The following is a 72,089-nucleotide window of genomic DNA, read 5'->3' on the forward strand; positions in this document are numbered from 1 at the left end:
AATCTGAGGTGTCTGTTTGTTCATGGTAAACAACCCTAGAAGTGGCTTGTGGTCCATGAAGACCGTGAACTGGTGGCCATACAATGAGTCATGGAACTTTTTTACTCTGGCCACAATGGCCAAGACCTCCTTGTCAATTTGCATGTAATTGTGCTCTGCAGATGACAGGGTCCTAGAGTATTAAGCGATGGGAGTCTGCCTCCCATCAGCCATTAAGTGGCTCAACACAGCCCCGACCCCATACGGGGATGCATCACACGTGATGCAGACAGGCAGCTTCTCATTAAAATAAGTGAGGACTGAGTTCGAAGACAGCAGCGATTTGACTGCCTTGAAACTTCTCTCGTGGATGCTGATCCACTGCCACTGAGCTTTTTTATCCAAAAGCCAGTGTAACGGCTCTGCTACTGCAGCTTTGTGTGGGAAGAAGGCATGGTAAAAATTCAAAAGGCCCAGAAAGGCCTGATGGATGAGGGGGGGACATGATAGCAGTGTTCCAATATCTCAGGGGCTGCCACAAAGAAGAGGGAGTCAAGCTATTCTCCAAAGCACCTGAAGGCAGGACAAGAAGCAATGGATGGAAACTAACCAAAGAGAGAAGCAACCTAGAACTAAGGAGAAACTTCCTGACAGTTAGAACAATTAACCAGTGGAACAACCTGCCTCCAGAAGTGGTGAATGCTCCAACACGGGACGTTTTTAAGAAGAGACTGGCCAGCCACTTGTCTGAAATGGTATAGGGTTTCCTGCCTGAGAAGGGGGTTGGACTAGATGACCTCCAAGGTCCCTTCCAACTTATTATTATTATTACTATTATTAATAATCAATTGTGGAATACACTTTTTAAAAATTCTCCTAAAGTCTAAAGTGAAAAATTGCATTAGTATCTGAAAGTGCAGTACATTTCCTGTAGAGTCTAAACTGTAACTTGTGGATTCATAAAGTAAACATGGAACACAAATGTATGCTAATTTATAAGAGAGATTACAGTACTGACTTGCATTCAATGAATGTATCTTAATCATGTTACAGAAAGGTCTACATCATTTTTCAGCTAAAAGTATCATAGCAGCCCTGTGATAAGTTGTGCCAGTGTGGGAAATACCACAGAATATTTTAACAGTTTTATAAGCATAATAATACCATCAACTTGAAAGAGAGATATTAAAGTACTGCAAATATTTACATTAGAAGTACATTTTCCATATTCAAAGAAGGATTATAGCTGGAATAGGTGTAGGAAATCTTGTTAAAGCATACAGATGGAGGGAAGAAGAGAAGATTCATCGGAAAGAGTCCTTGTTACATCTCCAAGTTTAAGTAACACTTAAAGTTCCTATCTCAGGCACATTTATCTATGAGTAAGAACCACTTAGCTTAGTGGGACTGATTTCTGAATAAAAATGGATAAGACTGTTCTCTCTGATAGCTATGCTCAAAGTGAACTTTGAGAAGCAATAGCTCTGTTTGCTAAGGGAAACAGGAACCTTAGCTTGAACATAATAATAAAGATCTCCAGTCAGCATCTGTTCAAGTTTCATGATCTTCCACAAATCCTTTTCTTCACGCACCAAGAAGCTTTCCTACAACTTTTAGAAAACTGTGAGGCTTACTAGGTCAAATTGTATGATATAAATACATTGCTTTCTTATTGAAAAATAAGTACAGTGGAACCAATTGTTACAGAGAAATTTAGCTCCCAGGATACAACATTTTCTTTCCCTTATAATTGGGTTACCCAGCTTGCACCTTGCTGATAATGTTATGTGGGGGCAAGGGGTGCTGCCAGTTTCCAAAGAAGCAGCCTAAATTTCTGCTGTATAATTCTTCTGAGTAACACAGAACACCAAGATTCAGCAACAACAGAGCTTTATCAATTCAAATAACAAGTGTGTATTCATTCACTCATGCAATTTGTGTAAATTCCACAGCTAGGCTGACCAGGTCTTTTCTAGGTTCTGGAAAAGTCAACTATTTGCAGATCACAATAATGGGAACTTGCAACAGATGCAAAGTAGCTAGTACTTTGATTATCCGCTATTTGCCTCCAGCTCACCTCATATCAGTCTTTTGTTAACCTGTTAGGTTGCTGGATCAACTGTGAGTTGCTACATGGTAGAACTTTCATTTGGTTATCTCTGGCTGCTGTCTTATGGCCTCTGTCTGAGGTGATCTTCATGAATGGCTTCCTATTCCATGTGATCAATGAATGATATTAGCATGTGCCAATTATTCTGTTAGAAGACATTTGTAGCTTGGGATTGAACTGTGGCGTCCTTGGTGCTCTCTGAGTTTGGCTGTTTTCTGGCAGATATCCATTTAGGCAATATCCTTAGTGCTAGCGTTATCAAGTTGGATAAGGAAACACTTGCAAGAGAGGAACCAAACTTTGAGTACCAAGGACTCCATTCTTTCATTCCAGAGAGCAATTTGACAATCCTCTATTATTTTAATTATCACTAGTTGAAAGTTGTTTGCTGCTGCCCATAGTCAAGAAAAAAAAAGAAGTTGCTTTGGATAAACTTATAACAATAATCTAGATAGTGCTAAGATTAGTGGATCTTTGAATTTTTGACTACTGAACTCTGAATCAATATCAACCCCATGTGTAGGATCCTTGCTGCTCTCTGAGCTTGCTTGTTTTCTTGCAAACTTTTCATTATCTTAGCTAGGCAACATCATCAGTGCCAGTAAGGACTCTGTTTGCTATCAGTTTATATTCTGGAGTCTTGCCTGTCTGGTGGGTGGGGGTGGGGTTAGGGATTCTGTGGTTAGTCTGTTTACTAATGGCTCTTTGGCAGTTTCTTGATTGGGGTAGTGCTTACTTGATTGTTGGTCTGAAGGTGACCTTGGAGTTAATCTATGTTAAATTGAGTGCCAATTACTGGTGGAGAAGTGCTAGAGTCTTTTTCTCTTTTGGGTTGGTTGACTATCTCTTTTGCATGGTATATATATATATATATATATATATATATATATATATATATATATATATATATATATATATATATATATATATATATATATATATATAGAGAGAGAGAGAGAGAGAGAGAGAGAGAGAGAGAGACGGTGATGTTAAAAGTACAGGTATTACTTGTTTATTGATAGAAGTCTCAGCAAAAGATAGATCATTGTTTTTTTCTCTATGTATAATGGGATTACAAAAAAACACCTGTATTACATTGGAGACTGTAGGTGAATAAGAAGAATGTTCATTTATTTATTTATTTAGCGTATGGCTGGTCACACACAGAATTAAAAGCACTTCATAGGGGGGCGCACCAGGTCCTCCTGGTGCGCCAGTTGTGGCCCTATCTGGACTGGGATGCCTTGCGTACAGTCACTCATGCACTCATGACCTCTCATTTGGACTACTGTAATGCTCTCTACATGGGGCTGCCCTTGAAGACCACTCGGAGGCTCCAACTGGTGCAGAATGCAGCCGCGCGAGTTGTGTTGGGAGTCTCCCGATACTCCCATGTTACACCTTTGCTCCGCGAGCTGCATTGGCTGCCAGTTGCCCTCCGGGTGAGATTCAAGGTTGGTAATGACTTACAAAGCCCTACATGGCATGGGTCCGGATTACCTATGGCAACACCTGTGGCCGGCGTCAACTTCCCTCCGTCCAGTGAGCTCCCACAGAGAGGGCCTCCTCAGGGTGCCTCCGATCAAAGAATGTCAACTGGTGGCCCCCAGGGGGAGGGCGTTCTCTGTGGGCACGCCAGACCTGTGGAACCGCTTGCCGGTTGAGCTCCGGATGGCCCCCGACCTCCGCTCCTTCCAGCGGGATCTAAAAACTTACTTATTTGAGCAATCCGGCCTGGTTTGATGGGTTTGGGGGTTGGGGTTTTAACATGGTTTTTAATTATTGTATATATCGGGCATAATATTTAATTGTTTTTTAACTTTTGTACTTTGTTTTTTAATACTTATTGCCCTGAGTCCTTCGGGAGAAGGGCGGTATAAAAATTTAATAAATATAAAAAAAATAAATATATTTACAAGTTAGAACAGTTAAAACATTTTTTTAAAAAAGAAGCAATTATAAAACCTAAGAGGAAAACGGAAATAACATTTCAGAGTTTAATGTCGAGTTTGGAGATCCAGTCAGTAGCTGCCATTGTTACGCAGAGGAAGTCCTTAAAATCTCCTGGGTATCTTCTATATGTTGGATAGTTGGATAGTCTGTCGGGGAGCTCCGCAATCACATTGTGCTGAAGGTGTCTTTCCCCATTTATACAGAGAATCGGCACACACCCCATGAGTCGTTCTAATTCTATTGTATGTCACCCATATGTGTCAGGGTAGATTAAATCCTGGAGGTACACTATTAGGATTAATATGCTCAGAAATATCTTGGGAGGTATAGCTACTCCATGCTTCCATCCACTTTTGTATAGTGCTCTGATGTTCGGCCAGCAGCTTAAGCGCTGTGAGGAGTGGTGGATTTTTTGACTTTAATTGACATCTTAAGAGATCAGAGGTATAGGCATGAATGGGCAGAGAGGAGTTTAGCAGGATCTTACTATACTCCCAAATGAGAGCTTCTTGTCGTTGTAAGTGCGGGGGAAGTATGTGGCTAAGAACTGGTAGCCAGCGAATAGGTGTAGATTTTATGCACCCAGTAATTAATCTCATTGTACGGTTGAGTTGAACATCAACAAGTCTTGTATGTGAGCTGTTTATCCATACAGGTGCGCAGTATTCCACTACACAGTAGCAAAGCCCAAGGGCAGTGCATCGAAGAGTTGGAGCTGAAGCTCCCCAAGTTGTTTCACATAGAATGTTCATTTAATTTGTGGAGCAGGAGTTTGATCTGTTTAGAATTATCATCTATGGCAGGACTGTCAAACTGCTGGCCTGTGGACCAGACGCGTCACCAGGAAACTGTGCCCACTCAAACATCTTGTGAGTTTGACATGTCTGATCTATGGCATAATATAGAATACTGGGTTTCATACACTTTTCTGTTAAAAACATAATAAATACTTTAGAGAAGAAGGATCTCAGAATAAATTCAACAGTAGGTATAAATATCCAGAATATATAAGGATGGATTTTTAAGATTATAATTATATTATAATTATATTATAATTATAATTATATTATAATTCAAGGTGCTGGTAATGACCTATAAAGCCCTAAATGGCTTGGGTCTGGACTATCTAAGGGAACACCTGCTGCCGGCATCATCTTCCCATTGTCCTGTGCACCCCCACAGGGAGGGCCTTCTCAGGGTACCACCGGTTAATGAATGCTGGCGGGTTATTCCCAGGGGAAGGGCATTCTCTGTGGGTGCGCCTGCCCTATGGAACCAACTACCCACAGAACTTAGGACTGCCCCCGACCTTCGCTCATTTCACCAGGACCTGAAAACTTGGCTCTTCGATCTGTTTGGTCCAGACTGTGGGGTTGTTAATTTAACTGGGTTTTAGATTTACTCTTGGGGCTTGAATTTAATTTAATTGTTTTTAATTTTTTGTATTCATGGTTTTAACTGCCCTGTAAACCACCCTGAGTCCTATGGGAATAGGGCAGTATACAAATCCAATAAAATAAAATAAAGAAATAAAGAAATAATGTTCAAGATTTCACCTTAGGTAAAAGAAAGGTTAAAAAAAGTACCAAGAGTCTCTTTTAAGAGACCATTCAATAATAGAAGGCCATCTGAAGAAGCTCATCCTATCAGCAAAAAGAAAGAGAAATACGTTGAGATACAGTGAGCTACCAGTACATTACATCCAGCTAATCATAAGTGCCGTTTTTTTGTCCAGATAATTATCTTCTTTCTCTTTCTGTCAACTTATTTTCTTGGCATAGCCAATTAAAAGATTCCCAGCTGAGAAGATTCTCTGCCATAGATTTTGGAGAAACATGTTTAGTTGAGGCAGTGATGAAAAACAGAGAAATCCATTTTTCATTGTAAACTATCTTCGGATATTTAACCAATAATTCTGCACCATTTGGTATAAGTGGAAAATGCCACAGCCACTAGCATTCTCACATGGGATCATTATCTGATATGAAATAAATGTCAGAGAAAGCTGGCTCTTTTTTTTTCTTCCCGTAAGATCCGTTTAGGGATTTCAAAGAAAGAGATAAACATTTCATGAAGATGGTCAACTATCAGCAGTTCTTCATCATAAAAAACTTAGATTAATAGTGTGCACTAATTTAGTTTACTTGGGAGATTTGGTAACATTTCTTTCTCTTGTTCTTTTTGGAATATTCCTTCTGAATTCCTTTTGGTAATAGGCTACTTCAGGTTATAATCCAACTGAATTCTGTTATGCTTGGTTTCTGTCCTAATGGTATATGCCTCATCCCCAATTTATCATTAGTTGCAGATTTTGAGAAGCACTATTAAAACAATTTTACAGATCATTAAAGAGGCTATGAAATAAAAATGGATCCATTCTAGATCCCCAAAGTGCCACCTATACAATCCTTCCCAAATGACAGTAATTTATTCATCAGTATCCTTTATAAACGTCCTTCACCAGTTTTCAGTTACATTTCATGAAATATCGTCAAAAGATTATGTATAATGATAGCTTGTGTAAAGCAAAACTGAAAAGACGGATGCTTCCAAAAATTATTCTCATTCAATGTTCCCCTTGCATTTCAGAGTTAGATATTACTCATCCATCATTTTCCCCAAATGATATTAAGATGTAGGCAAGATTTTAAGTAAAAGATCTACAGTAAAATCTGAAAATAAAGCAGAATAAAATGGGAAAAATAAAAAAGAGCATAAAAGATTAACAGAGCTCCTCCTCATTATTAGAAAATAGATATTGATAAGGTGTTAAAACATGCAATGTGTAGAATTTAAATTCCCCTTGGCAAAGTCCATCTTCCAAGTATGCTTTGATAAAAGATAATTACAGTACAGTGCTACCACTTTGCTTTAATCTTCAGATGTATCTTAGCTATCTGCTTGGCAGAGGCAGCACTACGTGATGAGCCAAACAGCTTGATAAATGTCAGGGTGTGGGAGGCCTGGCTGCAGTGGTCCTACCTTTGTAGCCAAGGTGGCAATAGAAATTACCGTATGCTCTAATTTCTAGTCTGGTGCCCTAACCAGTATATCAAACTGGCTCTAATATTAGTATTAGAATATTTTTTTGATTGGGGTATTTTCTTTACTGATTATAATGGTATTTGTTTCTTAGAACAATCAGTCATGATATCCTTAACTGTTCTTCTTATTCCACATGCAAATAATTGGCATAACTGTCTTAAACACTATTATATCCATTTTTACAGTTCTTCCTAACAGAAGAGTCTAAAGCAGTAAAGTATATTTATTTATTTTTTATTTTTATTCCATTTATATCCCGCCCTTCTCCGAAGACTCAGGGCGGCTTACAAGCTTAGCAGTAGCCTTCATTCTCTGTATATGCCTGCTTCTTAGGGTTTTCACACACACTCCAAGTGGCAATATTACAAAGTCAGCTTAATTGCCCCCAACAATCTGGGTCCTCATTTTACCTACCTCAGAAGGATGGAAGGCTGAGTCAACCTTGAGCCTGGTGGGATGCGAACCTGCACTGATTGCAGGCAGCTGGTAATTGCCTGTTAATATGAGATAATTTTACTATCTTATGTTTTATACCTGTTTGAGAATATTTAGAATATTTTGTGACATAAAAGCTGTTCATTCCAGTAATAGAATTACCCTTTCCTTTGCTTTTCCCCTTTTTCATTATTCTTTCTGAAACCTCTATAAAAATAAGGTTATATATTTTCTCCTTAGAGGTTAAATAGATATTAATACAGGCTAAAATAAAGTATGGATACAAATACTAAAATACCAGGGGGAAAATCTAAAATACAGTATTTCCCAGTGAATTGCTAAATTACAACACTATTAAATAACTATGAAATATACATATAAAGAAATTGAGCTTCAGCCAAAATTACCCTTTCTACAAAAAAATAAGCCTTGTACCAAAAAATGTCACAAATATTGATGTGGGCATTAGTCTTGGCAATATGGAACAGATGAAAACAGAAAATTAGGTGATTTTCCTTCCCAGTTGATACTTCCCTTCAAGTTTATCATAGCACTGGGTGGGGGGAAAAACTGGATCTACAGAGCTATAATTTCTATCCCATTTTGTTATTAAGTAATGAGCTTTTGGTAACAGAGAGTTGGTGCTTTAATTCTTTCTGCAAAAATTGTACTCCTTAGCAAAGTAGAAAGTGCAGTCTAGGGGGAAGATTCTCACTGTATAAAATAGTTCCATTGTTTATGTCAGTTGTGTAGCTGAGAACCTGAAAAAAATGCACCCCTTGTGCTTTGATAGCTCTCAGTGATTTTCATATTTCAAAGTTGTCAGAAGTGGGCAATTTGCAAAAAAAGAAAGCAACTGAGGAATTATATACTGTAAATAAGAAAGGAAATATTGCAGAGAAAGAAGAGAGCAGTTTCTCTAAATATACCTTTATACCCAATTTCCTTTTTGTTTTGAAATAGAGCATCAAGTGTCTATGGAGATTCTAGGTCATCCTGGTCATACCTGTCCTTAAGGTGGTTTTTCAACAGGTAGCTGGACTTTCAGGAAAGTCCAGTTGCCTCTTGCAAAAGCACCTTTGGGACAGAGCATCAGGTGCTTTTTTTCTTATGCATTGAATTTGTTTTAATTGATATGCCCATATTCACACAGTTCAGGCAAAAGTACAAAGCTGTCATGGGTTCTTTTTTTCAAATTGTACCCAACTGGATTGATCAAGACTCAAGAGAGACACAAAAGCACTGAATCCTGGATGTGGGGGGTTCTTTAGATCTCCCTATAAGAGTCGGGGAGATGTTTTATTTTGTGAAAACCAACCCATGGCACTAGCAATAGTAGTTAGACTTATATGCTGCTTTAGCCCTCTCTAAGCAGTTTATAGAATCAGCAACTTGCCCCCCAAAATGTGGGTCCTCATCTTACCAACCTCGGAAGGAGGAAAGGCTGAATCAAACTTGAGCCGGGCAGGATTGAACCCCTGGCAGTTGGCAGAGTTAGCTTGCAATACTGCATGCTAACCACAGTGCCACCACACCATTCACATAAAAGGGATATGTGACTGCTTCCTAAATGCTGTCCTATTGCTATCTCTAGACTATTGCTATAATTGCTATTAAATATTACAAATACTATATACTATATCTATTCAATATAATAAACTCTATTACTATTATTTATTAGGTAAAGGTAAAGGTTCCCCCGCACATGCGTGCTAGTCATTTCCAACTCTAGGGTCTGGTGCTCATCTCCGTTTCAAAGCCACTTGTCCAAGGACGTCTTCGTGGTCATGTGGCCGACATGACTAGATGCCAAAGGCGCACGGAAGGCTGTTACCTTCCCACCGTAGTGGTCCCTATTTTTCTACTTGCATTTTTATGTGCTTTCGAACTGCTAGGTTGGCAGAAGCTGGGATGAGTAACAGGCGCTCACTCTGTTACGCGGCACTCAGGATTTGACCCGCCAAACTGCCGACCTTCTGATCGACAAGCTCAGCATCCTAACCCACTGAGCCACCGCGTCCCTATTATTTATTACTCTATTGCAATTAAACACATGCTATGGTTTATATAATTACTGATATGCATCAATGTTTCTTTCTTAATCCTTTTCAGTCTTAAGTCCCCCTCTTTGAGAATCCTTTTTTTCTATTAATGGTCAGTATGTAAAGCTCTTGCACCTTTTATTGCTTTGTGTTTTGTCTTGCTTTGCCTCTATACTTCTTTTCCAACCTATTGGGCAATCTACAGTATAAAGGAAGGAAAAACACCTTTTTGGTTTGGCTGCTCCACTCCGTTTGCTGGTGGCTGCAGACTTCTAAAACATGCTTCTTCTCCATTTTCCTCCATCACTTCCCACACTTGTGTCGAGGGTGCAGCTTTATTGGCAACTCTGCCATGCTGATGTTGGGAACAAGGCTGAAATGGAAGGGGAGGAAGAAAACACAGGTGCCTGCAATTTTGTCAAGCAGCTTTCTTTTCTACAAATCCTCAAATGGAAAAGAGGGGTGATTTGGACTGCTATTCCACATCACTTTAAAAAAAAAGAAAGAAAATAGTTCATCCCAGGAGGTACGGAGCCTCCAGGTTTGTGTGCCTCAATTATTAATAAAGAAAACTGAATTTTGTAAAAATAACACTTCATCAATAAACAAACCCTTTTTGATGCCAGGTAGAGAATTATAGAAGTTATACTTTACACTCCAATATTCATTCATAGCTGCCTACCCACCAGCTAAACACAGACTAAACTAACATCAGGCTTTATATTGAATAACGGAGTATTTAGGTATTAATCATTTTAATGATATCTCTACCATTTAGTATTGATTTCAAAATTTTCTGAACTAATCTGATATATTTGATAGAAGTATTTTCATTGACTTGATTCTGTAATAAATTAGAAGCTTTCAAAATTCCTTTGTAGCCGTCTTCTGGTGTTACTGCCTTTAACAGATCTGCAATCTTAAGCTGTTGTCAAACCTTCAAATGCTCTGAATACAGCCATCTTTCTTCATTTTCGGTTGCCACAGCAATGGGAGGGGGAGATGCATTCTTATAGTTAGTCAAAACAATAACTTTCTTGTGGGAACCAAGGTCAAGCAGCCTAAGTTTTGAGCGGGCTGGAGCTACCATTCGAGAGCCCACCAAAAGTGTTAATTGGGGATTGTGATTTATGACACACTAAGGGGTGGGGAGTTCAACTTTTACTTTGTAACTTTTTTGGGGGGGGACTTTCAGTCTTGGTTTTACTTTTGTTGGGGCTGATATTATGTAGCCATTAAAATTGTTCTTTGAGGAAAGCAATTGCCTCAGAGTTCTTATTTCTACTGGTCTCATCTATCGGAACCATGACAGCTGTATTCCATCATCTTCAACAATTTTGCCTGCCTTTATGGCTACGGTTGCATATTTGTCGATGCCAAACAACATTCCAATATCTTTACTGAATTATTTTGTGCTTTTTAATAAGGAATCTAGTTCAGCTTTTGTTTTTCCAAATAATTTTAAATCAACCACATGGAGTAAATGCAAACTTTTTATTCCTTTATTTGGCCAAATGTCCATAGTTTGACTTGTTGAAAATTATTGCCAATGGGGCCATTGATAATATAAAGGGTAAAGATATGATGTACCAGGAAAAGAAAAGAATGGTGAATATAATGTAAGCTCTCTATTTTAAAAAATAATTATAGCATCCTTGACAGATACTCTGTTTAAAAGCCTCTGCAAGCAGTAAACCTAGCATCTCCTAAAGCATTATGTTCCACCATCCAGTAGTTTCTCCCAACCCTTAATCAAAATCTTTCCTGCTATTTTCATCCATTGCTTCAAATCTTGCCCTCTAGAGCTACAAAAAAATCCTCAACTCTTTGTCACCTGCGTGACAACTCTTTAGGTATTCGAAGAACTGCTCTTAATATGCTCTTCTTCAGTCTAAGAATACCAGCTCTTTCAGACATTTATCACTGTGTTTGGTTTTCAGAACCTTCATCATTCAGGTTGCTTTTCTGAGCACACAGACGTTCTAATTTTTTTCATTATTTTTCTTAATAAGGTGCATTTTTTTTTATTTTGGGAGATAGACTCCAAATACAGAAAAACTATTAATATGCATCAACTTCTGGGAATGAGAGAGAATAAAGAAACTGTATTTGCTTCTAATCATGATGAGGTAGAAGTCTGTATTTACAAGGCAAAATATCCAGTTTGGATAAGCAATGGCTAGATTATAGTAAGGCATTATTATTATTATTATTATTATTATTATTATTATTATTATTATTATTATTATTATTATTATTATTATTATTATTATTATTATTATTATTTATTTATTTATTTATTTATTATTATTATTATTAAAACAGGACTTCAGTAATAAAAGTTCAAAGCATAAAGTCACACATCACTAATAAGTCACCAATCAACTAATAAGGACAGTTTTGCCTTAACTCTTAGACTTGTGGAAGAATCCAAATTATAGCATACCAAAAACTTTTGATAAATATACTTAAGAAAATAGAACTTCTCACTTTTCTGAAGCATTGATTCTGCTGCCAACAGCTTTATATTATCAAGCCTATTCTTAATTCACTTTCTTGTTATTTAAATTTTATTCCAAGAACAGAGGGCAGATTTTAACCTTCCATGCAACATCTTTTCACAAATAAGAGGGCTATTATATTCTCAAAAATAAATATACCAATTCCCTCAAACTTTTCATTTTAAACCTTCTCATTCTTAATCCATCTTGAAGATTTTCTTAACCCATCTTGAAAGGTGATGTGTAGGACCTAGGATTTGAAACAGAACAATGAAGAATAGAATACTTATGTCCCATGATTTGGTATCTGTACTTCTGCCAATATAGGATAAAATTACTCTTGTATTTTGGTAGCTACATTATACTTCTCCAAAAATTATCTTTTAAAACATCAGGTGGGATAGATAATTTGGTATGCATAAGGGTGATTCTAGAATAATATTAACAGTGGGATGACATTCTGGAATATGTAGCAGCCTCCATTTGATTCACTGAATACCATTTTGGAATTCTCTATGGGTAGGATTTTAAAAATTATAATAGTATATTGCTGTAAGAGATCAACAGAAACATTATGTACTCTTAGTTCAAGTTTAGAACCTACAGGTTACAGGAAATGTTTAAGTCTAGTCTATTGATAAGATCACCCTCACTCTGTAACAGAGTGAGCGCCTGTTACTCGTCCCAGCTTCTGCCAACCTAGCAGTTTGAAAGCACGTAAAAATGCAAGTAGAAAAATAGGGACCACTCCAGTGGGAAGGTAACAGCGTTCTGTGCGCCTTTGGCATCTAGTCATGCCAGCCACATGACCACAGAGATGTCCTCGGACAAGTGCTGGCTCTTCGGCTTTGAAACGGAGATGAGCACCGGCCCCTAGAGTTGGAAATGACTAGCACGTATGTTCGGGGGAACCTTTACCTTTACCTTATTGATAAGATGGATTACGGGAGACATGATAGCAGTGTTCCAATATCTAAATGACTGCATAAAGAAGAGGGGGTCAACTTATTCTCCTGAACTCAGAATAAGAAGCAATGGATGGAAACTAACCAAGGACCGAAGGAACTTAGAAATAATGAGAAATTTCCTAATGGTGAGAGCAATCAACCAACGGCCTTCAGAAGTTGGGGTTGATCCATCACTGGAGGCTTTAAAAAAACAGACTGGATAACCATTTATCTGAAATGGTATAAGGTCTCCTGTTCAAGCAGGGGGTTGGGCTAGAAGACCTCCAAGGTCCCTTCCAACTTTATTATTCTATGTACTATGTTCTAGGTCTACACCAGTCCTTGGTAAATTGTTTTTAAAAATCAGTCCTACTTATATCACAGTCAACTGCTATTTCATTTAGGATATACTCTTATACTGTGCTGGTTGACAAAGGAAAAAATGGAAAATATGAATAACAATAATAGATAAGCTTTAATATAGTCACATTTTTAATTTTTGATCATTTAACCCCAAGATGGTGATGATATATGGTGCTGGATGAGGAGGGCAACAGTTTGTAAGCTCCACACAGTGCTAATTTTATTTCCCTTTTCCCTTTGCTTTCCTGAACTGTTTATTTTATTTCATTATATATTTGATTTATTCTATCTCACTTTATTTCTATACTTTATTGTATTTATCCTACTAACCTGCTACTCTGTCTGCTGCAATGAGCAAGAAATAAAGATTTAAAACCAGCCCTGCAACCCTGAAATCAGTGACGGGAATAAAACAGTTTAAAATTAATGAGCTTCTCATTACAGAGGCTGATATTGAAACTTAATCTCCAGGAATCCAACAAATTCAGTGAACAGATTTAAGATGCTTTTCCAGCAATCTTCTGAAGCATCAGGCTCTTTTACCTTAAATGAAGATGATGGATTCCTATGGAGTGATAATTTTTAGGAAAATATTGTGGCCAGTAAGTGTGGCACCCACCATGAAGTTAGCGTTTGTACTTGTGGTTCTAATAAACTTTTAGCTGAAAAACTAAATAAGGATGGAGCTGTAAAATCTTCCTCAGATTTTCTGGGTAAATATTATCTTTAAACGTGCAGCTCAGGTTCAGCAATTAACAGCTATTTTTGTTAAAATTGGCAGTCTAAGGAAAACATTTCATCTCACAAATGCCCTCCAAGAGAAAGAGCAATAATTTATACTTGCATTCTTAATGAGGACACTGGTGGTATTGTGGGAATTTTGTGTTATAATGTATGGCTTGCTGGTGGAACTCTTCAATACAAAACTTTAAACCAAGAAGCTAAAATAACTATAAACTTGTTATGTGTTTGTCATCTGTTTATTATGACAAGAACTTGCTTTTCATTTTATTTATAATGAAATGTGTTACCAGCATTAAAGGCTCCAAGATATATTTTCAAGTTGTTGTTTTGCTCCTTCTCCTCATGATTCATTGAGCAATTAACTAGCAAATTCTTTCTTTCTTTCTCTTTCTTTCTTTCTTTTTCTTTCTTTTTCTTTCTTTCTTTCTTTCTCTTTCTTTCTTTCTTTCTTTCTTTCTTTCTTTCTTTCTTTCTTTCTTTCTTCTTCTTTACATGCTCTAATAGGAGTAAGCATTCTATCAACCAAGCTGTTTAATTCAGTGGTGAAAAAAGGAGGAGGAGGAGGAGGAGGAGGAGGAGGAGGAGGAGGAGGAGGAGGAGGAGGCCATTGTATCCAGTTTGGTCCAAATGTATTACAGGTGCCGAAAAATCTGAATATTATTAGTTTTGCAATCTATTTTGACCATTCTAAATGTATGGTATTTTAAATTGACATTTAAAGAGCACTTCTAAGATTATTGGTTATTTGCATGGAATTTTGAATAATGAGATGGAATAGTAAAATGTTTAAAACTTTTCAAGAATATTAAGTATTTCTTAGATCAGATGAATTAATTCAACAAAATAGCTTTTTCCATATTTAAGGATATCTCAGAATGTACAGAAACTGTTGATAGTCACCTTCATATGCTGAAAGTTACAGTGATGGCAAATACATTTATACATAATAGAACATGTAGCTTACTGTCCTGATTTAATTCAATATTTTCCACTCATTTTGGGAAGAAAAATGGATTTCACAATGCAATATTGAATATATGGATTTCCTGGGGTTGATTTAACAAAGTGTTAATTGTAATAGCAATAACACTTACACTTATATACTGTCCCATAGTGCTTTACAGCACTCTCTGGATGGTTTATAGTGTTAGTATATTGCCCCAACATCATTGTACTGACCTCAGATGGATGGAGGTCTGAGTCAACTTTGAGTCCCTTCAAGTTCAAACTCCAGGCTGTGGGAAGAATTTGCCTGCAATACTTGCATTCTAACCACTGCATCGCTTCTTTACAGGTCACAGGTCCTCTGATATGAAGTCAGCAATTCCAGTCCATTTCATCTTGCTGAGCCTCAGGATCTCCATGCTGTATCTTGACATTTCTACTTTGCTTTTCTTCATGATTTAACACACCAGTAATTTATATATCACCATCTGAATATTTTTGCAGCTGTAATCCAGCCATATCATAATGATTACTGCTATTGGCATTTACCCTCTGTTCTTGCCCAGGAAGTTGTTTTTGCTTGTGAAGCTCATTTTCCAGTATGATGTTGACCTTGCCTTGATTCTGAAAGTCCATTTGTGTCAGGCTCCAAACTCAAGAAAGACATATTGAGGTTCTTCTAAGCAGTTTTCTTTATCTCATCTTACCAAACTAAAACTTGCTTGCTGAATAATATGCTTAAACACATATTCTGAGAACTCTTAGGGAAGAGCTGTGTTAACTCTCTTTCTCCCACACAAACTTCCCTGTCTTTTGCATCTCTGGAATGTGATAATTCCTTCCTGGTAATCCAGACTACATTCCACAACAATTTGATTTTCTTTTCAAAACACACACTGAAGTAGTTTATCATTTCCTTGAATCATATATAGGTTGCTGCTGAATCAGTGACTCTCTTTTAATTATATATCTCATAATGTCACTGGGAAATGGATATGTTTTGCATATTGATCACAACACACATTTTCACATGATCTCCTCCTGGTTTTACACTGATGCAAATAGGGAATAAAACTGACCTCTGAGAAAAGTAATTACTCATTTACCACAGAATACGGTGGTAAAATATATTGTTTAACAGTGGCAAGACAACCAGCATATAGAGGAAAGAGCTGAGATCATTGCTCAAATTTTGTCAGTCGAAAAAAAATCTCTTCTTTTTATCCAGTGTATCCCGATCATCATAATATTACATCATACTAGCAGATTAATCAACAGGAGTGCCTAAGTCATTCTTTTTTGTCTTTTCTTGAACCAGGTGCATTCAGAACCATTCTGCCTATCTTATACTGGCACTGGTTCAGCTGGCCTGCTGGTAAGAAATAGCTAGGTGATTCAAAGGAGATCACCCATTATAGCATTGCAGAAATCTCCCTCAAGGACTATGAGCAAACAAGTTATCGGGGCTGGATGAAACTGGTAAATTCTGAACATCAAATTTAACTTATCCTAAAACTTTTCCATCCAGTTATCAATAAGTACAAGACACTGTTGCCTTAGGACTATGGTCTCAAGCTAAACCAAACAATACTAATATTATTTTTAAAAGAAGAAAACAAAAACTTTAGAGATACTGGAATTTTGAAATAACCTTTGTGGAATAACATTTTTAAATATAGATCAGCATTTGTTTCTTTTCCCTTGGCATTGAAAAAGCAGTTCCTTGTGAAATATTTCTAGAAAGATAGAGACTATATCTAAAAATATCAGATATAAATGGATGCTGTTTCCATAGCAGCAAAGCCTCTAGGTATTCTTTCAAAGTATCCATACCTGTTGTGACTGGAAAAGGTAGGAATAGGATTACTGTTGCACTAATGCATTTAGACAGCAATCTATATATACTTACCTGAAAGAAAGCATGACTGAAATCAAGGGAATTTAATTTAGATTTGTATCTTTTCTTAACAGTATATATGAAATGAAGTGGTTTAACTTTACCTTGATAGAGGAAAACCCTAATAGAGGTTTTTATTATATTAAGTAAAAAAGTTTTTATTTTACAGTATATTATTTAAAAGACAAATTTGCAGAACTGGAAGAACAAAAAAGAAACATGAAGAAAATGAACTTACTCACACTGATCAACTACATCACAGATATTCTGCCATAGATGTCAGGGTAGTCATACTGAAGAAAAGGCTGGTTGAAAGGCCAAATGTATAAAATGGAGGTTGAATCACATAAAAATAGCTAGGTGATTCAAAGGAGATCACCCACTGTAGAAATCTCCCTCAAGGACTATGAGCAAACAAGTTATCGGGGCTGGATTATATTTTATATTTTTTTCTGTCATGAGGGCTCTGACTTGGAGTGAGAGGTGGAGACTGACAATGAGTAGCCAGAACCAGCTCCAAAAGAACCAAAACACAATAAGCAACCAGCTAATGCACCACCACTGCTCCTCCGAGCAGGAGGCCAGTAATTATCAGACAATGGCTGTCACTTTCTGAAAATGAGGGTGTGGAATTACTGCCCCCTCCCAACACAAGACCCTAGAAAAGGGTGTCAAACTGCTGGCCCATGGGCCAGATGCGTCATGCCAAAAAAGCGCCCACCACATTGCTGGCAATGGAAAAAAAGTCACGATACGTCGCGACACATCACGTGACATTGTGAGTTTGACATCCCTGCCCTAGAAGGTTGCAAAGAGAGTAGAACATAACTGCTCACACAGGAGTCCTGCCTCACTAAATAAGCTTCACAAGGGCAACTTCTAGCTATCCATTGATGACAACCACCAGTTAACTCCCACTCCATGTGCCTTGACTCATGAACCTAACAACTCTGACTTTGAACCTGGATTGGTTGATGATTCTGCTACAATCTCTGGCCTTTGGAATCTGCCTGATTACTCCCCCTTGTCTTGCTTTGGTTTGAAACCTATAGGATATGGGACTTTGGAGAGCGACCTCTTTGGCTATGATTCCACATCCATATTCCACCAGATCCATAGAAAAAAATATCTTATGAGTCCCAACTAATAAAGAATGTTATCTGATGGGGCCTAGGAGGAGAACCTTTTCTATTTTGGTGTTTACCCTTTGAAATATCATGCCCCCAGAACCTGGATTGCCCCTGACCATACTTGCCCTTCAGAACATTATGAAGAGATGGTTTCATTTTCATGTTTAGGGACTGATTGTTCTATGAAATCTGTTAGTTGTCTGTATTAATTGTGATGCCTGAGTTGTAGTCTCCTGCTGATTATGTTTTATGGTTTTAATTTGATTTTATCTTTCTCATTGTTTCATATTCTGTTTATTTTGTTGTTGTTTTAATTATGTGAGCTGCCAAATGTCACAAATATAAGATGGGTGACTATGTAAATTGAATAAACAAACAAACTATCAAATACATAACAATAACAACAGCAACCATCTTGCCTAATATTGGAATTATGTAAGTCATGATATATGTAACCTGGGGATTACCAGCATCTTTGCCTATATGTGGAAATGAACTTGAAAATGGGAGATATATATATATATATATATATATATATATATATATATATATATGCGCAAATTATTCAAATTGCTAATAAAGAATTTTGGGAGGCTGAGATTTGAATAATTTGCACAAATAATGAGCTGTCATAGTTGACTATATCCTGTGGATAAGCCTTGAGACAGGCCAATACAGGAATGAAAGAGTTAATTAGCAAGGTGCTTTCAAAAAGCCTTGACAAATACTTTATATATATATATGTGTGTGTGTGTGTGTGTGTGTGTGTGTGTGTGTGTATACATATGTATATCTCAAGATAACATTGGTATATGTGTATGTATGTGTGTCTGAAGGGCAAGATAACATTGGTATATATGTATGTGTGTGTGCACGTATCAGTGTGTGTGTGTGTGTGTGTGTGGAGAGAGAGAGAGAGATAATTTATTTTTAATGTATTCTCAAAATAAATTCTGAGTTCTCTGACATCTTCAGTTTTGAAGTACTGTATAGCTATGTCAATTTATCTGTATTTGTTGACATGTGACAATTATAATTAAGATGATTTGGGCTACTTTTCTCCACATCTAGAGTTTTGATCCAGATCTTTAGCCAAAAATGCATAGTCCTTTCACAACACTGTACTTTAGAAAAGGTATGATTTGCTTCTTGATTACACAAGGAAAGAAAAGAAGAACAAAAATTCAAATAAAGATAAGGGTAAATCCCTGATCTCAATGATAAAGTGAGACATGAATGTAGGAACACATTAATGAAATATATTGATTATCTGGAAGAAGACTAATGCAGGAAAAAGTTCTATATAATAGAGATTACTGAGTGAGAATACTCTGGATCCAAGGAGAATGATTTGATGGTTCATATTCTCTTTGAGATGAAGCAAGAAGTCTTTTCTCCCCAACTTAATCAGAGTCCCATAACTCCAAGACAGATTAAGTGACATAGCTCCAATCCCTAAAGGACCCTTCTTTTCTGTATACTATATTTTCTATAAAAGGAAGTCATGCTCATACTAAAACAAATTTCAGAAAGAAGTTATTAAAATTAAACCTGGGATACTGTTTTTGCTTTCTATTTTTCTTTTGAGATGTATGTTCACCAATGGGAGAGACTTCTTTGTGGAATATGTCATCTCATTATTTCATCATATAAATCAGTTCCCACAGCTGCTTGATATCATTTTTCCCTTGCAAGTGATGGCTCTCAAATGAATATATTCTAGCAAACAGCTTATAATAAATGGGGAAAATGATATGTGATGGAAAAATAACATTAAATATTGACAGATGGAACTATATGACTCAACAATCATTGGCAAACACCACACTATTTCTTTCTGAGTTCACTTTGACTTACAAAGAAATAAAGTGCATTGCTTAATACCAGAGACAGAGAGATAGATTTATCTATTGAAAAATTAATGGGGCCATCTATTAAGTTACTTTCTCCAAGTCTTTTGGAAACTGAAAGTGGTATATCACCTAACTTAGCCTCAGCCAGGCAAGACTGCCATTCTATACTCATATACCTTGGAATAATTTCTTAAAGAATACAATGGAAATTATAACTGAATAAATATAGAGACCATCACTGAAAATCTCTCTTCTCTACATTTCATCTTGCTATTTTGGGTCCATTACCAAATGCAGACACAGTGAAAAGTTCAAAATTAATATTAATAATTATTAGGAAAGGGACTGAAAATAAAATTTGAACTATCACAAAGCTGTTACATGACTATTTGCCACTATCATATTTAAAGTACAGCATGCAGATCTGTCATTTGGCCTTCAGAAACTTGTGAGTATTCTGATTGAGTGAAGTATTTTTATATTATTTGAAACTAGTTAATGGGAATTAAAAACTCTAAATTACAATCTCATTCCTCTGAATCAGGCCTATCTTGAAATTTCAAATCCTTGCTATTAAGTTTTCTTTCTGTATGTTTATATCTGTCTGACATAATACAGTTCCATTTCTGCTTTCAGGACCTCCAGAGCTAGAAACAGCCCCAACACTCATTATAGTGTCTCATATTTTTTAGCATTTTTAGCTGAACGATTCAAGGCTAAATTTTATTTATTTTATTTTTTTTATTTTTTATTTTAATTCCATTTATATCCCGCCCTTTTCCGAAGACTCAGGGCAGCTTACAAGCTTAGCAGTAGCCTTCATTCTATGTATATGCCTGCTTATTAGGGCTTTCACACACACCCCAAGCGGCATTATTACAAAGTCAGCTTAATTGCCCCCAACAATCTGGGTCCTCATTTTACCTACCTCGGAAGGATGGAAGGCTGAGTCAACCCTGAGCCTGGTGGGATGCGAACCTGCACTAATTGCAGGCAGCTGGTGTTACTTAAGGAGGCATTAGCCCACTGCTCCACCAAGGCTCTAAGTGACGGTAGATGCAGGTATAAACAAGAACTCCTCACATTAAATTGTTGGGATGCTTTCTTAAAATGATTTTTATATATATATTATAATTTCAGCAGCAAAACATGTCTTGTAGACTTGGGGATTTATACTTCTTTCCCACTTTGAGTTAATAGAGATTCTTCTTCATGTTCTCCATCAGTTCTCATTTAATTTAACAAGAGAACATTTGCTTTAGAAATGTTTGCTTTCAAAGGAGAAAAAGTCAGTATGGAGTTCTTATGTTAATTTAGTGCAAGCTGGTGTTTCCCCTGTCTTTCTTGTATAATTATTTTTATTTCTTTTTTTCGATTTCTATGGCTGAACATCAAAGTAAAACAAGTGACTTTGCTCTAATTACCTGTCTGGCATTCCATTGTTCTAGTACATTTCAAAAACAGAATTGTGAAGGAACTCCTGTCCTTTTTCATTAATGGGGAGACCTGTTCCGAGAAGACTAAAACATATGAAGAACGGCTGCAGGACTTGGATTTGGCTAGTCTAAAGAAAAGAAGAAATAGGGGTGACATGATGGCAGTATTCCAGTATTTGAGAGGCTGCCACAAAGAAGAGGGGGGTCAAACTATTCTCCAAAGCACCAGAGGGCAAGACAAGAAACAATGGTTGGAAACTGATCAAAGAGAGAAGCAACTTGGAATTAAGGAGAAACTTCCTAACAGTGAGGACAATTAATCAGTGGAACAATTTGCCTTCAGAAATCATGGGTCTTCATCACTGGGGATTTTTAAGAAAAGACTGGACAGTCACTTGTCTGACATGGTACAGATTCTCCTGCTTGAGCGGGGGGGGGGGGGGCTGGAGTAGAAGACCTCCAAAGTCCCTTCCAGCTCTATCCTATTCTAATTCTGTCTCCACTAACAGGGAGTTCTGTCCTTGAAATACTATTGAATAAGACCTACAGTATTTCAAGGAATTTACCTACTTTCTCCACCCACATGGTTGGACAGATAACTTTACAGAGGTAGTTTTATTTGTAGAAGATCAAGTAAAGCAGAAATAAAAATATTGCCAAGAAAACTGCAGGGTCCTATCTAGGAAGCCACTAGGAGTAAAGGCTGACTTGAACACACACAGAGAAAATGAAAATGCCTCACAGAGATTACATAAATATCTTCTTAAAATGTTGGGTAACCACAGCTCAGCACTTTGAAGTTTTCCCAGAAAAAAAGACAAGTAAGCTTATATGGCAAAAAGAGCAATTTAAAAGTTGGAGAAAGGAACATCAATTTACCTCTTTGGCAAATGGGCATTTTGTGGTTGATCACAACCATTGCATAAGCCATTTTGTGAAGAAGTTAATCACCCTTCAAGCAGTTTTTGTTATATACACCTATTTGCTGTCAGACCCCGAATGTCCCTCAAGCTTGTGAAAGAAATCTACTTCTATCTGTAGCAGAATCACTACACCTTAAGGGAGGTGAACTTAAGATCTCTCTTTTAGATGCTTTGTTTTCCCAATTCTGGCTGCCTGTGTGACCAGCCTTAATTATACTAATTTATGAAAATTATATGCTGCCTTACTCCCAGGGACTGGCTGGTTTACAATTATTACAAAGATTTAAAAACAAATAACAGCATAAAAACACAAAACCAACATTTTTAATAGGACTACTTTTAAGGCACTTTAGTTACTATTTATAGGCAGAGAAATTACCTGAGAGAACAATTAATCAGTGGAACTATCTTGCTTTCAGAAGTTGTGAGAGCTCCACCACAGGAGGTTTTTAAGAAGAGATTGGGCAGTCATTTGTTTCCTGCTCAAGTAGGGAGTGGACTAGAACAGAGGTCTCAAACCTTTCCGGGCTCACGGCCCGGAGAGGAGGAGAGCAGCTTCCAAATTGATGCACACACACACATGCACACAAATGGAGCCACATGCACTGGCGTGCCACTAGTAGCCCCGTTTGTGCATGTGGCATGTGCTGGCACCTTGTGCATGTGTGAATGACCACGCACCCCTGCAGTGGCTAGTGGCCCTGTTCACACATGCACAAATGAGACACACACACATATACTGCGCTAGCGGCCCCATTCACGCATGCACTAATGAGCTATGCACACCAGCCTGGGGCTAGTGGCCCTGTTTGCATGTGTGCAAACAGGGCCACAGGTGCTAGTGCAAGTGAAGGGGAGTGTATGCACACACATGTGCACACCAGCCAGCCATTTTCACGTCCTGCTGGCCAAGAGCCCATGGCCTGGACTAGAAGACCTCCAAAGTCTCTTCCAACTCTGTTATTCTGTTAAATATGCTTCATTGGTCTGAAACCAACAATCAAGCAAACAAATATAGAAGAAATCTTAACTTGTTCCAAAATCACTTAAGTTGTGTACCTGAATGGCATTTAGTGTTGTACACATGTTAAACCTGGCATCAGGTTTGTCATCTGGTATCTCAAGTCAAACCAAAATGAAAATTGAAGTCCTAGTGTTTCAATGGTGACAAATTACATTTCTGTTTTATTAGGGGGGAAAGGAATAAAAGACAAAGTAGACCAGGGGTGTCAAACTCAATTTCATTGAGGGCCACATCAACATTGTGGTTGCCCTCAGGGGGCCGGGTAGTTATGGCCTGGGTGGGCGTGGCCTACTGGGTGGGCGTGGCTAGAGTGTGTATGGCCTACTGGGTGGGCATGGCCAGCTCTACATCGTTCACATCAAGGGTGCCTATGGGGGCCTGGGCAGGAGTGGGACAGATCTGAGGGTCTCTGGCAGAAGGAGGGTCTCTGGGCCAGGACCAAGGCAGTGGGGGCCGTTCCCTCACTGTTTCCAGGATGGCTTCGCGAGCCACGTGAAACCACTTTGCGGGCAGGATCCGGCCCCCGGGGCCTTGTGTTTGACATGTCTGAAGTAGACTTTTGAGTGCACATTGTAGATTGTCATCTTTGTTCCTGTAAATTGCAGCATCCCCTCTCTGGGTAAAATTAAAAGGACACTGGAAAATTTTGATCCATTTTCTGTTTTCATTGTTATCGTTTGAAATAAAACAGACCCTGGGAAATGAAGAGAGGCTGTGATTTTGATCAAAACAGTGGGGCTAGAATGTAGTGATGATACTTAACCCCTTTGTCCATTTTAAAATTTAAATTCCTACCCCCTTTTTTTGGAAGGAGCTCATTTTCCCAGTCTTTTTTTTAAAAAAAATATTCCAGTATTTTTCAGACCTTAGAGTTTTGCTGAATGGTGTGCCAAAATCTACTCTACATTTTTTTCCAGAAGCCTTGTTCCTCTACAAAAGAAGCTTCAGTTTTTCTACTTTATTTTCGAATAGGTTATTAGAGACGCACTGGACCATTGATCCTGGCAGAAACATTCATTCCTGTTTGGTCTACACTAAACCAATAAAGATGAGAGAGATCTTCAGTTAAAATGGAAAGATACAACCACATTAGACAGACGAAAAAACTTTTTCCCCCTTCCAGGCAACTGAACAGAACTGTCATTGCATCATTAAATTAAGAATCATGATTCTGTCAATCAATTTGATTAGAACTCAGCCTTAATGACTTTTAATTCTAATCTCTTGGAGTTATAATTGCTTTTTTCTTTTTAAGCTTTTGATCAATGCAACAAAGAGCCGTTATTTGGTATGCAGCGAAGACCATCATTCCACAGTTGCTAGCCAAATAATAGAAATAGCGTCTCATATAATTGTAGAATAACATGCAATCAGAGGCACAGTTACCAAGCCTCCAGCTGTGCTTTTCTCTCTGTGTGAAGGTGACTTCTGTCTCTATCGTATATGCACATAAGAACACTGTTAATTGTCACAAAAGGTACCGGATGTTCAAATTTACTTTGGTGTATCCAGAAAAGGAAGCATGTGCGCTGGATTAGTTGATGCTTATAAGGATAGTCCCATGTAAAACACATCATAATTCATTTAGCCATCTGCTATGAAGATGAAAATAAAAGATTTTCCAAAACAAAGAAAGGGTTGGGACAGAAATATGGAGAAGCTATTTAATTATTAATGCCCAATTTTGCATTAATGTGATTCTGATTAGTAGTCATTTTTTCCCTTACTATTTTTTTCTCATTCGTATGGTTAGAACTGCTCAGCTGACAATTATATAAAGCTTCATCAAAGCACAAGAAATCTCACAGGTCATTTATGCAAGATCAGGGTAGATCAATGCATCATTACAACAGCTTTTCCCAAGCTGGTGTCTTCTGTAAGTGTTGCAACTCCCAGGATTTCTTGTCAGAATAGCTAAGGGAGATTTTGCCCTGCAGTTCTGGGAATTAAAAACTGAACACATCTTGAGGGCAGCAAGTTGAAGACAGTTGGTCTAACAGAAACTATTTTTGAAATATGTATTCATACATACATATCCATCATCCAAATACACTACTTAATATGTATTTAATTGATATTATTGATGAAGTGATGAAATACATATGGTGACGCCAGACGGGATACCACTGTGGATAGCCAGCAGCCTATATGTCAAAATGTCAATTGCAAGAAACAGCAATCCATTCTTTTTTCCAGCAGCTTCTGCAAGTAAATTCCCAAGTGACTTTTTTTTCTTCCTTTCCCTGATGCAGATGTTAAGCAACAACAAATCTTCTGAGTCTTATACAAAAGAAAGAAACGTACGATGTCCTGTTGCATGGAAAGAACATTTGTCTGCATACCACCCCATTTCCTTAAATAGTAAGAAGGGCAGTACCTAAACTTGAACAATAGATAAACAAATAAGATAAAGCAAACATGTGCCATTCTGCTTCATATTCCATTTCATGAAGATTTCAGGCAGGGACCATTAATATTACTTTGAGTGTTGGTAGAAAACCAAAAAGGGATGCGGTGGCTCAGTGGGTTAGGACACTGAGCTTGTCGATCAGAAGGTCGGCAGTTTGGTGGGTCGAATCCCGAGTGCTGCGTAACAGAGTGAGCGCCTGTTACTCGTCCCAGCTTCTGCCAACCTAGCAGTTTGAAAGCACATAAAAAATGCAAGTAGAAAAATAGGGACCACTACGGTGGGAAGGTAACAGCGTTCCATGCACCTTTGGCGTCTAGTCATGCCGGCCACATGACCACGGAGACATCCTCGGACAAGCGCTGGCTCTTCGGCTTTGAAACGGAGATGAGCACCGGACCCTAGAGTTGGAAACGACTAGCACGCATGTGCAGGGGAACCTTTACCTTTTACCTTTTAGAAAAGCAAATGGAAAAAAAAATAATTGACCTGATTCATATGTGATGATAATCACAAGTGGTTTTGATTGGTTGGTTGGTTGGTTCTCAGAGGTCCAAGGACTATGTTCAGTGTTATCACTGGAATGAAAAGGACCAAAATGTTTCCTTTCCCTTTTTCAGATCTTGTGTGTTGCTTTGACTTATCATAGGCAGACCTGATATGAGCTTGCAAAAATCTGGTCACTCATTAGGTAGAGCAACGAGGGACTCAAAGTTCAAATTTTCCAGACTTCTAGTGATCTTACAAATTTTTGCAGCCAGATCTGAGATATCTGATGTCAAAATTATTATTAAACAATAAATGCTAATGTTTTCACCCCTTCCACCACTATAGAATGTTGAAATGTTTCGTTATTTAGATTTGATATTTAGGTCAAAATGTTCAACAAACTCTAAACTGTGATTAACTTATTCTACAATTATTTAAACCATTCTAGTTATATAACAGTAAGCCAAAGTTTATGATCATGCTTCATAAAAGAAGTCAGGATCCTAGTTTGAATATAAAAAATGAACCTTAATAGTTTGTTCACATATTATACAAAACTAAAACCAAAAACAGATCACAACATATATGTGCACGGCCACTGATTTGGGCTGGGAATAATCAAATTCTGCAGAAAATGCTTTCTAGTAGCAAAAATTGACAGAAAAAGGGAACTCAAATTTGAGATATCTCAAGGCTGCTCACACAAATTGAACTGCATATGCACACACACACACACACACACACACATACACACACACACACTGGCCAACTACTCACCCAGCCCAGTTCCAAATAGACCATGGCCCGGTAGTGGGCTGCAGCCCAAGGGTTAGGGACCTCTGGTTTAAAGTATGCTGTTTAAGATCCGCATTGATTTTTAGAGAGGAAAAGTGTGGCTTGATGGGCAAATACAGTAAAAAAAAAATGATAAAATAAAATATCAAGGAAATGTGTTCCATTGTTTTTGAGTAAGGACAAAGTGAATTCAAATACAGAGATTCGTTCCCAACAGGGAAACCCTTTATATTAAGAAGAACTAAAAAATAAAATACAACTAAAACAGCAATCCTCAAATTTCCTGGCTCTGCGGATCCACTGGCAGCTGGGGTGTGGGGGCAAGGGCATGGTTTCACACACGTTCCACTTGCACAAATGCAGTTTCATGTGTGCGAACAAAGACACAGGCATTTACCTCAAATTTCCTTTCCCAAACCCCCTGAAGGAGTTGTAATTGCCCTCTGGGACCATTAATAATGAATCTTCTTTAATGTTATTATGTGATTCAGGATACAAACGAGAGAATTGTAAGGACAAAAAAAAACCTATTCTGGGATGGGAGGAAAATTTTTAAGAGAGTTAATTTATCTGTATTGGAGAATCCATGTTGCAGGCTGCTTAATCTTTTCTTGATAAGAGTTAAAGAGCCTCCCATGGCTTGTAGAAAACATGAGTGGCACGTCTGAAGAAATGCCACAAACCAATACCACAAGTACTTTAAATGTTCTCAATGTGGAAATGAGCCAATCATCACAGTCACTATAGAATGGTCATAGCTGTGCAAGACAAGTGCCATATATTTGGTAAGGGATTGATTTAATCTTTTTTAATTTGTTTTTAACTTTTGTATTGATTTTTTCTTTTAAATACCCTGTCAACCGCCCTGAGTCCTTCGGGAAAGGGCGGTATATAAATCCAAATAATAAATAAATAAATAAATCTCCAGGCAAATCTGGCAGAAAATAAACTACCTGAAATGTTGAAAATAATGTTGCCTACGTCTTTTATTTTTTTTTAAACATGCCATAGAGTGCAGAGAAAGCAATACATGATCATTTTGGACATGGTCTACCCATAGAAGCAGACTTCATTGCCGACATGTTAATATTGTACTATTTTCTTATTCCCTTCTTCAAAACTCCCCTTCAGTATTTTTACTGTCATGTTTGCACCACCTTGCAGGCCTGTATATCTTTCCTCTACCACTTTCCTCTCTTTTAGTGTCCAGTTTTTGAAATTATGAGATTTTCAAATAGTTTGTATTAAAATATTTTACATGTAAAAAAATATAGCAAATGTGAAAGAAGAAAAGAAAGAAAAAGGAGGTAGAAAAAAAGAACAGAAGATAACAAAAAACAAGAAAAGAAATGCAAAGAAATGGCTCTTCTTTTTCCTCTTGGCAATTATACATACATCTCTAATCAACTCTCTGTCTCTAAGATTACAGTTATAATTCATTTTGTTTCATAATCTATTCTTTATAATCATCAGAACAATAAATCATAAAATAATTTTCTTTTTTCCACAAAAAGTTCACAAGGGATTTCTAATAATTAATGAATGTCAACAATGAGAAATCATGAAATTCATTATTTATGTTACGTCTTGTAAAAATAAAACAGGATCTATTTCCCACAAGAAGGGAATTGTACTTTATAATTAATTCCAAAATCTTATTATAAAAGTTGATATATTCTAATGTTATCTGAACCCTCAATCCACTGTAACTTCCTAAGATCAAAATCTTATTTAGCTTTTTTGCTATGTATTTCAGATTCTTTAAATTCTTAAGCTTATAATTAATTTTCCTTTTTGTTCAGAATTAAAGACATACTCACCCAGCATTTTCAAAGTTGTCATTCCAAAGGTCTCCAGTAGTTTAGATGTAGTTAATGAGCAATTTCTGAAAGTGATTAGAAGTTGAGATTTGCAAATTTAATGTCCTTTTAGTCTCTGCTGTGGTTGGGAGCAAGATGCTTAATCTCATCATATTCAGGCACTCACATTCCCAACACTGCTGTTCAATTGTCTCCTCACAGGAAGTAGCCATGAAAGTGTGATTTCCCATCCTCTCCTTTTGTAGAGAGGTTCCAATGAAGTGGTCTATTTAAGAGCTTCTTGGTCTTTGCCAGCATCATCAGCTCCAGTTTTGTAAAACCATCTTCAGTTCCCCAAATGCCTCCTGCAAGTTTATGCACAATTCTATTCAGATTGATTTAATTTAATTTATTCAGTTTAGGCCCTGCCTATAATGATATGAATCTGACCTGTGATTTGACCTTTCAGACTTGCAAGATTCTTTTAATGAAATCTTAAACTAGAATTAGTTCATCTATTTCTAATTGTGTTTCCTATTGGCTTACCTGGGCGGACTGACAGTGATAGACAATAAGAATAACAGAGTTGGAAGGAACCTTGGAGGTCTTCTTGTCCAACTCCCTGCTTATGCATTTATACACTTATACACTTCATAAGGGACGTGATGGCTCAGTGGGTTAGGACGCTGAGCTTGTCAATCAGAAGATCGGCAGTTTGGTGGGTCGAATCCCGAGTGCCGTGTAGCAGAGTGAGCGCCTGTTACTCGTCCCAGCTTCTGCCAACCTAGCAGTTCGAAAGCACGTAAAAATGCAAGTAGAAAAATAGGGACCACTACAGTGGGAAGGTAACAGCATTCTGTGCGCCTTTGGCATCTAGTCATGCCAGCCACATGACCACAGAGACGTCCTCAGACAAGCACTGGCTCTTCGGGTTTGAAATGGAGATGAGCACCGGCCCCTAGAGTTGGAAACGACTAGCACACATGTGCAGGGGAACCTTTACCTTTACCCTTCTTTATGGGACATTTTTATTTTTTGTCTCTCTCCCTCTCTCTCTTTGTGTGAATGTTGCTGTGTAAATTCACTGGAAAATACAAATATTAATTATAAACTGGATGTGTTTTATTCCTAATTCTAGCATGAAACCTGCCATAATTTATATAGTAGGGATGCATGTGTGGTTGTACTTAGGAAGAAGGCCTATGAGGGCAAATGACATCATTTGCTTAATGACATCAAGACATATATGATATCATTGTGACTTCTGCCTAATAGTTATAATCAGAAATGTCCACCTAATAGAGCAGAGGGCACAAACTATGTATTAGGATATCAGGTTGCAAAAAACATGCTTGTATTCTTCCATCACACAAAATGGAGTTTTCAACATAATGTTGTCAACATTTTGATTTGATGTTGGCTTGTTGCAAACTCCTTTGCTTCAATCACTAAATGCAAGGTAAGATTTATAGAATGCAAAATAATGAATGGTAAAATTAGATGACCATTTCCTCCCTACCAATACCAGCCCTGATATGATTTGAATCAGAGATACAAAATTCAAAAGGAACATGCTTCAATTTGTATTTGTTTTACAAGACTGAACAGCAGATTGATTTATTTGAAGCTGCTTTGAGATTCAGGGTTCAGTAGAAAACTGGTGCACAGATTATAACTAAGAGGTATCAAATTTCCTGCAGACAGAGGGAAATGAATGGAGTGGGAATGCAGATCTCTTTCAGAGCATTAATTCAGTCTAATCACTTCAAGAATATTATTGCAATACCTTTTTGAAAAATCCTTCCTGCACCTCTTTGAAGGCAAGCATGAGGAAATAATAATCCTATGAAATTGTATCTGTTCTCATCATTAGACTTTGTAGTGCCAGGAAGTTTGGTCTGGGCATTCATGAATTTTACAGGGAGGTCTCACTTGTTTCAGATCTATGGCTTGGATTAGCACTGCAATGTTCTACTTCCATAAGACTCATGGTTGGCCATATTCAAGATGGTGAGAAAGTGTCTGAATGTCAATAAATAAATAAATCTGAGCTTGCCTACCCGAAAAGAACTCTAATTAGTAGAGTTTAATAAGCTGCTAAAATTCATCAGTTGGCTACTAATGTTAATGATAAGAGTCCACTGCATTATCCAACCCTTTCATCTCCATGTTGTCCAAGGAGCAAGTGGCAACAATGCTGCAAAAAGATTTGAAAAGTTATGAAACACTTTGAAGTCACTTGTTTTGATTCACAGGATTGAAGGAGGTCCTGACTTTTATTTTTCAAATCTGCTTTGATGGGGAAATTCAATCAGATGTTTGGCAAATCAAAGTATTCTTTCAAAACATTGCACAGCTATAGTACCCATATTAAAATGCTAGAAAAATAAAATCAGCTTTATTAAATGAAAAAGAAAAAAAGAAAAAGAAAAATGTAGGGTACCATATGTGTAGTGTGTGTGTATGTGTGTGTGTGTGTGTGTGTGAGAGAGAGAGAGAGAGAGAGGGAGGGAGAGAGAGAGAGTGATGGGCTTAACACAACAACAAAATAATACGTTTGTTATGCATTGGGCACAATTGTAACACCACGTGGTAAGCTGGAGCAGCTAACAGCTCTCCAGCAACTCAGACTCCAGGTCTCCAGTACTGCTATTGGCTGCCCCTAGGTGGTAATGAGTTGCTTTAAACCTATTGGCTGCTGCCTAGGGGCCAGGCTATAAATTGCTGAAGGCTGCAGCCCAATTCTCAGTTCAGTTCCTGCAAGCAATAAACCATGAGCTTTGCTGAACTCACTTGCCTCATCTCCTTTCCTGCGCAAAGAACTCACTACACAACCCTGGCGACGAGGGTGGGATCCTGCTTCTCCAAAAGAGCTGAAGTTCACTAGGGGATAGGCAGCTCATGCCTGGAGGGAAAAGGCATTCCCCTTCCTATGGTTAGCTAGCAAGCCACACTAGCGACCATGTGCTCAGCGGATTCAGTCCCTGGGTCTTGGAGAAGCAGGATCAAAAACCGCAGGAACCAGCTGAAGACAGAATGCTGAAAGTTGGAAGACTACGTGAATTTGATGTCAAGCATCCAGAGGGATGGCCTTCCTACTTGTCCCAGGTAGAAAACTACCTCTGGGCAAACCAAGTCGCAGTAGATGGGCTGAAAGCCACCACGCTGCTCTGTGTGTGTGGCCCAGATACATTCGACCTGGCTGAAAACCTCTTCGCCCTGATGCCGCTGGAGTCAGTTTCCTATGCGGACCTCAAGAAAAAGCTGGGAGAGCATTTCCAGCTGAAGATGTCGGTGATTGCTTGGCATTTCAGGTTTGAACAGCAAATGCAGCAGCCTGGCAAAACAGTGTCAGAATACATTGCGGCCTTGAGGCAGGCCGCACGCCTCTGTAAATTTTCAGACATAGAGGAGCGACTGCAAGACCGGCTCATCTGTGGCCTACGGAAATGAATGCTCCAGCAAAGACTTTTTGCCAGACCGAATTTAACCTTCATCGAAGCCCAAGGTGAAGTAATGGTGGATGAAGCCGCTGGGGGTATAGTCCAGACAGTCCAGCCTGACAAAACGATGAAGCACGAAGAAACAGTCCATCACGAGGACACCAAATGCTCAGAAGAATCTTCGGAGGAAGGAGATCCTGAAGTCAACAAGTTTCACAAGCAACCCAACGCACAGCACCACAGCAGCAAACAGCAAGAGAACACTTACAAGGCAGTTCTCTTACCTAGATGTAAAGGTTGCAGTGGCAACCCCCAATGTGCTGATTGCAGATTCTGGTCAGCCACGTGCAGGGCCTATGGCAAAACAGGCCACATCACAGTGGTTTGCAGAGCTCGCCAGAGGGACCGGCCACCCAAACAGCAGTCGGAAGATCCTACCAAGAGAAGTACTGGGGCCCAGGGTCCATTTAGTGTGGGGTTTTGTAGAAGCCGTAGAAGTGTATGCTGCACCAGGGCCCAACACCCCCTAAAACCTAAACTCAAACTGCAGGTAAAGCTATAAGGAGTCCCTTGTAAAATGGAGTTGGACTCTGCTGTCTCCATTATTTCCCTGGACACCTTCAATTTTGTATGCAGTCGCAGTAGAAAATGGGCAAAGCTAAGGCCCTCCAACATAATTTTAACTGACTTTCAAAATGCTCAAGTCAAAGTTAAGGGGGAAGCCACCTTGGCCGTAAAATTTAAGGGGTTTTATGGGCACCTGGATGTCATAGTAGTAGGGGGCCAGAGAACAAGTCTCATAGGACTTGATTGGTTTGATGCTTTAGGTATTCAAATAACTGGTATCAACCGGACACAAGCTGCAAACCTTTCGTCAGTTTGTGAGGACTTTGCAGACGTTTTTGATTCAGCCCTAGGAACATACACAGGCCCGCCTATCTCATTCAAACTAGATCCAAATGTAGTTCCCATTAGGGTTAAGCCTTGAAGGGTCCCTTTTGCCCTCAAACATAAAAATGACTCAAAAATAGACAAGCGTGTAGAACAGGGCATTTTACAACCAGTTGATGTTGGGGAGTGGGAAACTCCTATAGTCACTCCACTTAAGGCCAACAGAGAAATCAGATTATGTGCAGACTATAAATGTACAATTAACAAAGCCCTTAAACAAAACGCTTACCCTGTTCCAGTGGTGAACCACATTTTAGCTTCTTTGCAAGGGGGCACTATTTTTGCTAAATTAGATTTAGCACAGGCCTATCAGCAACTGCCGGTTGATGAGGCCACAGCCGAGGCCTCAGACGATCGTGACTAACAGGGGAGCTTTCAAAGTTAAAGCTTGCAAGTATGTATCCGAACTATCAGCCCAAATGCTGGAGGTGTGGTGACGAAGATGCAACATATTTTCACATATGGTGGACTTGCAAAAAGGTTAAGGCCTTTTGGATTAAAATTTGGTGGAATATGCAGAAGATCTTCAAGCAAAAGATAAAGTTTTGTCCGCAATTCTTTCTGTTGGGTATAATTACAGAAGCTACTGTTGTGGACACTAAGTTGATGTTGAATTTAATTACGGCAGCAAGACTCTTAATAGGTCAGTATTGGAAGAAGGAGGAACTGCCGACTATAGAAGAATGGACTTTAAAGGTTTCAGACCTGGCAGAGATGGCAAAGATATCGGCTTATTTGAAAGATCACTCGCAAGAACGTTACATTATGGAGTGGAGAAAATGGATTGAGTATATCCAGAACAAATACGGGACTAAAAAGTTTCATGTAGCATTTGAATAAGTCTTCCTTTCTTTTCTTTTTCTTTTTTTTTATATATTTAATAGTAATAGTGTTTGTAGTTATCCTATATGAGCTAGAGAGTGATAGATTTTAGAGTTTGTGGTTGTTAGCATTTGGATGTTTATGATTGTTTTTTTTTTGTTTTTATACCCTGTACTTAGCTCTGGGAAGTTGGGGGGGGAAGGGGGGAGGGGTAGGGAGGGATGGGTATGGGAGGGGGAGGGGGGATTGTTAAAGATAAAATGTATGTTAAAACTTTTCAATAAAAAAAAAAGTTAAAGCATTTACAATTTGGAGTTAGTGTTGCTCCAGACATTTTTCAGGGAATCATGGAAAGCACATTTAAAGGCATTCAAGGTGTTTGGCCTTATTTTGATGATGTACTTATTGCTGGAGAATCTACAGAAGTGTTAGCCAGCAGGCTCAGAGCTGTCTTACAGAGGCTTCAAGAAGCAGGCCTCAAATTAAAGAAGAGTAAATGTAGTATTGGGGTTCCTTCAATGGAATTTCTAGGATTTCAAATTGATGCTAAAGGTATTCACCCTGCTGAATCCAAAGTGAAGGCCATTCAATTGGCTTCTAGCCCTAAATCCAAAGGAAAGCTACAAGCATTCTTGGGCCTCCTCAACTTCTACCATGCCTTCCTGCCTAACAAGGCTGCATTGGCAGAGCCTCTTCACCGGCTCTTAGATAAGAAAGCTCCATGGAAATGGACCAGCATTCATGTAAAAAGCTTCCAGGAATTAAAGGCACTATTGTCAGTTAAATCCACTGTAACTCATTTTAGGGAGTCTAAACCAGTCTGTTTAGCATGTGATGCATCTCCGTATGGGGTTGGGGCAGTCTTGAGTCATTTAGAAAAGAATGGAACACAAGTCCCTATTGCATTTTATTCAAGGACACTGTCCTCTGCTGAGCGTAACTACACTCAAATTGACAAAGACGCCCTAGCCATTGTAGCTGGAATAAAAAAATTCCATGACTATTTATATGGCAGGGACTTCACGGTCTTTACAGACCACAAACCACTGTTGGGAATCTTCACAACAGACAAACAAACCCTTCACATACTTTCCCAAGAATATTGAGATGGTCTATTTTAATTTAATTTTAATTTAATTTAATAATATTTCTATACCGCCCTTCTCCCGAAGGACTCAGGGCGGTGAACAGGGCAAGAATAAAAATACAGGATTACAAAAGTTAAGAAAATGATTAAATACATGCCCATATACTAAAAATACATCTTAAAACCCCAATAAAATAACAATAACAACCCCCCCCATCCCCTCATCAGGCCAGGCCAGCTTGTTCAAAAAAGTATGTTTTTAGCTCGCGGCAAAAGGAGCGAAGATCGGGCGCCGTCCGGAGCTCAACCGGTAGCTGATTCCATAGCTCCGGGGCACCCACAGAGAAGGATCTCCCCCTGAGGGCCACCAGTCGACATTCTCTGACCGGTGGCACCCTGAGGAGGCCCTCTCTGTGGGAACGCACAGGGCGGATTTTCTTATCTGCATACACATTTAAATCAGTTCACAAACCTGGTAAAGAAATGGGCCATGCTGATGGCCTCAGCAGACTTCCACTGCCACTAATGGAACCAGACCCGACCCCTGCGGCCAGAATTCTGTCCATTCAGGACCTACCAGAATTTCCCCTCCATGCTGGGGACATTGCTGCAGAAACAGCTACAGATAGAACACTTAGTAGAGTGCTTTCATGGGTACACATGGGGTAGTTAGATAAAAGCCCAGGCTCTGAGTTTCAGACTTATTTTGTCAGAAGACATGAGCTATCAGCTCACAAGGGGTGCATCCTATGGGGAAACAGAGTCATAATCTCCTCTTCACTGAGAGACAGGGTTTTACAGTCATTATGTGAGGGCCATCCAGGCATTGTCAGAATGAAATCTTTAGCAAGAAGCTACCTTTGGTGGCCTGGCCTTGACAAGGACATTGAGGCACAGATACATGGTTGTTATACATGCCAGCAATCTAGGCCTGAGATGCCACACGCCCCAGTTCACAGGTGGGAAGAAACACACACTCCCTGGTCTAGAATTCACATAGACTATGCTGGGCCCTTTCAGGGACAGCTCTTTCTCATAGTGTGGACAGCCACTTCAAATGGCTGGAAGTAATCCCAGTTGCAAACATGACTATTGCTAGGACCATCCAGGTGCTGAGAAAACTCTTTGCCACACATGGGTTGCCAGATGTCTTAGTTTCAGATAATGGGGCCCAATTCACTGCTGCTGAATTTCAGGACTTCCTAAGAGCAAATCTTATCAGACATGCAATGTCTGCCCCTTTTCACCCATCCTCTAATGGTCAAGCTGAACGAATGGTGAGGACCATGAAGGAATCACTCAAACGCATCGTAACAGGTGACTGGCATCACAGACTGGCAGATTTTTTACTCTGCCAACATTCTACGCCCTGCACTGCTACAGGCAAAAGTCCTGGAGAACTTTGTTGGGGGAGGTGATTGATCACTAAACTGGACAGGTTGCATCCAGATAGAGTGGCAGCAGAAGCCTCTCGACCAAAACACCCAAGGGGGCTGCAAGTGGGTGATTGGGTATGGAACAGAAACTATGGACATGGGAATCTGTGGGTTCCTGGTAAAATTACCAAATCATCTGGTCCCCTTTCTTACGAAGTGGGGCTGGAGGGAGGGTGAGTTGTCAGACACCACATTGATCAACTCAGAAAATGGTTTCCAGAATGGCCACTAAGCGAAGACTGCATCATAAGTCCGTCCCAAAGTCCCCAAGCTGGCAGCCAAGCCAGCCCATACATGGACTCTCAAGACTCTTCCTTCTAAAGCAATGAAGAAGTGGGCATAGAGGAGGGGAGTCCAGAAGTGCAACGTGGAACCCCTGAAGGAGCAAGCCAACCAGACTTTAACAACCACTGTGCCAACTCTGCTGATCAGTATGACTCTGGGGTGGGCCAACCTGGAGAGGCCAGCCAGAGAGCATCTAATTCCTTTGGCTCAAGTGCATCAAGAGACATTTGTCTACCTGGCCCGGTGGGTAATCTGGTAGACCAGAAAGTGACTGGAACCCCAAGGCGTTCCACAAGGGCACGCAAGCCTCCTTCTTATCTAGCAGATTATGTTGTAAAATAAAGGAACTATAAAGTTGTCTGTACTGTAACTTGTCACTGTACTGAAACAGTATTGGAGCTATGATGTTAACTGTCTTGTGTGTTATAATGGAAGTCTATTCATTCTGGCTAACTGATACTCTAATGCAGGGGTGTCAAACTCAATTTCATTGAGGGCCGCATCAGCATTGCGGTTGCCCTCAGAGGGCCGGGTGGGTGTGGCCTGGGTGGGCGTGGCCTACTGGGTGGGCATGGCTAAAGTGCGTATGGCCTACTGGGTGGGCATGACCGGCTCTACATCATTCACATCAAGGGTGCCTATGGGAGCCTGGGCAGGAGTGGGACAGATCTGAGGGTCTCTGGCAGGAGGAGGGTCTCTGGGCCAGGGCCAAGGCAGTGGGGGCCGTTCCCTCACTGTTTCCAGGATGGCTTTGCGGGCCGCATGAAACCACTTCGCGGGCTGGATCTGGCCCCCGGGCCTTGTGTTTGACATGTCTGCTCAAATGTAACTTGTACTGTTTTACAAAAGTTGCTATGATGTTAAGTCTTGTAACTTGTACTATTTGCCAATTATTGCTATGATGTTTGTCTGATCTAAGAGGGGAGGGGTTTTATGTATTGGGCTCAATTGTAACACCACGTGGTAAGCTGGAGCAGCTAACAGCTCTCCAGCAACCCAGACTCCAGGTCTCCAGTGCTGCTATTGTCTGCCCCTAGGTGGCAATGGGTTGCTTTAAACCTATTGGCTGCCGCCTAGGGGCCAGGCTATAAATTGCTGCAAGCTGCAGCCCAATTCTCAGTTCAGATCCTGCAAGCAATAAACCATGAGCTTTGCTGAACTCACTTGCCTCATCTCCTTTCCTGCGCGAAGAACTCACTACACAATAACGTTTATAAAAGCAAGTCTTAGGCAAAATGTTCAATAATATCAAAGAAGGTCCTCATAGTAACTTCCCATATTTCACATGTTTGCAAGGCTCATTCTGCCCATTCTTTAATGGAATATTTCAGTCAACATGTAAGAAGAATGGTAAGTTAATCCATCAGGTACTCCAAACAATGAGTGCCTCAGGGCTTGACTACTTTCACAGCACAAAACATTTGTAATAAATAAAGTATAATATATGTTCATCTTTAAGAGGAACCACACCATCAGGTCCTTCTATATTTTTTCTATAAATTTTATTCTTATCGCTTTCTATTGTTGTAGCAATTTACCTGTTTTATATCAGTTAGAAGAAACCTATTCTTTCTATCTCAAATTTCTCTCATTCTCTTTTCTGTTAGCTGCTAAATAAACCTTTAAACAAACCGCAAAGGTTGGTTCGGCTTGCTAATGAGAAGAAACCACAGGGCTTAGAAGGGAGAAAACATTCCCAGAAGACTTGTTTTAAAATGAACTGGAAATAGTAGGACACAGACAATAGTACTCCAGCATTAAATCTTCTTCACATTTTCAAATTAATTGCAATTTGTTTCCAGCATGCCTGCATAAATGACAGTGTGCTGAAATGATGGTTCCAGGAATGGATTATTATTCACAAAGATAAAGTACATTTGAGAAAAAATATATTAGAAGTGAAATTATTATTATTATTATTATTATTATTATTATTATTATTATTATTATTATTATTATTATTATTATTATTATTATTATTTTGGAAAGGACCTTGGAGGTCATCTAGCCGGAAACCCTATACCATTTTGGACAAATGGCTGTCCAGTCTCTTCTTAAAAACTTCCAGTGTTGGAGCATTCACAGCTTCTGGAGGCAGGTTGTTCCACTGGTTAATCGTTCTAACTGTCAGGAAGTTTCTCCTTAGTTCTAGGTTGCTTCTCTCCTTGATTAGTTTCCATCCATTGCTTCTTGTCCTGCCTTTGGGCGCTTTGGAGAATAGCTTGGCTCCCTCTTCTTTCTTTCAATAGTTGAAGATGTGTCATGGAAAATCTGTTCTCCACCATTTTAAGAGTGTAAAGCATCTTGTAAGAGGCAGGCCGATTCTACCTGAAAGTTACTGAAACTGTTTATTCAGCAGTAGACTAATTATCCAAAAATGGACTTCTCTGTTCCAGATATATTCAAATTGAAGCTGAAAGGAAATTTGTTGAAATACCTAAATTTGATTCCTGCTGTCATCTGAGGGACTGGAAGCAGTACACTAAAGGTCTTCTTCCAACTGTTGAAGAAGGAATAAAGGAGAAAGCCCATGGGGAAAAAAAGACACTATCAGAAAACAGGATGGTTGGTATTGACGGTCTGTTTTTCCCTTTACTAATATTATTCAGAACAATTTTCTTGCACTATGTAATATCCGTTTTCATTCACTTTAAACCAAGAACATTAGGTTTGAAAATTGATTTGAAAGAAAAAATAATAATTTCAGTTAAATTCTCATGGGAATATAGGAATGTTTCTGCTCTTCTTTTGTCATAAAATAGATTAGGATCCATGTATTTCTGTTAGTTTCCCATGAAATTTCTCTTATGGGGTTTTCTCAGACTAGAGGCTGGCAGGGAGAACTCAGACAAATGGAAAGACATGTAAATAAAAAAGTATCTTTCACTGCAGACTGGCCCTGCTTTCCCAACACTTTAAGAACTATCAATTAATTAATATAATTCTTTAGCAGATATGCCCCTTCCTATAGAAAAGAAGGAAACAGACCCATCCATGCAACTAACTAGAATTAATCCAAGGTTAGTTTTCTAACCTTTACTATTAGAGGTAATAATGCTTACCAATGACCCCCATTCTTCATAACATATAATAATGTTATTGATAGATGATACATTCAGAGCTATTCAGTCTGTTCCATTATGGCTCCTATTATAATATTATACTAATACTATAGTTATACTATACTATACTATACTATACTATACTATACTATACTATACTATACTATACTATACTATACTATACTATACTATACTATACTATACTATACTACACTATACTACACTACACTACACTACACTATACTACACTACACTACACACTGTACTAAAATACTATATTAAAAATAATATACTAATATTTTCCTTGTACTATACAGATATGACCAGGTATTTCTACCTAAGCTTAATTTCATTCAACATTTTCATTGTCATATATATTTGAAAGTAATGTGTTGCTGTTGTTTCTACTTTTATTGGGATAAAATAGTATTAAGCTATCCATTGCTTTCCTGAGGATATTTTCAGCTCTAATAAAGAAATGTGTTTTACATGAATATTTCTGAAGCTCACTTTTTCATATAATTTGATAATCCACTATCATAAAGGATTTTACCATCAAAATAAATATACAATGAAATAAAATCTAGATAGCTGCAGCTTATACTAAATATTCTTGTCTACTTTCTATAGCCAAGAAAATAGATTCTGCTTGATTACATTTTTCTCAAGATTAATAATTAGATAATAGGGCCACTTCTCAATAAACAATTCATTTCGACAATATTGAAGGAGAGATGGATTTGCTATTCTATTACCAAAAGCAGAATAGTATTCCAAAGTTTACCAACACCAAATTACCTTTAAATAGTTTATTAAAAAAACAACTGTATTCACTTTATTCTCTTTAAGGTGCCCTTTAGAAAGAAATTCATTCAATAGCATTTGATTTTCAGATGTAAGCTACACAGATGGCTGTGCTCTTTTATGTTTTGCTCTGCTATAGCATTATTGATTACTATTGCGGCTTAAGATATTGTAAATGGCATGCAGACTAAGATAGTTTCTTTAATATGCACCTGATTTAATTGTTCCCAGCTTCAACAGGTTGTTTTCAGCCTTGAACTTTTTTTATTGTAGCTTATAATGTTGCTCCTCTTATCTAGCTTTTCATTTTTATGAGATGATCTTCCATACTGAAAGCATTGAAATGTTAATACTCCTTGAACTAGTATTTCGGGTGAAAGAAAAAGCTATGATGTAAGATAATCATAAGTGTTCTTCATAATTTATTTAAGTAGGATTAATACAATTTTGTACAATTTGCATTCTGAAAGCAAAATAATATAAGTACACTCACTGTGTTTTATTCAAATGGTTGAATAAAACCATTTGAATAAAACACAGTTCGAATTCAGCAAAAGGGGATTGGTCCATTGCAACAGAGCTCAACAATGCAAATCAACTAAAAGCATGGCAATCATACATTTACCCCCCTCTATTTTTAAATATGTTTTTCAATCACTTTGAAAGGTTGAAACAGAAATTTAACTAATACTTAAAGTCTCCCTTGGCCATTGAGAAACCTCCCTCATTAAAACATTGAATCTTTTTTCTCTGTGAACCCTCTTGGCAACTAAGTGATATTAGATTAGTCATTCTTTTTCCACTTGTGTAGATAATTATTGTGACAATAAAATAGATAATGAAGGTCAAATAAGCCACTCAATTGAAGAGTATGATCAGTCATTTAAGAAATAAATAACATTTACTTAGATGGCAAAGAGACACTAGTTGGATCTATGGTTACATACTAAAGAATTTCTATCGGGCTTGGCTAATTCAAATGCTTTGTATACCAGTGACTATTGCTATATACCTTTTCATTTCTGTCTGTGAAACCTAGTGCTTTCTGCAGATGGTTTCTGATTCAGAGACAGAGATTGTAAGGATCTTGGTCAGGGGTCGGCAACCTAAAACACTCAAAGAGCCACTTGGACCCATTTCTCAGAGGGAAAAAAAACAACACTGAGAGCTGCAAAACCCGTGCACACATGTGCGTGCTTGATTGAAGAGTTTAATTAAAAAGAAATAGAGGCTGATGTGCATAAGTTTTCTCTCTCTCTCCCTCTCTTTCTCTCCCTCCCTCTCTCTCTCTCCCCTCTCCTCTCTGTCTCTCCCTCTCTCCGATCTTCTGCTCACCTGGTAAGTTGGCTTCACGCTGTTCTCAGACATGCTGACACACATTCTTATAGGGCTGGCTCTCCTGCCTTGATTTCTGCTGCTTCCTGTGGAGACGCAGCAAAGGCAGAAGCCCCGCCCAATAAGCTTGTCAGCTTCTCTGAGAACAGCCTGAGGCCACTCTCTTTTTTACACACACACACACACAGAGAGAGAGAGAGAGAGAGAGAGAGAGAGAGAGAGAGAGAGAAGGGAAGTGCAAGTGCCTCTCTGTGTCTCTGTCTCTCTCTGTCTCTCACTCTCTCTCTGCAAATGGCAGAGGATGACTGGGAGCCGCAGGGGAAGGCTGAAAGAGCCATATGCAGCTCCAGAGCCATGGGTTGCCGACCCATGATCTAGGTGAATTACTTTAGCTAGTAAGCTTTTTTCAAGCCCAGCAATTGTTCCACTATAGGCCTATAAATTGGAAAGAAATGCCAAACATAAACAAACAAAGAAAATTGTGCAGTTACAATATTGTCTATAAGAATATACCCCATGTACCTTCTCCCTTAATATGTGTTCCTTAACATGTGTCCCTTTGGATGAGGTGGATATAATAAAAATGTTTATCATCAGTTTTAATTCAAGCAACATATGCTTTTAACTTCTGTGCACCTTGATGAAGGAATTCTATTTTTTTTTGTTACTTCTATTTGCATTATATGCAACACCAATGGTTATATGACTGACTTTTTTCATGCATAAAGCATCTGGCAGCTCCCAAGTGCATATGGGATTATCTGTGACAGAAAAATAAAATGTGCCATGCATAGCAATGAAAGAAATCAAATTCCTCCAGTGTAATCTAATTCTGAGTAACATCTGCAAAGCAGTGTGTGAAATCCAACTCTACACACAGTGGCTCATTAGGATATGACAACATCAGCCACAAGAGTACTTGCCCAGTCCCCACAGAGACTTGTAATAAGAGTAATGTTTACCAGTCATGCTCCAATGCCAACAGGTGTCAGCTACAGTGAATTCCATCTTCCTGCAAATAATATATGTTCATGTGGAAAATAACTATTTTTTTTCTCTATTCCCCCCCCCCAAAAAAAAGTGTAATAACAAGACATTTTAGGTAAGCATTTGAACAAAGACCACTCTGAAGATTTTCTCCTATAAATGCAAATTTTGCTAAATGTTTCAGAGGTTAAACCACAGACCTATGATAATTAACTGGGACTATCTTAGCAAAATCACTAAAGCAAACTATTAAAAGTAATGGATTAATTTTCTACCGAAGGTAACAATAGAAAAAGCTCTTAGACTTATATACCCCTTCTGAGTTCTTTACAGCTCTTTCGAAGTGGTTTACAGAGTCAGCATATTGCCCCCAACAATCTGGGTCCTCATTTTACTTGCCTCAGAAGGATGGAAGGCTGAGTCAATCCTGAGCCAGTGAGAACAGAACTGCTGAACTGCTGGCAGCTGGTAGGCAGCAGAATTAGTCTGCAGTACTGAATTCTAACCACGGTGCCACTGGGTAGAAAATGATATTGGCAGTGGTAAAAAAAGAACATTTAAAGATATTGGCAGTGGTAAAAAAGAACATTTACAACACTTACAGTACTTCACATCCAAGGTTCATAGCATAATTTCTAAGACTAGGTCTGGGTGATGGGTTTCTTGAAAATGGGGCTGAAGGGAGAATTCAAAGCTTAATGCAATTCAGGCTGAAACTTTAAAGGTAGCAAGAGTGATATCTTAAAACAATTTTTTAAAATAGAAGAAGAGAAAGAAAGAAAGAAAGAGAGAGAGAGAGAGAGAGAGAGAGAGAGAGAGAAAGAAAGAAAGAAAGAAAGAAAGAAAGAAAGAAAGAAAGAAAGAAAGAAAGAAAGAAAGAAAGAAAGAAAGAAAGAAAGAAAGAAAGAAAGAAAGAAAGAATTTAGTGCTAAGGAACTAGGAGCTATGATTTCACATTTTTGTGTATATAAAAATGGAGGAAATTAGGACTACAGTAAATGTAAGCCATCAGAGAATTTCTACATTCTATGAAAATATTGCAGAGATATCAAAAAGTGTGTAACTCTACAGATATGATTTCCAGAGAATAAAGCCTCAGAGTATGAAATATTTCTGAGTAGGAATTGATAGAATTATATTGCTAACATAAGATTGCATCTTTTGTTGTTGTTGTTTAAATCCTACATGCTTATCTGCACAGGAATATTTTCTTTTTTCCTTTGTTTTCAATTTGTGTTAATTTTATTCAAAAAAGAATTAAAATACAAAACTTCAATAAATAAATAAATAATAAGAAAAACATGCACAGGAATGTTTTCTTGATGTCATATTGAGTGAAATTTGGATTTTTGGAATTTGGAGCCTCTTAGAACCCGCTTGGCTTTGCTTCCAAGTAAACATATCTAGGTTAGGGTTATAAAGCCCATAAGACAATTATTTAGAAACACATTGCAGCTGAACCATGTTTAATCAGGGGATTGAAAGATACCAGGTACCTCATCTGCGTATCATAGGAAAATCAATATAGAACCTAATTAGAAAAATGAAAGGACACATTTGTGTTTTATTTGCTGGGAGGCAAAGCTCTCAGACTTTCAACAGACAAATGAATAATTAAAACGCTAGGAAAAAGATGAGTCTTGGCAATGCGACTTGAGACACATTTTAAACAAAGCAATCAAATCATATTTCCCACAGGAGAAGCCCATGATCACTGAAAAGAGATTATTATAAGCAATTGAACAGAGATGTCAAGGAACTGCACCTGACAGACATTGGAATGAAATATATTTATGTTCATGTTTATATTTATAGCTATAGCTATACACTCACACCACACACACACAAACACACACATTTTGTTTCATGTTGGAAGGACGGAAATAAAATGTTTAGGATTAAAAACTACACATTGATCCTTTTATGTGTTTGTAATTTTTATATAGAGAGAAAGGATTATTCTACTTTGAAATGTAATTGTCTCATGGTTACTGTACTGCACACGCGCACAAATACAAGCCAAAATTAATATCAAAAGCAGTTTGGAAGCCTGAAAAAGATATATCTGAACAGATTTTCTAAATGGTAAGAGAGAACCGACCAATCATATAGTTAGTTTCATAGCCATGGAAGAAAAAAGACTGTCTCCTATTTGCTAGAAAGCTGGGAAACTGACAGAAAGCATATATTAAAAAAAAAAAAAGATTTCTCCCACAGATTGCATAGCTGGGCAAATTGATAATGGGACCGGCAATTCCCTAAGCATTTTAAAGGAACATATGGTTTTACAGATCAATGCCAACAGGTTAACATGCTAGTAAAATAACGTTTAGGATTATCCAATCAGATTAGATCTCTATATGGTAAGGAAGGTGCTAGATCAGGGGTCTTCAGATTCGGCCCTTTTTATGACTCATGGACTTCAACTCCCAGAATTCCTCAGCCAGGCACACTGGCTGAGGAATTCTGGGAGTTGAAGTCCTCAAGCCATAAAAGGGCTGAGTTTGAAGACCCCTGTCCTAGATGTTCAAGCTGGTTTTAGAAAAGACTCCGGAATAAGAATCATAGCTAATGCACACAAGTTAATGGAGAAAGCTAAAGAATGCCAGAAAGAAATCAATGTGTGCTTTATTGGTTATGGAAAGGTATTTGATTATACTTACTATAACAAGGTAAGAATGTGCTTAAAGAAATTGGAGTTCTGGAACATCTCATTGTCCTTATTGAAAAGCTACACTATATATAGGAGAGGAAGTCACAGACCAGATGGAACATGGTAAAATAGATTGGCTCCAGATCAGTAAAGCAGACAGAGTTCTATGGATCAAAACTAATCAAGGATGGAACCACTCAGAACTAAGGAGAAATTTCCTGACAGTTAGAACAGTTAATCAATGGAATGACTTGCATTCAGAAATTGTGAGTGCTTTGAGAGGTTTTTAAAAAGAGATTGGTCAACCATTGGTCTAAAATGACATAGGGCTTCCTAACTGAACAGGGGTTTGGACTGGATAACTTCCAAGATCCCTTCCAACTCTGATATTCTGTTATAACAAAATATAGGAGCTCTGTGACAAAATCAAAGTTTTGCACACAGCACGACAGCCCTCAAGAAGAATAAATAAGATTTTTTTTCTGATTTTTTTTAAAAAAATTCCCGTTGCAAAGTGTGAGAATAAAATTGGATCAATTTGACAGCTGAGATTCAGCCATATTTTAAGTATTTAGTGGATTGCAAAAACTTTAAAATTGTTGGGTAACAGCAATTTCTTGCTCACAGTATTCTGAGCATTGGATCAAGGGTGATTCTATTTCTAAATTCTGTGTAACCTGGGCAGGTTTAAGTCTTTCACGAGGAGTCATAGCACAGATCTAGCATTTCACTGCTATAAAAAGAAGAGGCATATTTTCTGCATAACCATTTTCCCTCTGTGACTAATCTATCTTTGTGGTATTGTATTACATACAATGGCTTCTGTTTTTTGCTGCCTCTCCTAATTAATTAATCCAGAGTACTGCCAGCTAACCATAACTCTGATGCAACTAATTCGTGCCAGTGAACAGACAGACACATTTCCAGGAAGGTCTGAGCTTCATAAGCAGCTAGACCAGCCCTCCTGGCATTCTTGAAAAGAGAAAGTCAATGTTCATTCTTCTAAGTCCTGAACAGAAGAAGTCAAACTTTGCCATTATGCCCCATCCATCCTGGCAACCCCCAAGGCCAGTGTTTAGAAACTAATCTTGCCAATTAGCTCTGCCATGCCAGAAAATCCAGAAACCAGAAGCTGGAAGGTGCAAGACATAATCTGGAAGCATAACAGCTCATTTAAATACAGCTTCCAAAAGACTGCATTTTAAAATTGGAGCAAGAACTGCTATTTTTGTCCCATGCAGCCAAGAAGGAGCTTTAGGCATTTTGAAGTTATTATATTATAATTGAGGGAAAAGCCTTTTTAAAATCAAATCTTAAATCTCAGAGCAGCTTGAACCAAATCAGTCTCCCATCTAATCTTGGATCACAATCTCAGATTGAATCAGGCCCTCTTTCATTCCAATTCAGATCAAATCAGGGTTGACTCAACAGGCCTATTACTTTGCATATTGATGTTGCAGTTCCACACATAATTAATTGCAGGTCATTTCTGTGGAATTCGGTGAAACTTACCTTTGAATAATTATGGACAATGCTGGAAATGTGTAATCTTATATATACTTAATATCTAGAAATAAAACTTCATGGTCACAAACTATTTTTTTGATAAGAAAGAGCAACATTTTATTTTGCAATTGCAATCTCATGAATGCTTGCAAGCCAAAGAGATACTTACCTATTTTCTTCTAATTAACATGCATAGACTCAGACTTTAAAACTATTACATTTTTAATTGACTGTTGCACAGTAAAACATGAAACACACATATGATAAGGGAAAATGAGGTTCTACTTGTCAGCTTGCAGAGTTATCCACAATCAAGCAGCATAAAAAGATAAAAGTGAATAAATAAATAAAAATATTATACCATTTGTATATGGAATATCAATTCCTTTTCTGAATGTACTTTATGGAACTTAATTTGGAAAGAGAACATAGTATACTATGTGGCAGGGTTCATAAAGGTTCTTCCTGTAGTCTGTGAAAGCCTTAAACAAAACTTCCAATTACAGCCTTGAATTTCTGTTTGTGCTTCCTTGCTATTTTTATTTATTTATTTATTTATGTAACAAAAAATAGTCTATTGATTTCTGGAGATGTTTTTACTAAGCAAGTGCATGTAAGCAGGCAGCTCATTTATCCAATTTAAACCTTATGGAAATTGAAGTGGTTGCAATCTCTGAAGTCCTCTAATTGGGGTTGATTGTAGAAAGGCCATATCTACTTTAAACACAGATGTGACACAGCAATAATAGCACAGCAGAAGAGTCAGAGGGTAAATTCAATGCATGGGAAGAATGGTATGATTGTACAAAACTATTTGTAACAGAAGGATATAGAATAGAACAACAGAGTTGGAAGGGACCTTGGAGGTCTTCTAGTCCAACCCCCTGCTCAGGCAGGAAACCCTATACCATTTCAGACAAATGGTTGTCCAATCTTTCTTAAAAACTTCCAGTGTTGGAGCATTCACAACTTCTGGAGGCAAGTTGTCCCACTGATTAATTGTTTTAGCCTTCAGTTTTAGCCTTCAGTTCCCTGATCATCTTTGATCATTGGTGATCAATCATTGGTGATTGCCCAGAATTTCTCCCCCACTCAATCTTCAAAGCAACAAGATCTCAGGACTGGCTAATTTATTTATGCAGGGACTAATATAATTTTTTAAAATTTGTTTTTAACTTTCGTATTTTGGTTTTTTAATCACCCTGTAAACCGCCCTGAGTCCTTCGGGAAAGGGCGGTATATAAATGTAATAAAATAAAATAAAAATAAATAAATAATTTGTTTCATTTTATTAATATTAATTAATAAAATAAATCCTATCTTCCTCTTTTACATAAGTTCCTTCATATTATTGTATTTTAAGATAGGTTTTTCCAAATGAATGACTTTCAGGGATGTTACACCCTGACTGCTCTTTAGAAGGCCAGATCCTGAAGTTGAAACTCAAATACTTTGGCCACCTAATGAGAAGGAAGGCTCACTGGAGAAGAGCCTAATGCTGAGAAAGATTGAGGGCAAGAGAAGAAGGGGACGACAGAGAATGAGGTGGCTGGATGGAGTCACTGAAGCAGTAGTCGTGAGCTTAAATGGACTCCAGAAGATGGTAGAGGACAGGAAGTTCTGGAGGAATGTTGTCCATGGGGTTGCGATGGGTCAGACATGACTTTGCAACTAACAACACACCTTCTAAATGTCTGCAAAATAGCATACACACTTGGAACACTTGCAGTCTAACTGCCTGCACAGCACACCAGCTCATCTCCCCACTAAAGTGGTATCCGGTGGTGGGATTCAGCCAGTTCGCACTAATTTGGCAGAACTGGTAGCTACAGTTTGCTGAATTCGGAGAACCGGCTTAATGCGTAGTGCTTCCGGAAGTCCAGTCTAGGCCTCGGAGGTCTGGAGGAGGCTTCCCAGGCCTAGAACATCCCACCGGAAGTGTGTAGGTGCCACTTCTGAAAGTCCATTCTAGGCCTCAGAGGCCCAGGCCTGCATCCAATAAGAGAACCAGTTGTTCAGGTATTTGAATCCCACCACTGGTGGTACCTATTTATCTACTTACATAGAACATGCTTTAGAATTGCTAGTTGGGCAGAAGCTGAGATGAGTGGCAGGAGCTCACCTTGCCACGCAATTTTAGGGCTCAAACTACTGGAACTAAGACCATCTCCAGCATCATTAAGCCAGTGAGCCAACAAACCTCTTTTTCAAGGTTGTAAAAAAAAAGGCAGACAGACATTCAGTCAAGAGGAGCAAAAAGATTAAGAAGTCTGTATTGTCGCTATTTAAAACAAAAGAAGTGAGAGGTGGTTACCCAATTCAGTTTATGTGCAATATAATGATTTTAGATTGTACCAGGTTCTCTAAATACTTGTTTACATGGACCAAATGGCTGCACAGTGTGTGAAGTGATTCTTACATGGAATGATTTGCAAACTGGCTTTATATTGCAAGTTTATAATTATCCTTAGAGGAAGTCTATAAACTGATAACAAAATTAAAAATAAAGGAAGGAATACAAACAAATTTCACCATCTTTTTCTAGAAGCAAGCTGTATTTGTTCAAGGAGTTACAAAAGTTTCTGAAATTTAACAAGGCCCACAATGAAATATGATTAAAAAATTCATAATAATCAGCCTAATTGGTTTGCTTGTCAAAATTAATGTTTCTTCATCCTTTTAGATATGTCAACTTTAAGGCAAATTCACAATTACAAGTTAAAGGTGCTGTTGTCCTGTGTTCATGACAGCTTGTCTCTTAACCAGATTCAGGAAAAAAAAACCTGTCTGGGCTGAGGCAGTTGGCAACAGTTTGCAAAGTATGTGCAAAATATGTGATGCTGACTATGTAGACAAGAAGACAGCCCTTAAGAAGATATGTAGCAAGCTTCATATATAACACAAACGTAGCCTAAAAAACTGGAAGTGGTGAGGAAGAAATTCAAGATTCCCTTACTTTGACTTCGGTGTGAGACAGAGAGAGAGTAAGAGAAACATGGACAGGTTTTTCAAGAATCTGTTGTTATAGCCTATTATAAAAAGAACAGAATTCCAGTATTTCTTGTGATGTCTGTTTTATGACCTGATAGGTTATTGTGGCCTGTTTTGCCCTCCTACTTTTCTGACTCAAGAAAGTAGTGGCCAACTGGTTACCTACTCCAGAAGATAGGCTTAAGATACAGGAGGATCTGGACAGACTCGAACACTGGGCACTATCTAACAAAATGAAATTCAATTGTGAAAAAAGTAAGGTTCTATATTTAGGCAGGAAAAATCAAATGCATAGGTATAGTATAGGTGGTACCTTGCTCAATAGTAGCAACTGTGAGAAAGATCTCGGAGTCGTAGTGGACAATCACTTCAATATGAGCCAGCAGTGTGCTGCACCTGCCAAAAAAGCCAACACTAATGCTAGGCTGCATTAACAGAGGGATAGAATCAAGATCACGTGAAGTACTAATACCACTTTACAATGCCTTGTTAAGGCCACACCTGGAATACTGCATCCAGTTTTGGTCACCACGATGTAAAAAAGATGTTGAGACTCTATAAAGAGTACAAAGAAGAGCAGCAAAGATGATTGGGGAACTGGAGGCTAAAATATATAGGGAACGGTTGCTGGAATTGGGTATGTGTAGTTTAATGAAGAGAAGGGTGAGGGGTGACATGATAGCAGTGTTCCAATATCTCAGGGGCTGCCACAAAGAAGAGGGAGTCAAGCTATTCTCCAAAGCACCTGAAAGCAGGACAAGAAGCAACGGATGGAAACTAGTCAAGGAGAGAAGCAACCTAGAACTAAGGAGAAACTTCCTGACAGAACAATTAACCAGTGGAACAACCTGCCTCCAGAAATGGTGAATGCTCCAACACTGGAAGTTTTTAAGAAGAGATTGGCCAACCATTTGTCTGACATGGTATAGGGTTTCCTGCCTGAGCAGGGGCTTGGACTAGATGACCTCCAAGGTCCCTTCCAACTTATTATTATTATTATTATTATTATTATTATTATTATTATTATTATTATTATTATTATTATTATTATTATTATTATTATTATTACTCCTGCTGTAAGAGATTGCACATGAAACTATCTTACAAAATGTTTCAGAACCTTTAAGTAATTAATAGAAAATATAGTCTTTCACTATATTAGTTTAATAAATGATCATCAGCACAGACTACCATTCATATACTGGCAGAATAAAAGTTATTGTCTCCCAGTGGAATCTTCTGACGGTTGTGATTAATTATATGCTGTCAGGTTAGTGTTGATGACTCTTAGTAACTAAGAGTCATCACAATCAGTCTTTAACTTGGTCATTCAGTTCTTCTAATGGAGCATCCATCACCATTGTAATTAAATCTATCCACCTTTCTATTTGTTCTTTTCTTCTCCTCTTTCCTTCCACTTTTGCCAGTATTAGAGTTTCCTCCAGAGATCTGGATCTTCACATAACGTATCCAAAGTAGGGTAATTTGAGCCTGGTCATTTGTGCCTGTAGTGAGAAGTCTGAATTGATTTATTCAATGATCCATTTGTTTGTTTTTCTCGGATGTGCATGGTATTCTCAGGAGACTTCTCCAACACCAATTTTCAAAAGCATCAATGTTCTTTTTATCTTCAGCAAAATGCAACCTTCTCTTTCAAAGAGTGTCACAGGGAATACCAGTGGTTTTGATTATTTATACTAGATGAATGAGTTTGTATGTTTGTAAAGAGAGGTTGGGAACTGATTAGCAAGCAATTGAAAACAAACACCAAACTCTCCAAGTTGTAGAGAACCTGCTGAAGTTTATTCTCTCCATTCCTTATGCATTCAGACATGGGCTGAAAACTCTGAGGCCTCAGCTGCCCAAAACAAAAACTCATTTTGTGACCTTTCTTCCCATAGTTTAATAATAATAATTAATGATAATAATAATAATAATAATAATAATAATAATAATAATAATAATAATAATAATAATAATAATAATAATCGGAGGAGGAGGAGGATGGTGGTGGTGATGTTGGAAGGACCTTGGAGGTCATCTAGTCCAACTGCAGTGAATCACTGCAGTTGATAAGTTAGTAACATAGTGTTAAATGAATTTCTCACAAAAAGTGATCACATGGTACCTTGGGACACACAAGGATCATAAATGTGAACCAGTTGCCAAGCATCTAAATTTTGATCACCTGGTCATGGGGACGTTGTGAAAAAACCGGCCATAAGTCATATTTTTCATTATTGTTGTAACCTTGAACGATCACTAAATTGTAAGATGTAAGTTGTTGTAAGTCAAGGACTACCTGTATAGACTTTTCTTTATTATCATCTAGCATCTATTATCTCCACTACAACTGCCTTTCCTTCAGAGGAATCTTTGTTTAGCAAGAACTGAATCTGCATGCACTCATATTCTGTGTTTATGCACAAAGAGGCTAATGTTGTTCTGTCTGTCTGTCTCTACTCCATTTAAATCAGGTTGTAAAAATCAACAGCCTGCTTTCCCATATTTGTCCTTTAGTGTTGCAAACTTGATTAATTATGTGCCATCAAATAATTTTCAATTACTACAGACAACACAGGGAGATTTTTCTCCATGATGATTTATCCCTAGCCTGTTTTTTAGGACTACTAATGATGTAGCCATTGCCATTGAGTTATACACTGTAACTGAGTTTATCCACCTTGCTATTGGTTATCCTCTTTTCTCTCCTTCCAACTTTCCCAATATTACAGCCTGGATTTTTGCATTATGATTCCGAAGTAGGCTCATTTGTTCCTGGTCATTAGTGCCTTGAGTGAGAATTCTGGGTTGGCTTGGATCCATTGGCTTGTTGTTGTTGTTGTTTTTGTCCACAGTATTGTCAGGTATCTTTTCCAACACCAAATTCAAAGGCATAATTTCTCTTACTTGCTTTTTCAAATCCCAGCCTTCACTTCTATAGATTGTCACAGGGAATACCATGGTTTGCGTGATTCTGATCATTGAAGGTATAGATACATTACAGCATTTGACTATTTCTTGCAAGACCTTTGTATCTACTGTACAAAGTGCTAATTTGTGATGTGTGTCTTGTATGTGTTTCAGCTTAGCTTTCAATAACTTGGATTTACTGAGCTAATACCATAATTAGCCCCATGTTTTCATTTCCTGCTGTGCTTGGCAGCACAGAGGAGCTTTACAAATTGTGCACAGCACCTCTAATGCTTCCCTTAAAAAAGTATTACCAAGTGTTGCTGTTCATGATCAGAAGCCCATTTTCTCCAGATATATGACATACTAGACATGTATAGATACGTAGATACATATGACACCAGTACCTACCATTCAAAAGAGACAATAAAAAATGAAACAAGATCAAAAGACTTTCTTGCCTGCAATCAACACCCAGAGAAGCAGAGGTTAACAAAAGCAACAACCAACCTGTAAACAACCAACACCCCAATGAAGGAAATATCAAATCAGCAAACAATCAAATGATAAACAGAAACCTAAGAATACTAAGGATGCAAGCCACCAAGTACATTCCCAGAAACACTGACAGGGTAAACCATCTGTATATAAACAGAGCAAACCCTTCTTCCTTCTAGCCCTGATGATGATAGTTGGGTAATGAAATGTCTGCATGAAAATAGGTAAAGGTAAAGGTAAAGGTTCCCCCGCACATGCGTGCTAGTCGTTTCCGGTGCTCATCTCCGTTTCAAAGCCGAAGAGCCAGCGCTTGTCCGAGGACGTCTCCGTAGTCATGTGGCCGGCATGACTAGACGCCAAAGGCGCACGGAACGCTGTTACCTTCCCACCGTAGTGGTCCCTATTTTTCTACTTGCATTTTTACGTGCTTTCGAACTGCTAGGTGGGCAGAAGCTGGGACGAGTAACAGGCGCTCACTCTGTTACGCGGCACTCGGGATTCGACCCGCCAAACTGCCGACCTTCTGATCGACAAGCTCAGCGTCCCAACCCACTGAGCCACCGCGTCCCTCAAAGAGTATCAAGGACTCCATATGACATACCCTTTAAAATAGATGCCACACATAAATCTGCTCTCTGTGTTGAGTTATGTATGTGTGCGCATAAGCACCCCGCATAAGCGTAACAGGCAATGATAATATAATGAGAGGAATGATTAAAAATAAAATGAAAGAGCTGAATGCTTCAAAAACCTATAAGAAAACAAGTCAGGACAAATAGATTCCTGCAATTAGATCATAAGGGAAACCTTCCAAAGGAATCAGACCTCTTGGAACTTGAGTCTTTGAAGTTTAAATGTACCTGGAAGAAAGCCATGTAGACAGTGACTTTATCTCTTATTCTGCAAGTAGGAGATTTGGCAGCAGCTGCAAGGAAATAAAGGTTATAATTGCAAATTTGCCATAACCATCTTCTTTGTATTTATTCCATTAATATGTTTCAAGTTGGGTCCAGACCACAGGCCAATTTAACTTGCATGACAAACTTACATAATAAGCTCAGGGCACACATATTGGGAATTTTTATGGGAAATCTATCCTCCTGATCATACAAAGTTATTGCATGATAACATGATTGCTACAAAGATGACTTCACTGTTGATAGAATGAAATTGTTGTTAGCTGCGAAGTCGTGTCCGACTCATCGCGACCCTATGGACAACATTCCTCCAGGCCTTCCTGTCCTCTACCATCTTCTGGAGTCCATTTAAGCTCACGCCTACTGCTTCAGTGACTCCATCCAGCCACCTCATTCTCTGTCGTCCCCTTCTTCTATTGCCCTCGATCTTTCCCAGCATTAGGCTCTTCTCCAGTGAGTCCTTCCTTCTCATTAGGTGGCCAAAGTATTTGAGTTTTAGCTTCAGGATCTGGCCTTCTAAAGAGCAGTCAGGGTTGATCTCCTCTAGGACTGACCGGTTTGATCGCCTTGCAGTCCAAGGGACTCGCAGGAGTCTTCTCCAGCACCATAGTTCAAAGGCCTCAATTCTTTGGCGCTCAGCCTTTCTTATGGTCCAACTTTCACTGCCATACATTGCAACTGGGAAGACCATAGCCTTGACTATATGCACTTTTGTTGGCAGGAGAATGAAATTACTTGTTTCCAAAGATTCATTTTCAGTATGTTTTCTTCTAGCCTTAATATGAGTGGCTAAGCAGCTTATCATGCTAATCCCTAAGGCTAATTTGAGGCACTGGGAAATTCAATTGATGCAGCTGATTTTCTCTAATGCCATTCCAAATTTAATGGTCACAGGTTCGCTTTTCAGATTAAGTCTTTATTTCAGGAAGTAGTCCTGCCAAACACTGACAGAGTGTGAGATTTGTATATTACTTTTTATAGTCATCAGATTCAAAAACAAGATGGTGTCAAAATCTGGAATTATAAAGAAGGTAGAAAAGATTCTAACACTCTGATTTGTACAAGTTGTTGCAGTTATTTTAAATTGAACATACAGACCAAGTGCAGAGGTTTTCAGATAATTATCACAATACCATGTGCTTTGACTTTTTGCTGCTGAATATGTAGTCAAGCAGTATATTTATTAAAATATTGGATATTCAGAATAAGCTTTGTAGTTTGATACATGTTAAATGATTGATTGAAACTTGTTTGAAAAAAGATTAGCTTGCAAGTCTGCAAGTTCAGAGAATTCCTATATATTCAGTTAGTTCTCAACTTACAACCATTCATTTAGCAACTATTCAAAGATACATCACTGAAAAAAGTGGCAAGCAATCCTATTTATGACCATCACAGCATCCCCATGATCACATGATCAAAACTGGTACTTAGCAAACATCATGTATTTACAATGGTGGCAGGGTGCCAGGATCTTGTAACACAATAAGAGAAGCTGGGTTTGCTTAATGACCACATGTTTCACTAACAACTGCAGTGTTTCACTTAATGATCATGGCAAAAAGGTTGTAAAATTGGGCAAGATTCACTTAACAGTCATCATGCATAGCAGTGGAAATTCTGGTCCCAGTTGTGGTAATAAGTCAAGGACTACATGTATGTATGTATGTAGATATACATGTATGTTAAGATTTATGTGACCAGGAATATCAGGAGATGGCACAAAATAATTTGGATGGAAAAGTAGGTAGACTAAAGAGGTACTTAATAGAAGCTCTCTTGCAATATAATTCTGACACAGGAATTTAAGTAGCAGACAAGGATTAACATGTTTATCTTTTTAAATACATCCTTAGGTAGTTGAATAAATACAAGACTGTGATGGAAGAGTGGCCTCACAGGCAGCATGATGCCATTTAACAAGAGGTAGCATAGGGAAGTGATTTTATTCTGTGCATTAGATAAATCTTTTATCTATGCATGAATATGGCCCATTCTCATTTACTGTTTTCTAGAGCAATTAATTGTTGCTGCTACAGCAACAAGGTACTTGACTATCTCTTGTACATGTGTTATGTTTGGTGAGTGTGATTTTCAGGTTATTTTTCCATTCTCCCTACCGGTGCACTATAGTGTTCTCAATGTGTCTGCAATCAATTTTACATAGGCATTTTTAGGCATTTTTTTCCCCAAATGTCTCCGTACCTGCAAAATTCCAGTGAAATATATTTTGCAACTAAACCAACAATGTCCTTTTAGCAAAGGTTTCAGGACCAGTTCGTCATAAGCCATGGCATTTGCTTGAAGAAAAAAAAAGGATCAATGGATACAGATGTTACCTTCTGTGGGTAATCTTTCTTTTCCCTTTTCTAACATGACCTATGGATACTTCAAGAGACCTATGGATACTTCAAGAGAGAAGTTTGAAGAAGAAACACACTGAGAAAGAATAGAACAGAGGTGGAAGGAACATTGGGGGTCTTCTAGTCCAGCCCCCTGCTCAGGCAGGAGAACTTATACCATTTCAGATAAATGACTGTCTATTCTCTTCTTAAAAACCTCCAGTGATGGAGCACCCATGATTCTGTAGGCAAGCTGGTCCACTAGTTAATTGTCCTCATTGTTAGGAATTTTCTCCTTAATACCAGGTTGCTTCTGACTTTGATCATTTTCCAACCATTGTTTCTTATCCTGCCCTCTGGTGCTTTGGAGAATAATTTGACCCCCTCTTCTTTGTGGCAGCCCCTCAAATATTGGAATACTGATATCATGCCATCCCTATAAAGACTAGTTCTAATTTTATTGTAAGGTTACATTAACAGAATCTTGCAAATCTTAATGTACATTTGTCGCCCATTACCTTCACACTTTAAAAAAAAAAACACAGGGAGAGTCCTTTCTGAGACATTTGCTATGTCTACATTCCTTGTGCAGGCCAACCTGCCTCTTATCTGACAGTTCCCCTGGCTGTGGCTTGTTCCGCTATTCCCAAGGTCATTTTCACATACCATTTTAGCTATTCTGCAGTGTTGCTGGAAAATTGACTGCTTTTGGTTGATCTTGATTAGAGCCAATGGATGTGTATTGATTGGCTGAGATATCTCTCTTCACATATGGGCCAGAAATTAAGGATGAAGTTTAGGCGCAATCAGAAAACAAATATCTTTGGAAATATTTGACGAAAGCATATTGTTGGCCCAAAACATTTTGAATGACACATTATTTATCAAATTATATCAGAAAGTATTTAGAATCTTGCCTACAATATATATATAAGCAAAATATTTAATTAGAAGGCATTATGTCTATAAAATGAATTCTAAATATGCAATACATCTGTTTTGTGACAGACAGGAAGGTATTAGTGGCAAACAACATCTTACACTATTTCTTTGCTTTATTATCTTACATGAAAAAATAATCATTTAACAGTCAGGGAACAGATGGAAAGAGTTTCCACATTACACTTTCTTTTGAAATTTGCTATTTGTGGAAGCAATATTAAAGATAGAAAGTGTGAATACTACATCAAAGCTGGCTGGGGGATGCTAGTAATGAAAGTCTTAGAATTAAACTTGCTGAGGTTGAGAAACTCTGGTCTAGATTGTCAGACTTATCCAAACCTAACCTTGTGGACCACAGAATACTTCTTTCAATTTAAAGGAGACCAGTTAAATCATGTTAAAGAATGTCAAACTCTGCAACAGCTTTCTCTGGGTCACAGAATATATGTGGGTATGTGGGTATATGCAATTTTGGGGGGTAAAATTTATGTAGTGTATATTGGAGATGGTGACCCTTTGAGAGCTGTATGCAACAAAATTTTATTTTAATATATGCTGATTAGTGTACATTTAAAGTGTCAATAAAGTTGTTCTAAGCTTATAATCAATAAAGCAAGATTCACGTATTGCAAGATTATTCCAGGAAAAAAGAATTAGGTTATAGAATCTTAATTTCAGAAATTGGATAAGTTTATCATGAGCTGCATTTATCAACATATAGATTACACTTGAAGATAGCTAGTGTCTTTGATCTTAACTGAGTTTTGATTTAATGCAAAAGATGCTAACTGTTGATTTAAGACACCAGATTAGAAGTCAGGAGACCAAGTTCTTATCCTGCTTTAGGCATGGGTGTTGTTTGGGTGAATTTAGGTCAATCACTTTCTCTCTGCCTATGACATCAGGCTTAAGTGACAAGTCCTGTCACAACCAATGAGTCAAGCTCTGTATTTTCCCATCAACTCCCAATTAGGCAGATAGGATGGAATCCTTACTTGCAGATGCAAGGCACATGTAATGGTGAGTTGGCTTCCTCAGGTTATGGTCTACAATTATTAAAATTACAATTTTCACAAGTAGTATGTATATATACTTATCTGGTCACTACCACTATGACTCTTTAAAGAGATATTTTCTTTCTGCATTTTTTGATGCAGGATAAGGTGAGTAGGACTTTCCCTCTATTAGTCTTCTTACACTTCTATAGCTAGAAGGTCAGATGCATAGTAGGTTGTCTGCCAAAATGGGACTATTAATTTCAAAAATAGATACAACTATTTTGGTACAGATTAGGTTTAAAGAGCTAATTATTAATTCAAGATGATGGAAAGAGAAAGAAAGAAAGAAAGAAAGAAAGAAAGAAAGAAAGAAAGAAAGAAAGAAAGAAAGAAAGAAAGAAAGAAAGAAAGAAAGAAAGAAAGAAAGAAAGAAAGAAAGAAAGAAAGAAAGAGAAAGACTCTTGTAACTCCTGTGGGTTTTAACTCACAGCTATCTTGCCTACATGAATGCCAGGCAAGTGAAACAAAGCAAGATGAAGGATACAAAGATAAAAAATTGTTCCAATCAATTATCAGAATAAATAATAACAAGATATTAATTTATAGCTTGTTTCCTATTTCTACAGGTATGCATTTCCTTTGGATATGTTTCTTAACTTGATGGGAGCCAGACCAGAGAAAGATGCTGTCTCTTTTGATGAAAGGCCAAAGCAAAATGCTTTTTTAAAAGCTCATCTGAAAGAGCTTTTGCAGCTCTGAATTCAAGAACCCTAGAACTGATTTTGAAGTATGCAGTATGCAGAGATTGAGAACAAAACATCAATGAAGCCTGGGAAGTGAAGATATCAGAAAGAAACTTAAAGTGACTTCCATTTTTGCTCTTTTTTTTATAAAAAGGTGGGAAAAACTCTGATATGCTTTTAACATTTTACTATTATAGCCAATATTAATAATATAGAGTTCCGTTGTTGTTTTTCTGGGGAGTCTGTTTCTTGACCTGGCCTCCTTTGACTATCATCCTGATTAGTTGCTTAATGGCTGAGTTGTCTGGCCTTTTGTGGACATTACCTGCTATTTAATTGGCTGATTAACTTATTATGAGAGCAGAAGCAAAGCCCTGCAGAAGATGGGGCCACGATGGCAGTCTTCATTCCATTACCCTACTCTGGTACACTTCAGCTCAGTATGAAAAGGGATCAACCCCACTACTTTGAAATATATTGTGTCCATTGATCACCACATGCTTAACTGAGTCAAGAATGCATGGTGGGCACAATAAAAATCAAGTAGCCAAGTCAACTAACCATTGGGTGGTTCATTTGAGAATTAAACGGACTCAACAATGCAATAATACAGATTCAGTAATGGATTCAACTAACTTCTTCCAATCAATTATATCATGACCACCTTTGAAAAAAGAGGTGGAGAAAAGCTCTGCTGAGAAACCAAGTCTGTCCATGATACAGCCAATGCTAAGCTTGGACAATGAATGTGCCTAAGAAGCATTGTGCCAGGACTTGCCTACTGTTACTTTCCTGGCCAATGGCAAAGAATGCCATTAAATCTAGTGCAAAGACTCATTGGGTGCCAGTCATTCACAAGAAAAAAAAATGAGTGGGAACGCTGTCTTCCCAAAAATATACTTTTGTTCAATTAATGTGATTCTTAACTGCTAGAACCTCTGGGAAAGGAATCTAGAAAGCAAGGAGTAGATCAAAACTATTGTTGTAATAGCAACAATAGCAACTTCATAACCTGTTTGTAAGGAAAAGAGTGGCAGAACCTGGGGGCAGAGTTAAAAGTGGACCCCAGCCTAGAACTGGGGTGTTAAACTACCAGCCCACAGGCTAGTTTCATCATGCTGAAGCCACGTCCATCCCAATGCAAAAAGAATCGTGATACATTGCGACATGTCACACAACGTGATGAGTTTGACACCCGTGACCTAGAATCTCCACATAACCACAAGCAAGCTAAATCCAACTGCCCTAAATTCCATTGATCCTAATCTAACTCCTAGCAGGTGCTAACCATTAGTTGAGAAGGTTCCTGTGTTTAAAGGTGAGTAGCAATATATGAGCTTAATTGGATCTTCATGTGTGAACTGGATTTTTTGCTCCTGACACTTCACTGCTATTGTTTTATTTTCCAATAATATTTGTCAGGCTCTCCCTTCACCCCCCCCCCAAGAACCAAGAAAGACATGTGGAGTTACTTCTGAGTAGTCTCCTTTATTGTTCCTCACTTATAGACAGAAATCTTGTCAAACTAAAGGAACTATTTGCATCACTATAGATATATACTGTGAATCATGCCTTGATAAGATCACACTTGTAATATTGCATCCAGTTTTGGTTGCCATGATGTAAAAAAGATGTTGAGACTCTAGAAAGAGTGCAGATAAGAGCAACAAAGATTATTAGGGGACTGGAGACTAAAACATATGAAAAATGGTTGCAGGAATTGGATATGGCTAGTTTAATAAAAAATGACATGGTAGCAGTCTTGCAATATCTAAGGGTTTGTCAGAAAGATTTGGGGGTCAACTTATTCTCCAAACTATCTGGAGGCAGAACAAGAAGCAACAGATGGAAACTAATCAAGGAAAAACCAATCTAGATTAAGAAGAAATTTCTTGACAGAAAAACCACTGGAATGGCTTGCCTTCAGAAGCTGTTGATGCTTAAACACCAGAGTTTTTTAATAAGTGGTTGGATAAACATTTGTCTGAAATGGTATAGGGTTTCTTGCCTGAACAGGGGGTTGGACTAGAACAGGGCTTTTCAACCAGTGGTACGGGTACCACCTGTGGTACATTGACACCTGGCAGGTGGTACGTGACCATCCTAGAGAAGTGGTAGCGGGGGAGGGGAATGAGCTGAACTGGTGGCAGCACTGCACAATCCTGAGCGAGAAACAGTTGGAGTTGCAAGGCTGTCAGGGCTCAGCAGGAGCGCCAGGATCAGCACAACTTTCCAACTGATTGGTGCTTCTTTGGGGCTGTCAGGGCTCAGTGGAAGCAGCAGGATCAGTGCCAGGATCTAGCTGGAAAGCAGCACTGATCCTGGCGCTTCTGCTGAACCCTGAAGAAGCGCCGATCAGCTGGAATGTTGCAGCAACTCCAGGGTCTTCTGATTTACATTCAGATGCTTGGCAACTGATTCATTTCTATGATGGTCACAGTGTCCCAGGGTCATGTGAAGTGACCAAAACCTGATACAACCACCCAGCAGAGGGGGGGGAATAAAAACCAAACAGCCCCCCAACCCACCCCTGCTGCCAATCCTCAACAGAAATGCTCACAAAAATGAAAACCTGAGACAGGAGGAAGAGCGCCGCCGGGCAGGCAGGCAGGTGTCTTGCTCAACTGTGGCTAGGGGGGCACTTTTTTCAGTGCCATAATTGTAACTTCGAACAGTCACTAAGCGAACTGTTGTAAGTTGAGGACTACCTGTATTTCATCACTTTTTTCCTTTTTGGGGGGGTGTCATCAAGTTTTTGACACCTTACTAGGCGACTGGTGGTACTCGGATGTTGCCATATCCTAAAAGTGGTACAATGGGTGAAAAAGTTGAAAAGCCCTGGACTAGAAGACCTCCAAGGTCACTTCCAACTCTGTTGTTCTTTTATTCATGACCAAATTCCCCATGCTTTGTTGCCTCATTGCTTTTTGGAATGCAATCCCTTCCTCTTGGGAATCCAGACCACATTGCATCAAAGTATTATAATCTAAAACATGCATCTCAAACTTGCGACATCATGTGACGTCGCATGATGTATCGTGACTTTTCCCCATTGCCAGCAATGGGATGGGCACGGTTTTACCATGATCCATCCGGCCCATGGGCCGGCAGTTTTACATGCCTGATCTAAAAGAAGAAATGAATTTATATTTCTGACACAAAAATCCTTTCCACTAATTTTGGATTTGCTATTCTGGCTGTAAGTAGTGGAAAAGGTATTTTCCATGTGCTCAGAGATCCCTGAGGTAAGCAAGAGTATAAACTTAAGTGCATATAGCTTAAATTAAGCTCTGATAAGGGAAGACATCCAGATGCTTGCCCTATGACACTTGTAGAGAAATGAGCGTTTTGGAGTTCTGAAAAGAACAAAGCAAGTAATGCAACTTAATATGAACCAAATAATAGCTAGGAAACCATATGCTTAATTATAGAGCACCATTCTTAATGAGTCGTCTATTACGTTTGCAGAACTGCCACACCGGATTTAGGTCAGAGTGCCTAGCAATTAAAATAAAGCATAGTGCAATATTTGAAATGGAAATAATGAATTTAGAAAGCATGCTCAAGCACACCAAATGCTAAAATGACATTGATTTTGCTGTCTTTTGGAGAGTATTTAATGGCTCATGAATATGTAAATTTCCTAAGCTCCAACACTCTGCCAGGTTCTCAAGTAAACAAAATGACTAGCCAGATTTTTCTGCTTTTCATGGAGGGAAGTGGTGTGGGAAATAGCATACCTAAAGCCACCAGGCAGATATGAATCAATTATACCATTAAACCAAGAAAATGGATATCAGATAAATAGTCTAGCAGGGGCTATTTTGAATGTTTATTTCCATTTGGATTGCAATCTATAATCCATATAAAATGTGTATTAGTTTGAATAGCATTGTAAGATTGCCAGAGTAGCTCGCATTTCATGAATGTCACATATCCATCAACATTAGACAAGTAATACCTGAAAGCTTAATTTCCAGTAAATATCTCCAGATTCCACTGAAAAGTTCAGCGCTTGATACGATAAATTAGGTATATTCATACTACTAGATCTGTAGTGGTATGTATGTATATTATATGTGTACATATGGGTGGATAGATAGATAGATAGATAGATAGATAGATAGATAGATAGATAGATAGATAGATAGATAGATAGATAGATAGATAGATAGATAGATAGGTAGGTAGGTAGGTAGGTAGGTAGGTAGGTAGGTAGGTAGGTAGGTAGGTAGGTAGATAGATAGATAGATAGATAGATAGATAGATAGATAGATAGATAGATAGATAGATAGATAGATAGATAGATAGATAGATAGATATGATATATGATATGGATACATCCCTACAGATTTAATAGCTGTTCCTAGCATTGCATTCTTCTGAACAGAGAGTTCAGATGTTGTTCCTGGGATCTGTTGGGATTATCTCCCAGTTAAGGAGTCACAGTCCCAACTGCTCCTATGATCACTGGGACCATTTTGGTCTTTATTTCTGAATCCCCTCTGATTCTTCCTTCAGGTTCTGGTACTTCTCCAGTTTCTTCTTCCTGATGTAGCTGTCACTTGGCACTGCTACATCTATCATCATCACTGTCTTGTTTGCTACCACAATATCTGATTGATTGCATAGTATCTGCCTGTTCGTCTGGATCTGGAGGTGTTCACTCTCAACCCCTCTCTCATCTAGGCACCTTTAGTAAATAATGCTACATAGTGGTATTTAGTAAATAATGCTAATAGTAAATAAAGCAAAGCCAGTTAAAAATCACACGAGTGATTTTGGCTGTTTGTGGAAAAAAGCTAATTTTGATTAGCATTTAGCTGGGAAACTATCAGGAAGCCCTACAGCTGTAGATTATTTATTTATTATTTCAATTTGTGTGGCTAGCTAATGATCATGCAATTCTGGGCAGCTCACAGAGGCTACCAAAAGAAAAAGAAACATCAGTAAAAAACACATCCTGCTGGAAGCTGCTTAGATTCCAAGTGTAAGAACTGAGCTCACAAAAAAAATGTGTTCTCATAAAATATTTTTCCCCAATGGGGAAAGAACCAGATCCTCAAGTTTTTTTGTAAAGGCTCTTATGGTCAGGAGCATCTATATTTGGGGGAAATGTTCTTTGGGACAGATATGACAATAGAGAAGGCCCATCTTATTTTTCCCCATTAAAGGACACTGCTTAATTCATGGCATCTGAAGCATGCCAACTTATTAGATGAGCAGAAATAACGTGATGGTTCTGCAAATATCCAGGAACTGTGTCATACAGGAATTTATAGGGGAACACCAGTACCTTAAATTTCACCAGGAAGCCTACAGGTAACCAGTGCATCTTGCATAATGATGGTGTTTATGCAACCATAATCACTCATGCCTCTGTATAAAATTTTAGCAAAATTAGCATCCAACCTAATTCTTACTTATTCAATCAGATTCAATTCTTGCTATCATGTATAATTTCCATGGCTAAAATACAGGTTTCCTGAAGATAACATTTTTGAAAACAGGGGAAATATAACAATATAGCACTCATACAAACATCCATCCTATTAACAGTATAGAACAGGGGTGTCAAACTGCTGGCCCGCGGACCGGTTGCATCATATGGTGACTGTGTCCACCCAGCTCCGGCAATGCAAAAAACATCACAATATGTTGTGACACGTCACGTGATATGGTGAGTTTGACACATATGGCATAGAACATGGAAGGAATTGTGAAACTGTGGGGATATTTTAGACCGCATCTAATTCTGAAAATATTACTAGTTTCTTCTGTGTTAGCTTGCACCAAGTATAAACTCCTGCAAGCTCTTTCTCTCATACATTAATTTTAGTCAAAATCTAATAGGAAGGAAGGAAGGAAGGAAGGAAGGAAGGAAGGAAGGAAGGAAGGAAGGAAGGAAGGAAGGAAGGAAGGAAGGAAGGAAGGAAGGAAGGAGTTTAAAAAGAAGTCATTCTACCTCAGGCATTCTTTTTTTTCATTCAGGCTTAGTTTCACTACAGTGTTAATCTCAAATTCTTAAAAGATTCAAAGGAACATTTTATCTTTTATCTTTAACAAATTCCTAATTAACTGACATTCATGTTTACATGACATTATTGGCAGTTTACAAAGATATAGATTAGAGCCATTTGCTGAAATTGTGCTACACAAAGATAAAGCAGTAAGAAGGAGGTGGAGGTTCAGGAAGAACAGGGGGGAAAGTCCAAAAAAGCAAACTTAAAAGAAATTCCTAATACACAGTGAAAATGAACAGGTACACATAAATACTGAAAAAACAGGGAACTACAATCAATGCTTAAACTAAAATTGATAGTAAAAGATACGGCAAGCAAAATTTAGAGAAATAAAGTGCATTAGAAGATAGGGTTGCTTCAGGACCTTGAGAATAAATATTAAATGGGGTGAGAAACTTTAAAATCTCCATACGGACTGTTAAATCCTGTGGGATTCAGATTCTACATAGCTATTAGTGACTTATCTGTTTCATCAGTGGGAATTTAAACATCTCATTGGCAGGGCTCTTAAGAATGAGCCTGGAGCAGTGGTTTTCTTTGATCAAGGGAATAGACAGACAGAGCCTGAAGTTTGTGCTGCACATGTAGAACACTGTGTATTTTAATTCTCTGTTTCTAATGCAACACAGGAGAATTTTAATTGGAGTAACTGGAACATCCTCTAAAAGTGCAAAACTTCATTGTTTTATAATCAGTTTTAGTAAACTGTGTAGTCACCAATGAGTTTTAGAAATAATACTTTCCCAACTGCCCACTAGGTAGACCAGATCAGAAAATCAATTCCATGGGAAGACTAGAACTATATCTTATTGAGGTTGGCTATAAGAAGACAATCTTGAAAGTCTGATTGTGCTTTACCTCCTTCTTCTTACTGAATGAAGGAGGAACTTACCCAGATTAATTCTAAATTCTATCTTGCTTCCTAGAACTTAAAGAATGTTTCAGCCCTTTTTGCTTATGAAATCTTCCTGCATATTTTTCTCAAGATCTTTACACTCTACATGTGCATTTTGTGATTGTGATTGTGCCATCTTGACTTTTTATTATTTAATTGTATTTTTAATCCACCCCACTGCAAATGGATTCTGGAAAGCTAGGAACAAAACATAAAAGCTAATTAGAGACAATAAAAAGTATCAAGTATTAAAAAATAACAATATAATCAATACTATTATGGCCACACTAGAATTAATGGCATGCTGAAATATTATTGATTTTACATGTTTGGCAAACAAAGGAAGAGCTAGAGTCAAATTAATCTCCAGGGGGAAAATATTCCACAGGCTGGGGCTTCTACAGAAAAAAAACTGCCTCTTGCTCCATTCTTCTTGTACATTATAAGGAGAAGGGGATATATGACCAGCTTGTGGGTCATCTCCAAAGACAATGCCATGAATTACTATCTTCAAATCAACCTGGTCCAGATAGGTTTAGAGAACATGGTCTGCTACCCACAACTTGGTAAAAATCCCCCCCGTGACAATCCTAGGTTATATTTGCTAGAATCTAGGAGGACATCTTTGTGGGTGGGGAATAACTTCAAAATCTACATTATTAGATTGTCCAGATATATATTGACAAATGATGATTACAACTTGATAGGATTTCATTTGAGATTTTTCAACCAATCCAGATTCTCATCCTTAAGTGACAGATGACTTCTAGCTGTTTAATGTAGATGTTAAATAGGATGAGTGAGAGAAAAGAAGCCTGTAGGATTTCATATTAGAACAGGGGTCTTCAAACTTCACCCTTTTATGACTTGTGGACTTCCAGAAGTGTGGACTTCCAGAAGTGTGGACTTCCAGTGTGCCTGGCTGAGGAATTCTGGGAGTTGAAGTCCACAAGTCATAAAAGGGCCACACATTTGAAGACCCCTGTATTAGAATATTCACAGATTCGAGCACCTCTGCCAAGATAATCAACTGGGCTTTCCTTTTCAGGAAGGAATTTAGTGTCCCAAATCCCAACTTACCTTAGAATCCACAAAATAACCTAGTTAATGGAATGGAGTGCAAATTAGAAGTCTAATAGGATGAAGGAGGCTCCAGGTCCCAACAAAGGTGAACCACTCACAGTTTCCATTCCTTACTTAGTCTTAACAGTCTACCATGCCCTCAAAAATAAACCTCAGTAATTTATAATTAATTAATAGTGGAACTATATTAAGGACTCACACTGAGCACCATGGTCACCAAAGCAAAGCAAAAACAGGGAAAAGTGGGTTTTGATGCCCAAAGGTTACAGTATATTCTCTTGGAAACCAAAGTCTACACTGAGCAATATAAATGGATGTTGCTATATCACAGTATGGGCAGAGATAGGGTGGTTTCCTTGTGTGTGTGTGTGTGTGTGTGTGTGTGTGTGTGTGAAATTTTCTTTTAGTTTTATTTTATACTTTGTACTTTTTAGCAAAATAGGACTCATTCATTTTAAATTACATTATGTTTATTCAGAGCTATCCATAGGTATACCTATATGAGTAAACATAATGTAATTTAAAATGAATGATTGTCCTTCTGATTTATCACATAGGGTGGGAAGCTTCTGGATTACTGGAAGTGTGGAATTCTGCCCTTTGTATGAAGACTGCATTCTTTCTAGATACTTTACCTGAGACTGCTGTGTTCTATTCAGTTCTGCAATTCTAATAAACAGCAGGAATCTTCTACTGAAGAAACCCACACCAGGTGTACAGCCATCTATGGTCACACACTGATCAACACAAAACAAGTGGTATAATGATTAATTCATCAAGTGTAAAACTATGCTGTCTTTCATCACAACCTATTTCATTCCCAGAGTATTTTATTTGATTGCTACTTTAGTTTTCATGACCAAAAAATGATAGATTTTAATGTCATATTGTTCTACCATATGGTTATAATTAATGGGTAGAGAGCACTGACCATCCTAATCTTGGCACATGGGTGGTGGAAAACATGGATGTATAGTGTTGAAAGCTATTCATATATGTCAAATAAATTTTAATAGTAAAAAGGAGAGGAGACACCAAGATAAAGAGAACTCACCAAATAAAAGAACCATGGTGATGCAGTGGTTAGAATGAAGTATTGCAGGTTAATTCTGCCGACTGCCAGCAGCTCGATTCTTAATAACTCAAGGTTGAATCAGCCTTACATCCTTCCAAAGTCATTAAAATGAGGACCCAAATTGCTGGGGGCAACGTGCTGACTCTAAAAACTGCTTAGAGAGAGTTGTAAAGCATTGTGAAGCTATATATGTCTATTTCTATTTCTATTTCTAATCAAATCTCCATCAATAAAACTGTTGGGATAGTTTCTTTTTCTTCCATATTATACATTCGCATTGCTTAATGTGAATATAAATATATCCCCAAAATGTTTATTGAGTTTGAGAAAAAAGCCATATCCTCATGTCTCTTCATGATTGAAAATATTAATCAGATACTGAAAGACACAGAGAAAAAAAACTTGCACTGGATAATATACAAAAGCTTTTATAATCAATAGAGTTTTTGAGAGCCGATGTTCCGATTGCACTTCAAATTAAAATCATATAGAGACAATAAGTTTCATTCACTACAAACATTCAAAGATGTTGATCATTCCAATTTCAAAGGTAGAATTATAGTTTCTAAGAATATAATTCAACAGTCAAGAGTCTTTATACAGATTTAAATACAGTTTTAATCTGTCTTTATAAAACAGATTTTAAAAAAACTTTAAGTACAAGTCTGTTGTTTGCTTGCTCATAAAGTGTGCATATAATAAAAATTGCATAAAGATATCCCCAATGTTTAAAAATAATATTAACAGTTATGAGATTAGAAAAAATAAAATAGAAAGATAGTGATAGAAAAAAAAGCTAAGGTAAATATTCTGATAGCAATAGCACTTAGAGTTATCACATTACATCACCTCAGATCATCACATTGCACAACCATTAAACTAGCAAAATGGGACCATTCATACTAACATGTAAATAAATAGCTTGTCCAGAAATATAGGTTCTGGTTTTAGCCTTATATAAAATAGGACTCTCTTTCAAAAGTGAGTGCTCATTTAAATCTCTCTGTAAAAATAGTAAATGAAGATTACAGCCATGGTGGCCTTTGCCCAGTTCTGGCCCTATCTAGATGAGGAACATCTGGTGATAGTGACCCATGCACTCCTCAGAACAATCTTTGAAGAGGACTTGCAAATCACACTGGTACAGTAGACAGGTTTCTGTAGGCAAGACTTAATATTGATGTATAATTCTATCCTTAGCTACATTAGTTACTGGGAGGCTTCTGGGCCCAATTAAAGTGCTGGTAATTACCTGTCAAGCCCCTGATGTTATGACTTCAGTGGACTTCATGGATCTCTCTTTTCAAAATTCCTTCTTCCATTCACGCCATTTAGAGAGGGACAGTTCAAATTCCCACCCCTTTAGAAGTTAAAGGCATCATACATCAGAAGGCAAACCTTCTCTATGGTGGCCTTGTTGGTTTGAAATTCTTTAATTTCAGAGATGCAGCAGCTCTAATGTGCTGACATTTTTCAAGACTGTGAAAAGCAATTTTATTCCAGTGAGGTTTTAGATCAGGGGTGTCAAACTGCCAGATGTATCACACTGGAAGCTGCACCCACCCCAGCTCCAGCAAGGGGAAAAAAGTCATGATATGTTGCAACACATCATGTGATGTGGTGAGTTTGACATCCCTGTTTTAGAGCCTGGGTTCAGTTGGAGATCAAAATCAGGAAGATGGGAACTTCATAAGGAGGTAATGCTCTATCTGCTCTCTTCCTCATAATGATTCCCCCCTCCCCCCAAGAAAAGTTAATAGTGTCTGGCAGCCATTTTCTTTTCTTTTATAAGATTGTACACAGATTGTCCTTTACTTATAATTGGTTGCTTAGCAACCATACGAAGCTGTGATTGACCTCCTTTGGAGTATGTACAATCTTCTTTAAAAGTTACAATGGCCAAAGCACTCCCCGCAATCACATGCTGGCACGTTGGACAGTCAGCAACAAGGCTACATTTATGGCCATTTCCAGCATCATGTAGTCATGTGACTACATTTTATGACAGTTTTTGCCAAACCCTTCATTTACTTACAGCTTTTGACAAAAAAGGGCCATAGTGAACCATTGGTTCACTTAACAATCATGGTGTTTGCTTAACAACCACTGCAAGGCCTTAAAATTGAGTTGATCATGAGGGTGACCCATTTTATGACTTATGACCATGATGGGCAGGCTCTGTCACACTTGTAAATTAAGGACAACCTGTATGCTTTGGAAGATTAATTTATTTTCCATTGTATGTGGGTTTTATGGTTTCTTACTGTGTGACTCAGTTCTGTGTTTTATGTTATCTTCAACAGAATTTGTTGGTAAGTTAATAAAACAATCTAGCAAACAAAAATCCAAAGCATGTTAATAAAAGTGGGATGTATCAGCTAGTCATTAAAGACTTGAAGTAAAAAGGTTGTAATCAAAAGAACAACATTGCCCTCTCAAGGTACATCTGTATTCCTAAGATCCATAATAAAAACAGAAGTATCCACTTTGTTGCCAATAAATAATATCTGAAACAAGCAGGTTAATATGGGTTAATAACATGGAACACATTCAGATGCTATCCAAATTTTGCTCTCTCGAGGTTAAAACAGTACGGTGTTAAATATATTGTTATAGTTGTTTTTATATGCAGGGTGAAAATGGTCAGAGCAAAAGACCAGCTCAATCAAAAATAAGAAATTATTTTTGAGGCACTGGAAAATACAAGAATCTGTAGACTGGATAATATGATATAAAGGAAACATTTCTGTTTTGGATAAAAGAAAGGCAGGCAAGCAGGTAAGCAAACGGGAAGACTCCAAACAACTTTATACATTGTTTTGTGGTACAATTAGACTACAATGAGTATAATCTGAAACTATAGATTAATGATGTCATATATAGCTTTGTTTCAATGGTACTTAGACAAACCTCAAAGCTAAATGCAGTGTTGGCTGAATCACAGGATTTGAGATTTGTCTGCAGGTATCAACTTTCCCATATAATAATAATAATAATAATAATAATAATAATAATAATAATAATAATAATAATAATAATAATAATAATAATAATAATAATAATAATAATAATAATAATAATAATAAGAATAATAATAAGAATAAGAATAAGAATAAGAAGAAGAAGAAGAAGAAGAAGAAGAAGAAGAAGAAGAAGAAGAAGAAGAAGAAGAAGAAGAAGAAGAAGAAGAAGAAGAAGAAGAAGTTGGAAGGGACCTTGGGGGTGATCTAGTCCAACCCCCTGCTAAGGCAGGAAACCCTATACCATTTCAGGCAAATGGCTGTCCAGTCTTTTCTTAAAAACCTCCAGTGTTGGAGCATTCAGCACTTCTGGAGGCAGGTTGTTCCACTGGTTAATTGTTCTAACTGTCAGGAAGTTTCTCCTTAGTTCTAGGTTGCTTCTCTCCTTGACTAGTTTCCATCCATTGCTTCTTGTCATGCTTTCAGGTGCTTTGGAGAGTAGCTTGACCCCCGCTTCTTTG

Source organism: Vipera berus (genome assembly GCF_964194415.1).
Source record: "Vipera berus genome assembly, chromosome: 3".
Taxonomy (NCBI): domain Eukaryota; kingdom Metazoa; phylum Chordata; class Lepidosauria; order Squamata; family Viperidae; genus Vipera; species Vipera berus.